Consider the following 72089-nt stretch of genomic DNA (forward strand, 5'->3'; position numbering starts at 1 on the left):
AGGAGTAAATCAGGCAATTTCCCTCTGTCTGTCTACTGAGACTAATTTTGCACTAGGCTTGTTCCAGGTGGAGAGTCCTTTTGCCCCTGGTGCTTCTCTCTATTTTTGCACAAGCTGCTGTGGAGCTGCAAGTTGGCGTGCCGCTTTCCTGCAGCAAGCAAGATCTTCTTGCAAGTGGTTTCTGCTTGCTGTGGGAGAACAGCGCGCCAACTCACAGCTCCGCAGCAGCTTGTGCAAAAAACAGAGAGAAGCACCAAGGGCAAAAGGGCTCTCCACCCGGAACAAGCCCTAGTGTGAAATTGGTAGGAGCTTCTGGCAGACACAAGAGTTATACTCAGTACTTTCTGTTTCCTCAGTCCCTAAGGCCCTGACTACACATACAACTCAATGAGGTGATAATGCAGGGTCAGAGTGGTAAGCAGGGCTTTTTTTGAGCAGGAACACACAGGAATGCAGTTCCAGCTGGCTTGGCATCGGGGGGGGGGGGGGTGTGCCTAATATGTAAATGAGGTCCTGCTGGGCTTTTCCTACCAAAAAAGGCCTGTGTGAAACAATGGTGATGTCAGGGGATGTGGTCTAATATGCAAATGAGTTCCTGCCAGGCTTTTTCTACCAAAAAAAGCCCTGGTGGTAAGAATGGACTGTACAGCTACGGACTGATTCCTTTATATAACATTCTGTAAGCAGAAAATTAGCATGGCATAGGAAAGGCCTTTCTCCTCTGATCCGCTTTTCATTATTTGCAGGAAGTGTTTTTATGTTGGAAGGAGGCATTCAACATATTATGATCCCTTTCTCCCCATGATCTGAAGTGGTTCCTACTACAATGGCCAGCCTCTGACCGATTTCCCACTAGCCTTACCCCTCTCTCACTTTCTTCTTCTCCGCGGGGCTTCCGTCAGTTTTCACACAAGCTGACTTGGGGCTGCAACTAGCTTCGCTTATTTCATGCAGCAAACAGAAACTGTTTTTTAGATGCTCTTGCTTGCTGCATGAAAGAGGCGGAGTGAGTTGCAGCCTCAGGGCAGCTTGTGAGAAAACTGACAGAAGCCCCGCTGAGAAGAGGAGAGTGAAAGCGGGGTAAGGCTAGTGGGAAATCGATCTCTCTTTCTCAAACTAACTTATTGCGCAATATCGTTGTGACAAGAAAATGGAGGGGAGAACAGAATTGTCAACCTCCAGGTGGGGCCCAGAAATCTTGTGGAATTACGACAGAGCTCCTCACTACAGAGATCAGCTCTTCTGCAGAAAATGGCCACTTTGGGCGGTGTGGCCTCATCATCGCCCTTAGAATTCGACCACCTCGCTGCTACACGGGGAGACCAGGCCTTGGCTACACCAGCTTTAATTAGGAACATGTTGAACCAAAGTAAACAACTTTTAATCAGCCATCAGGCTATTAATGGGGGAAACAAAGATGAAAGGAAATCCGCCCCGGAGTCGAGGCATTATGCCCACAATTGGCATTCCATTAGTGCTCTGTTTGTGTAATTAGTTTCGGCACCTAATGAAGCAGCCATCCCTGTGTTGTTATGGGGGCAGGTGCAGGGGGGGAGATGCTATTCAGCCCTGTAATTAATCTCCTATTTAGTAAGCAAGTGACATGTGGTCCTTTAATCAGGTCTACTCATTCCGAAAAGCACATCTTTATCAAGCTGTTGAAGGCTACCAGCTGCTTCCTCAGCAGGCAAAGGAAACCGGACTCGGGAATAGCACAAAAGCACTTTCTTGTCCATCAAAGGTATCTGACAAGATACAGATGGCACAAATGAGAAAGAAAAGGCCTTATTCTTGGGGCAATATTTGGATTGAGGAAGGGAAGTGGGCTGCAGGGCCAAAAGAAGTGCCAGTGGACATCCATGACTCCGGATATCAATTTCTTCCTTCCTTCCTTTCTTTTGATAAATGTTGCACCAAGGAACTTTGACTCCTTTGCTGCAAAATGGACATCTGGATGACATACCATTCAAAGAAGAATCACACCAATCCTGATACTGTTTAATTCAGCATCCTGTTCTCCCCAGTGTGGCCAGTCAGAAACCCCGCAAAGCTTTCAAGCAGGGCCCGATGGCCCAGCTTCTTCTTCTTGCTGTTATCTCATCACCAGTTCGCAATATTCATAGGTACATTGCCTCCATACATGGAGGTTTCATTTTGCCCCCTTGGCTGATTGCCGATAGACCTATCTTCCATGAATTTTTTGGAAAGCAGGTTAAAGAAACCTGGAAATATTTCACCTCTGGGACTTCTAAAGTAATATAATAAAGAGAGTTGTGTTGTCATGCATTTTTCAGCCCTGAACATGACAGCATCTTGCAATGTGGTGAGTCAATAAGATAGGCCCTGCTGTCAAGACTGCTACTTTTCATTGGAAAGAGGTGGGAGGAGCCTGGACCAAAAGACCAACAGAAATAAGATAGGTGCTTTCCTGTTCATTGCACATTTTGCCTTGAGACTCTTTTCGATCATTTTTCTAAAAATGTTGTTGTTCAGTCGCACAGTCAAGTCCGACTCTTTGTGACCCCATGGACAAAGTCACGCCAGGTCCTCCTGTCTTCCACCATCCTTCGAAGTCTGCTCAAGATGCTTTCAAATTATGCCTAGAGGCAGGGCTTTTTTTGTTGGGACTCAGTTGCATATTGGGCCACACTCCCTGAGACCACCATTGTTTCACACAGGGCTCTTTTGTAGAAAAAGCCCAGCAAGAACTTATTTGCATATTAGGCCACACCCCTGCCTAGAAGCATCTCAGATTTCATCTGCCATTCATGAGAGATACCTTGTTCTTTGGTCTATCACTGATCATCCTGTCAAGCACTTTATTTTTGAAGAGGAAAGGAGGGTGGATGGTAGGGTTGCCAAGTCCAATTCAAGAAATATCTGGGGACTTTGGGGGTGGAGCCAGGAGACATTGGGGGTGGAGCCAGGAGCAAGGTTGTGACAAACACAATTGAGCTCCAAAGGGAGTTCTGGCCATGACATTTCAAGGGACTGAACACCTTTTAAATGCCTTCCTGCCATAGGAAATAATGAATAGGGGCACCTTCTTTTGTGGCACATAGAATTGGACCCCCTGATCCGATCTTTTTGAAACTTGGAGGGTATTTTGAGAAGAGGCACCAGATACTACGCTGCAAATTTGGGGCCTCTATCTCAAAAAACAGCCCCCCCAGAGCCCCAGAGCCCCAGATACTCGCGGATCCATTCTCCATTATTTCCTATGGGAATACATCCCCATAGGGAATAATAAAGTTCCCAGCAGATATTTCCCTCCCCTCCCCCCGCTTTCTGATGACCCTGAAGCGGGGGGAGGGCCTCCAAACCGGGGAATCCCCTGCCCCCACCTGGGGATTGGCAACCCTAGTGGATGGGCTATTTACACTTTATAGTAGAGAAAGACATCAGACAAGCCTTTACTGGCATGTATAGATATATACAATAAAAGGTCAGCCAAATTACAAATTAGGAGAGTACAGAGTCCATACAAAGTAAGATTAAAAGTACAAGATAAAAACAGAAATAACAGCTAATAAATACTTATCAAGGTTTGTAACCACTGTGAAGAAACTTTGCTACTATTTCAGTTATTTCAATATCTGGGTTATTAAGCAAGAAAAGAACCTTAAAATCATCAGAAGTCTCTAGGAGTTGGGCTTTGTTGTTCAGTCACACAGTCGAGTCTGACTCTTTGCTACCCCATGGACCAAGTCATGCCAGGCCTTCCTGTCTTCCACCATCCTCCAAAGTCTGCTCAAATTCTTCTTTTGCCTTCTGTCTCTCCCAGCATCAGAATCTTCTCCAGGGAGTGCTCCCTTCTCATTTGGTGGCCAAAGTATTTGAGCTTCAACTTCAGCATCTGACCTTCCAGGGGACAGTCAGGGTTGATTTCCCTTAGGACTGACTGATTTGATCTTATTGCAGTCCAAGGGACTCTCAAGAGTTTTCTCCAGCAAAGTATTGGGCTAATATGGGATATTAAAAAAAAAAAATAACGATGGGACACCAGATAAAAAGGGCACTGAAGAACTTGGGAGACAGTATCAACACAGTCCTTCGTACAGGAACAGCACCTGCTGTAAGGAATCCCTTGGAATCTGCCAGATAACATGGCTGAGGGAAGTATGTTAAATCTGGCCAAGGAAAAGGCTTTGCACCAGTTTGGAGCTAGGAGATGATAAAGGTATACAACAGGGAAGCTTGGATTCACAATAATACCTACTTTTAAGGGAGAGCAGGTTCTGTCGGCAAGGGTATAGAGCGACTTTATAGTAGAGGCTATATTTATCACAGTTAGGTAAGACCAGTAATCCACCTAGACAGCCCCCTGTTGCCCACAGTGATGAACCTGATACTCAGAAGGCCCACCTGGAGGAGCACAGAAGTCAGAATTCATTCCTGGTTGTTGCCTCTTGATAAAATATTCAATGGCACAGGGCCTCTGAACATTGATTTTATTTACTTCTTTACTAAATTTGATTTTAGGCTGCTCTCTAAATCTGTGGTGTACATCAAAGAAATTCTTACATAATTATAATACAACTAAAATCATAAAAGTATGCAACAATAAATTACCAGTCAGGTGGCAAGGAACTGTCAAAGTATTCCCCTGTCTCATGGAAAGGAGGGGGAGGCTGGAGAAGCAGGAGTGCCGGCCAGGTGGGAAACCATCGCTGTCCTCAACCAAATGCCTGTAGAACATCTCTGCTTTACATGCCCTGTAGAACTGCAATAAGTCCCACAGGCATGGATATATCACTCAGCAGAGAGTTCCACCAGGTTGGGGCCAGGGCCAAGAGTGCCCTAGCCCAGGCCCAGGTCAAGGACAGCCAGAATAAAAATTATTTCTTATAATAATGTATAACAATATAATTATCAAAGATTTCAGGTTTTCACGGCTGGTAACATCATTAGGGTTTGTAGAATCTTTCGGGCTCAAGTGCCGTGTTCTACTGGAGAAAGTTTTCTTTCCAGACATTTTGTTCTCAGCTGCGGAGAAGATCCTCAGTGGCATTGCAGCCGGAGCAGGCGGTCTGACCTTCTTGGCTGCTGTGCATTGAGTTGCACAGCAGCCAAGAAGGTCAGAGCGCCTGTTCCAGCTGCAACGCCACTGAGGATGTTCTCCGCAGCTGAGAACGAAACGTCTGGAAAGAAAACTTTCTCCAGTAGAGCACGGCACTTGAGCCCAAAAGATTCTACAAACCCTAACAATATAATTGTCTCCAATATTGACCCAAAGCGGCTCTCTTGTCCTCCATGTTACCATCAACAACCCAGTGAAGTAGATTAGGCTGAGAACATGTGACTGACCCCAGGTCACCCAGCAAGCTTCCTTGGCAGAGCAGGGATTTGAACCTGGGTCTGCCAGATCCAACCCTCTAACAACTACACTACCCTGGCTTCCATGGTGGTGCAAACTGGTGATAAACACACTCCATGGATTTCATTGTGTGTGTGTGTGTGTGTAAAGTGCAATTTATGATCACCCCATATGTTTTTTCAAGGCAAGAGACATTCGGAGATGATTTGTCATTGCCTGCCTCTGCATTGCAACTCTGCACCTCCTTGGTTGTCTCCCATCCAAGTACTAACCAGGGCTGATCTTGCTTAGCTTTCAAGAGCTAATGAGATCAGACTAGCCTAGACCATCCAGGTCAAGGTATGCATTTTTCTATTGCCAGGGCTTTTTTTGTAGCAGGAACTCCTTTGCATGTTAGGCCACACACCCCTGATGTAACCAATCCTCCTTGAGCTTACAGTAGGCCCTGTAAGAAGAGCCCTGTAAGCTCTTGGAGGATTGGTTACATCAGGGGTGTGTGGCCTAACATGCAAAGGTGTTCCTGCTACAAAAAAAAAAGCTCTGACTATCGCCTTGTAAAACCATGGAAGCAAGTGACTGCAAATTACTCAGGATAATGTGCTCTCTTTGATCTGTCCTGAATCTATTGTTCGACTGTTTCATGGGGTGCCCCCTGAATTCTAGTATTTGGAGATGGACTGAGTTCTTTCTAAACAATTGCTCCCTCCTTTTGAAGAATCTGACCAAACTTGCTTATTTTGCAGTCCTTAGTCACAAATAAGTGAGTTCAGTGGTGCTGCTGACTAAGAACGTAGAAAGTGTAATGTGTAGAGACAGACCTCTAGACACATAGCAATGCATGTTGGGTTAACTGGTATAGCCATCCTGAGCCTGCTTCGGCGGGGAGGGCGGGGTATAAATTAAAATGTAGTAGTAGTAGTAGTAGTAGTAGTAGTAGTAGTAGTAGTAGTAGTTCAGTCCCCATTGATTAGTTTAGCAGAGTGCTATAAAATGTACATGCAGCAGAGCCCTTTGTTCCAGGTATCCAAGCCAAGTTACCAAAGTTACACAGAGTCACTCTTGAGTTTGAAAACTAATAAGTCTCTTTATTTAGGAACTACATTTGAGATTGGAAAGCTTAGAAACAGGGATAGTATACTAGTCTAACTATGGATGCATGCAGATGTTGACAGGGCCATCTAAATCATGGTGCCAAGATGGAGACATTATGTCCTCCCTCTTGGAGTGTGCAAGGAGAAGTGTGTTGTGGGAGATGATGAGCAGAAGGAAGGAAGTTGGTCCCTGAGAACAGCATTCTACATATGAAAGGGACACTAGCAGAAGAGTAAACACAAGAAGAAAGCTTAGTCTGCCTATCTAGCTGTCTGACTCTCTGACCACACAGTCTGGAGGCTGAGGTCAGGGGACAGCACCCAGTCCTTCACTCCCAACAATGCACACCAGAGGAAATATAACCAGTTGTTCCTTCTTAAGTGTTTGAAGATGCAGCTCTTCTATTTGCATTCCCTATTGTTCCTTCTTGTAACCACAGCAAACGTGCCCCCCTGCCCTGCACTGTGAATTAGCTCTTAGCACCTCCCTCCAGAGGCCAACCTTCCTGCACTTTGTCTTGCCATAGGTCTTTCCCTGACCATTATCTTGCCCTTGCCCTTCCCTCTTTTGTGGATCCCCCACCTCTCCTTTTAAAAGCTATTTTAGCAATCTGATTTTGCATAAGTAGGACCCTTTATGAAAGTATGCATTGCAAATCTCCACTGTCAGATCTGTTACTGCAGCAATTTGTTTCTAGTCTTGCAGAGCCCACACTTCGCAGATTGCACCGCCTGGTTCCCTGGAGATTTCACAAGACAGTTGCAATGTTTACTTCTATATTTGGGGGTGGTGGAGTCTGGTAACCCCAAGGGGGGTGAGCATGCTTCATTTTCACATAAGGAATAATTCATTTATGGAACATGTAGCCACAAGATGTGGTGATAGCTACAAGTTTCATTGGCTTTTTGAAAGGAAACTAAACATATCCATGGTGGATATCCATAGTTATTGGCCACAAACTTCCATGTTCAGAGGAAGTGTACCGCTGCATAGCACTTATTGTGGGAATCAAAAGTCAGGAAAGACTGTTATTATTGGGGCCTTTCTGGAAGCTGCTATTAGAGAGGCAGTTCGCTGTAGTGGTTAAGTGTGCGGATTCTTATCTGGGAAAACCGGGTTTGATTCCCCACTCCTTCACCTGCACCTGCTGGAATGGCCTTGGGTTAGCCATAGCGATTGTAGGAGTTGTCCTTGAAAGGGCAGCTGCTGTGAGAGCCCTCTCAGCCCCACCCACCTCACAGGGTGTTTGTTGTGGGAGAGGAAAGATATAGAAGACTGTAAGCTGCTCTGAGTCTCTGATTCAGAGAGAAAGGCAGGGTATGAATCTGTAGTCTTATTCTTCTATTACAAATGAGAGGCAGGATTTGGAACTAATTGGCCTGTGGTTTGATACTGCTGGACTCTTTTTGAGTGCTCATGAAAGGTTAAAATGGATACTGTTGCATACATTCAGCATTATTATTTCAAACAAATGACAATGAAATGAAGCTCATGTTTATGAGTAAGGTTGTCAACCTCCAAGTGCAACCTGAAGTTCTCCCTGAATTACAATTGACAGAGATCAGGGGGGATTTTTCAGGGGGGGGGGGGTGGCAGGTTTGAAGGGCAGATGTGGCATTATACCCCGCTGAGTTTCCTCCCCTTCCAAAACCCTGCCTTCACCAGGCTTCCCACCCAAAATTTCCAAGAATTTCCCAGCCTGGAGGTGGCAACTGTATTTACAGGGAGACAGTGATTGAAACTGAGTTTACAATGTGTGAAATGAAATATGGAATGCTGCAGTACCAAGTACCTATATAAAAAACAGATACAACTTTAGAATCTGACTTATCTATGTTCACTAAATGTGAATGTCACTAGAAAAAGCCATTGTCATTAATCCAGAGCGACACACCATAAGGGAAAGACAGGCTTTCCTAGATGATTTTCTTAATTACATTCCTATCCTGTCTTTCTTCAGCGTAACTCAAGGCAGACAGAATGCGGGACCTTTCCTAAAAGTCCCGTCTCTAGTCCTAGACCTCCCTTTCTTCAGCAATGTTGTTGCATCCTGTACTTCCAAACTAAATTCTGAAGACCATTATATCAGTGCACGGGTGGTCAGGCAAGTTCCAAGAAAAGCACTGACTGACTCTATGGCATTAGATCCCTCTGAGACCCCTCTCCTCCAAATCCTGCCCTCCCCACTCTCCACCCCCCAAATCTCCAGGAACTTCCCAACCTTAAGTTAGCAACCTACATTCAGTCAAGCTCCAAAAACTGAAGTCTGTTGGAGAGAAATCAGCTGGGACAGGAAGAAGGCAATTTCTTGTCCAGCCCATCTGTTTCCCCCTGCAAATCAATCCCTACTCCCTTTGCATTCACATGAAATCAGCAAACAGTAGGTTGGGAAGGGAGGAACCATGTTCCACTTTGGGGTCCCTAGCCTCTGTTTGAGAACTGCTGCATCACTGCCTTCAAGCTAAAGAATGTTGAGAAACCTGAGAGGGTTGCCAGCCTCCAGGTGGGGCCTGAAGAGCTCCCACTTTCGCAACTGATCTCCAGCTGATAGAGATCAGCCTCCCTGGAGAAAATGGCTACTTTGGCATTGTACCATGCTGAGTCCCCTCCCCTTTCCAAGCTCCACCCTCTCCTGGCTCCACACCCAAAGCCTCCAGGTATTTCTCAACTTAGACCTGGCAACCCTAGGAAACCATGTCTGAAATCTCTGTATGTTGTGAAATGGACCTCCATGCTCAGGAGCAATGTACCTCTGAATACTATGCCCTGGGAAGAAACAGCAATGGAGGGCTGTATTGCCTCTGGTGCAATACAGGAGCCAGTTTGGTGTAGTGGTGAAGTGTGCGGACTCTTATCTGGGAGAACCAGGTTTGATTTCCCACTCCTCCACTTGCACCTGCTGGAATGGCCTTGGGGTAGCCATAGCTCTGGCAGAAAGGGCAGCTGCTGTGAGAGCCCTCTCAGCCCCACCCACTTCACAGGGTGTCTGCTGTGGAGGAAGAAGATATAGATTGTAAACCGCTCTGAGTCTCTGAGTTTAGAGAGAAGGGCGAAGTATAAATCTGCAGTCTTCTTCTCTATGTGCTTCTTGTGGGCTTACTCAAGGCATCTGGTGAGCCAATGTGGAAAATGGCATGATACTAGATGGACATTTGGTCCGATCCAGCAAGGCTCATTCCATTGTTGGTGAGGCCCAATGGACACCAGCTGTGCCCTTGTTGAGACTCCCCAGACAGTGCAGCAACACCATGGCTCCTTGGTTCATACTGTTAAGTGGCTTCCCACATCCTAGCCAGTTTTAATCAATTTGTGCAGAAGGCAAGTTCCTCTTGTTCCCTGGGAGATACTTCCCGAGGAGCAGGTGACCCATACTCCACACACTTCACCAGAACAAAGAATTCAGTTTCATTCTAGAAACGTCCGTGCAGCAGATAATGTGCTGGGTTTGGACAAGCGGGGCTGCTTTCACATTGGTAGTCATGAAACTCACAAGGAGATATCAGATGAGTTTATTCTCTTTCTCGGCTTGCTCTGAACTCCCAGTGATATCGGGGAAATACATGAGGAAGAATTTGTTAAGAACTCTATGCCCTGAACAGTGGCGTGGAAATGACTACCGTTCATCTGATAACAGATTTAGGAACAGGGTGTACAAATACAGAAAATAAAGATCAGCAGGGCGTGATGGCATATTGCATATATAGTTGCAGGAGGCGATTCTCTGCAGAGCTGGAAGCTTACAGAGGCGTACTGCAGCGAATCACCCTTTTGGTGTCCCTGAAAAGATTACAGCTCTTTGTAAAAATCAGTTGTTCAACTCCCATTAAAAAGAACAAACAAAGCAGCTTAAGTTTCCAGAGAAAGAAATAGAATGCAGTTATTTGATTTGGCTTTCAAAAGGACTAGGGTTGTGAAAAGGGATTAACTGGAACCCAATATTTGGCCTTGGAAACTGTTTTTGGTTCAAAGTTTGAAACATGTGGGGTATCGATAAGGAATATTTTAGAGGGGCAAATATGTTTTTTTGGAGGCATGTGCAGAGTTCATTTCCCTCTGGACTGAATGAGGCAAAGAAGGACAACTGACCTGAAGCTTTGACTGGGAGGAGCTGGGTTCAAATCCTCCCTCCATAATGAAGCTCACTGGGTGACCTTGGGCTAGTCACGTTTAACATATCTTGCCAGGTTCCTACAAAGATGAAATGGGAGAAGGACTCTGTGTATGATGAGACCTTTGCAAATTGGAAGGGGGCTGATCACTATGAAAATAAACTGGAGCCTGAATCTGAACAACATTTGATTCCTGCCTAAGCTTTTGCGGACTGAACCCCACTTCTTAAAATGCGAAGCTTATGTTGGAATCAAATATCGTTATGCTTTAAGGAGTCATATGACTCCTTTTTTATCTATTTGTTTTTCTGCAGCAACTAGGTAGTCCTACCCTTAAGAATGGTTAACTGCTTCAGATTTCACGACTGTCATCATTCCTGAACTCAGCAGAGGACCCTGGGCAAGCCGCCATCTTTAACCCCTATCTGCAGTGTTGACCCATCTTGCTGGGTATTGTACGGATTAGTAAAAGAAGGTATTTGCTCTGGATGCATTTTCCTCCTGATAGAATCTTCTTCATTCTGTTAGGGAAAACTTCTGGGTGACCTTTGGCCAGACTTTGAATCTCATGGTGTATTCACACTACACTATATAATGCATTTTACATCCAGATTTTACTGTGTAAGAATAGCAAAAATCCGGATGTAAGACACATTATACAGTGTAGTGTGAATGCAGGATCAGCCTAACCTACCTCAAAGGGTTGCTGTTTTGTGGAGAAAAGAAAAAGGGGAGAATGACCACTGAGAAAAGTGGGGTATAAATATGACGGCAAGAGGTGCTGTTTCTCTTTCCCAGCTAATCTACCTCCTCTCTGACTACACATCTGAGCTTAAAGGCGGGTTTCCCTGGCAAAAAAAAGTCCTGTGATATCATGAAGATTGCTGCCTAGAAGAGTATTCATGGGCTAGAGCACACTTCATCAGAAGCAAGTAATAAACCTTCAGCTAGCTGGTCTATACACACACGGTGGGGCTGGCTCCTGACAGAGCATCTCCAGTCAATTCCAGGCATCTCCAGTCAAAACAATCAAATCATAACTGACCTTGAATGACCAATGGCCTGAGTCAATAGAAGGAGCTTCAAGTAAATATATTTCAGGAGCAAATGTGACCAATGGGATTAAAGTCCATTAAAATGCAAAAGGTGAACAGTGTCTAACAATTCTAAGCCAAACCCAGAAATGCATACAAGGGAAGCTCACAGTGACCACTCCCCACTGCTGTTAGGGGACCACAGAGCAACCTGTTCTGGTCTATTCAATGGGACTAACTCTCAAGAAAATGTTCTTAGGGTTGCTAGGTAGGTCTGGTCCCTCTCCATTAAGTAATAGCCCACTGGGATACTTGGATTCATCTGCTGCCACCCAAATGACAAAAAGCCTTACCTGAAAGACTAAGCGATTTGTTTTGTCATAAGCTTTTGTGAGCTCACTTTGTCAAATACTGTGTCTGCTAAATTGCATCCCTCTGAAATATTCCCAATTACCTTCCTGATTCAGAGATAAGTTCTCTGGGGGATGGGTTCTAGTTGGGAGAGGAAAGAGTAGAAGTTATTGGCTGCTGTTTTCCAGGGGTATTGATCAACTATGCAAAGTAGTGAATGAAGCTACAAAACATATCCCACAAGTATAAGTAACAAATACTGTCTCCTCCCCCCTCTTCAACAGTTCCTGGACAAAGGGGGGGAATGGTACTTAATATCAATTTAAATAATTCCACATCTATAAAACAGAGGAGATAATGCTGACTTTAGATTAACAATTTAGAATGTATTTCATCACCGTTTCTTACCTGCATCCTGAAGTCGTCTGGAAAGCCGTCTTTGTGGCTGGCAAAAAAAAGAACGCCGAACTTTGCTTTTAGGATTTTATGCTTCCGTCAAAAGAACAGATTTTAAAAAAAACCCAACCAAAACCAGATCTCATCTCCAATCTGTTGAGGAGGCTCTTTTAAGAGAAGGGGAGGCTGGCAGTGAACCAGCAATATCAGATCAGTTTTAGCAAGACAGAAGGAGGTGCTGTTTCCCTTTCCCAGCTAATCTACCTCCTCTCTGACTGAACGGCAAGAGAACATGCAATCCCCTTATAATACAGGCAAGAGCTGTGATGTCACTGTTGGAGCTTCGAAATTCATAAAGGGCAGTAAAAAAAAAAAGAGGCGTGTGTGTGTGTGTGATTCTGTTTTCCCCACTTCCTTTTTATTTTCATTTTTTAAAAAAACAGCAGTTGTCACATTGATATTATACACATCATTTGCTACAGCCGCATTTTCTTTCTTTCTGTTTGTTTTTTACAGTTGCGCAGTGGCTGATGCACCAATAATGGCTTGCAAGCCACGCAAACATTCCTTTATCTCGAGTATTTTGAAAGCTACAGAACATGAGACACCTATGGAATTGCGGCCTAGGTCAGTAGCCATGGACAAGCCACTCCCTTGGGCTTCCTCTGCAGTATCGTATTGCCCCACCCTACAGGGCTGTTGTAAAGATTAAGAGAGAACAGACGAGAAGTGTTTTGAAACTGGCAAGGGCTACATCTATGCTGTGCTCCTGAAGAAGAGTATTGGGTCAGTGGGACTTATGGAAAGGAAGTTCTCAGTCTCCTGCCTTTGCCTCAGACTGGCATGGCCTCTGATGGGGGTTGAGTGGAACCAGGGCTTTTTTGGAGCTGGAACACACAGGAATGCAGTTCTGGCTGGCTTGGCATCAGGGAGTGTGGCCTAATATGCAAATGAGTTCCTGCTGGGCTTTTTCTACAAAAAAAGCCCTGAGTGGAACAGCATGGAGGTCAAAGTGGAAATCTTCACTAGGACTAGTGTGTGTGTGTGTGTGTGTGTGTGAGAGAGAGAGAGAGAGAGAGACAGAGAGAGAGAAGTGTCAAGTCACAGCTGACTTATGGCGCCCCTGGTGGGGTTTTCAATGCAAGAGACATTCAGTGGTGGTTTGCCATTGCCTGCCTCTGCATAGAGACTCTGGAATTCCTTGATCATCTCCCCTCCAAATACTAACCAGGACTGACCCTGCTTATTAGGATGGAAGCCATTAATGTTGCTGTTATGTAGAACAGTACACACCAAAGAACCCTTTCCAGCCCTGCTTCCTGCCGGTTTACCTTGGGGAGGGGTCAGCAATGTATTTATTTAGTTTTATTTTACTTCATTTGTATACTGCCTTTCCCCACAATGGGAACCCAAAGCAGCTTGCATCGTTCTCCTGTCCTCCATGTTATCCTCACAACAACCCTCTGAGGTAGGTTAGGCTGAGAGTCTGCAGCTAGCTCAAAGGCACCCAGAAAGCTTCTGTGGGGGGATTCAAACTCAGGACCCCCAGATCTTAATCAGACACTCTAATCACTACATCATGTTGGGAATAACAGTACTGGCCATAGAGACAGTGAGAAGGAACGGCTGATATGCATTGGAAATCTGATTCATTTATGGCATCAGAATGTTTTTTGACAATTGAGTCACAGCCTCTGCAAAGTGCAGAAAAAGGCCTGGAAATTAAAAGACAATGACTCCTTTGCACTGCCAAAAAAAGAAAGAATGTCTATTTCACTTCTGGCACCATCCAGTAGGAGCCAGCCCTCCACTAGGTTCAACCTCCAATCATGCAAGACATTGTAGAGAGCAGGAGGGTTTGAACCAACCCATCCACGTGGCTCATTTGCTTGATTCCAAAAGCCTGTACAAAAACTGTCTTTTCTCAGGGTTGCCCACCTCCAGGTGGGGTCTGGAGATCTCCTGAAATTAGACATGATCTCCAGATGACAGAGATCACTTCACCTGGGGGGAAAATAGCAGTTTTGGAGAAAACTAGCAGTCCAAAAATAGCAGTTTTGGACTCTATGGCATTATACCCTACTGAGGTCCCATCCCCAAATCTTCAGGTGTTTCCCAAATTGAAGCTGGCAACCCTGTTTCTCACACAGGCCTGACAGCACTTCAAACTCTACAGTTGTTTGTTTATTTGTCTCATTTGTGCAGGCTGATATAAGAAAGGCTGTGTAGCGCTTTTGGTGGAGCATGTGGATTTGGTCTACAGTATCCAAGGGTCACACTTTGCAAAAGGATAGCAAAGGTGTGCTTAGAAGCATACTCCACAAAGGTCCAAAGCCCTTTCGCCCTGATCACCATGGTTCCAGTCCAAATCATTCTCCCCTGTACCTGGGAACTGAGTCCCAAGCCCAGAACTCCCAGGCTACATACATCAACTGGACCCAGGAGAAATATTAACATGTAATTAAGTGAAATGGAGATCATAGGTTATTTAAAACTGTATTTTAGATCAGGGCCATACAGAGAAAGTTTAGGCCACTTAATCCTTCCAGGCTTGCATGGTTTTATCTTTTGAAAATACATACTAGTCCTTGTAGCATCAGGACAGGTGCTTATCTTTTTCCTCTTCCAAAGTGCACAATGGATGGCTTGAACATGCTACAGGGCTCAAACAATTACACCCACTCTTCTAGGATTGTCATCTCCTGGAACTTGGATTTCTCCCAGAAGTATAACTGACCTCCAGGCTACAAAGATCAGTTCCCATGGAGAAAGTGGCAGATGGATTCTATGGCTTCACACTCCTGCTGAACCCCCTCTTTTCCCCAAACTCCTCTCTCCCCAGACAAAATAAATAAATAAATAAACCCCGAACTCAGAGTTGGCAGCCCTATTTAAGCTCTCCATACATGGATTTTGACCAAATTTGGTCATGCACATCAGGAATTTAGCTTTAAAAGATGCTGCTAGATCCACATCCATCATTTCCATTATATCTGCTCTGACTATACACAGTCTATAGAACAACCACTTCTCCATACCCTGGGGAGGGACTTTTTTCTTGAGATACTTCCTGATGCACTTCCTCTGTTATGGTATTGATTAAAGGAGCTGCTGTGCTTGGGTAGCCCAGACTAGCCTCTTCCATGCAGATCTCTGAAGCTATGCAGGGTCAGCCCTGATCAGTATTTGGATGGGAGAATGCTACAAAAGTCCAGGGTTGCCGCACAGAGGCGGGCAATGGGAAACCACCTCTGAATGCCTTGAAAATCCTGCAGGGTCAACTTGGCTATGATTTAATGGCAGAAAAAAACAAAAATTGCAAACACTCTAGATTTGTTTTTAGAATCCCCAGCTGGTATTCAACTTTGAATAAAGACCATTTTCTGAAAAACCATTCTCCCCCCGCCCCATCACCCCGTCTCCTTCCCCACCTTTTACATTTAGCCTGATAAAGAGTTCTGGAGAACTCTAAAGGGTGGCATACAGTATTACCTAGCCTGCCAGTTTAAAGAATCTGCCGCTCAAGCTCTGCTTAATTAAGATGTGAGGTGGGCAGCAACTAGAGACAAGGAATTTTCAGTGGTAGAATCTTGCCTTCTGGAATGCACTCCTTCAAACTGATCTAAAATGTGCACAGCAAGCGACTCATGTCCTTCTCCAACTTTTCCAAGATTCCACCCTCCCTCAAGAATTTAGCTGTCATTTTGGTTGCCCTGGCAACAAAAGGAGAGTCACATTCTCCCAAGTGGAAGGAGTCTCATGGAGTTTAGAAAGCTCTACAGGGCATACAGTATCTGGTTTGCCACACTGCTTTGAAAAAGCTCTGTTCACATGAACACGTGAACATCTATTTGTAAGAAAGAACCAATGCATGTTCATTTATCAAATGAAACTGGGAGCCAGTATCCAGATAAATGTGGGGTTTCAATCATGTATTCATCAGTACATGTGCTGGATAAAAATGAGAATTACCCTGTGCATGTATTAAGAACAATCAAGAGTATACACTGTATGTAGATTGTACTTGCATTCACTGTAGCTTGAGGGAACAGCCTTAGATAGTCACAGGGCTTTTCTGCACATGTTATTTTGTTGCTTGTGTGCCCATATTGCATTGGTTCCCCCCCCCCTTTTCCTCACATGTTTTGTTCCCTCTAGTGGTCGCTTCAATATTTCATTGCTGTATCATGAATTTCTTCCCAAGGACTTTAAAAGTTCAGGAAAATTAACTGAAGATATCATAATAGAATATTGAAGCAACCGTTAGAGGGAGCACATGTGGAACCACTGGAGCAGGGGTATTGAACTCATTTGCTATGAGGACCAGATCTTGACCTTGTGATGACGGGCCATGTGTGTCATAAAATGTAATGCCAAGTCAGGGAGATATAAACTTCATAAAGGACATAGACAAACACACACACTCAGCCTAACCACCTCACTGGCTTGCTGAGCTTCAACCAACAGGAGGAAGAGAGGCTTGGCTCAGTACCTCTACTGTGCAATTGAGAGAGCTTGACAAAGCTAGCTCTCCTTCCCTCACTTTCTCCCCTAGGAAGGAACTTTGCTCTGTAGCTCCTATGTGATTGAGCAAGCCTGAAATAGCAAGCAGTGATGCAGAAGGAAGCAAGAGAGAGAGAAGGAAGCAGATGACAGTGAGTTGCTCGCGGGCCTGATAGGAGCCCTCCAGGGGCCTAATTCAGCCCCCTGGGCCATATTTTTGACACCCCTGCACTAGAGAGAACACATGTGATAAAGGAAGAAAAACAGTGCAATTGCCACACAAATGGAATAATACATGTGGAAAAGCCCATGGAACTGAAGCAGTGCATCAGCTCCTGAACCCCTAGGTAGGTTCACAGGGAGTGAGATGGAGGCTGTCATCACCCCAAATCCATTTCCTTGAGGCAATTGCCTCATTTCAGTTCATAAACAAGCTGGACCTGTGATAGAGCATACAAAGGGTCAGATTGTGGACTGAACTATACTGACAGGGCCTATTTACAATGTTTAATTAATTCATTTATAGTTTATCTTTTTTTGCCAAGACTCAAAGCAGATTACAAAACGTTTAAAAAATAATGCAACAGAACCTGTATAAGACATGTGATGCATAGTGCCATCTGCTGTGATTTGACTACAAGATCATAAAACAGGAGGAGGAGATTGGAGTTATACCCAAAGACCCTCAGAGTGGCTTACAATCTCCTTCCCCTCCCCACAACAGACATCCTGTGAAGTAGGTGGAGCTGAGAGAGCTCTGAGAGAACAGCTCTTGAGAGAGCAACTCTTTCAAGAACTGTGACTGACCCAAGGTCACTCAGCAGGTGCATGTGAAGCAATGGGAATCAAACCTGGTTCTCCCAGATTAGACCCTCACACTTAACCACTATACCAAACTCGCTCTCTTAGTATATAATAGTACAAGAGCCAAACTAGATAAGCAGGTTTTTTAAGAGTTGGGTCTGGGTTCCCTGGACCAACTTGGTTTCCCACAGCCACACAGCAACTGCAGGGAATGAAAAGGAAACTCAAATGGGCTCAGGACACCATCACAGGGGGATGATGGCTTCTGCCCCCCCCCCAGCCATTTCCCCACACCCAAATAGCAATGGGTGGGGGCTATTCCTCCATTTTCACTGATCCATGAAGAGTATTCTGTGCACAGGGAGCAGCAAAAAGGGGAAAACAAATCCTCAGCACTATTTTGGCATGGGAAAACAGCTTGGGAGGAGGCAGGAGCCCTTCTTCCCCCTGTAGCAGCATTCCAAGTCTGTTTGGGTTCTCCTTTTTTATTCAGTGGATGTTCCCTACAACTGCTATGTGGCTGTGGGGAACCCAAGTTGGGTCCAGGGAAACCATACTCGGTTCATAAAAATCCTGCACACCTAACAGTGCAAAAACAGGATTACAGAAATGAGGGGGGAATGGCCTGGGATCTGTGCATCCAAAGTCAACAGATGTGCTACGGTCATCAACTGAGGGTCTTTTCTGTCAGACAGAAGGCCAGAGGGTACTAGGGACAGCAGTCTCTAACACTTGGACTAGTGAAAAATAGTGACATCTTCTTAGCCCTTCTGGTTTCTTAACAAAGTTGAGTGTCAGAATGTCACCCTTCACTCTGCCTTTACTAGACATGCTGAGCAGCTAACTGAACTCTAGCTTGTCACACTGTCAAAAGCATCCCCCAAAGACAAAAATATGGGCAATGATTTGACAGGGAGAAGGAGTTTCTCAGCTGGCACCATGTTGTGGAACATCCTCCCATGTATGTTTGCCTAGAGCCTATATCTATAAATATTTGGACTATTTCTTTCATTCGTAACTGGGCCTTATGGTATGGCTAAAAAAATCCAGACACTGGTACCAGGAATAGAACGGGGGGGGGGGGGCGGTCCCCAAGCCAGGGGAGAGCCCCAAGTTGCAGAAAAAATGTGAAATGTTTAAAAAGTACATTTGGAGTGAAAAATCCCAAAATAATAGAAACAATGTCTAATTCTTTAAGAAAAGCATAGCATGAGATGTTGTGAGGTTGTGTTCTGAGATCTCAGCAGCCATTTTGAGGGTTGCTAGGCATTACCCAAAAACATTGCAGAGGCTTCTGATCCTAAGTTAGTATCAGGGCAGGTGAAGGGAGGGAGAGAGAAAGACCAAGAAAGGTAAAAGATAGAAAAAGAGGTAAAGCTAGGGGAGAAGGCAAAAAGGTGAAACAGAAAACTGGTGATGGGGGATGGGGACAGAAAATGAGGGAAGAGACTTGCCCAGAAAGAAACAGATAAAAGATAGTGGGGTGGATGGGAGAGAGGAAAATCAGAGTTACTGCCAAAGGAAAGCAAAGCTGAAAATAAGAAGACATCAAGCCTGATCTTCTCAGATCCTGGAAAGCTAAGCGGGGTTGACTTTGGTTAGTACTTGGATGGGGGACCTGAAATACCAAGTCAAGAGGATAGGGGCAGGCCACCTCTTTGAATATTCTCCAGACCTCCAGTAGGGGTCAGTCACCAGAGGTTAACATGACTTCCAGGTGCAGACACAGCTACACACAAAAAAAATTGGAGGAAGCCAAAAAAGTTGGAGGGAGGCTGCAGGTGCTTCTAGGTGAGGGAAAAAGGAAAACAAGAGTGGGGAAATGAAATCCATCCCTTGAGTCCTTGCAGGTCCCCCACTTGTTTTATATATTTTTATCCCACTCTTCTCCCCACAGAGCTCTCAGCAGCATACATGGCTCTCTCCTCTTCCATTTTATCCTAATAAGATTTATGTGAGGAAGATTAGGCTAAGAGAGGTAACAAGCTCAAAATTACCTGAGCAACTTTCATGGAAGAGTGGGAGATTTGAACTCCAGATTCTAGTCCAACACTCTAACTAACCAAATGAGCTAGTTTGTTTAAATAAGAGATAGATATTCCATCTCCTCCCACCCCTTAAAATTGCACTGGAAGTGGCTTACAACATAGCATTTTTTTTTTTAATTTCAAGCATGAAGATACCTGTCTAAGGTTTCTGACACTGTTTGAAATTGACCATCTGATAGTCCTATTGATATTGTTTCTAATTAACCTCTGCTCTCTGTTTTACCCATTATGTTCTACTGGGGTTTTAAATGTGCTCATATTAACATTGCTTTAGCATTGACTGAGTTTCGTATTTTAATCCACTCTAATATTTATCATTGAATTGTATATTTTAAACCCTGCCTTTTTTTAAAAAATTGGCTTTATTAGAGCAAGGGTATTAAGCAGGGCTCAAAGAGGAATTTGGGCAGGCTTCCTTCAGACTATCACCTACTAGTCCTCCCCACCCCACCCCCACCCCCATTATGGCTCTATTCCGATCTCCAGTGGATCACTTGAAAATGAGACAAATCCTCTTCACCACACAGGAAACGGTTCCAGCAATGCAAATGCCAACAGCTTCTTCCCTCTCCCTCATGATCCTTTCCAGTGGCATCAGCAGCTTGACTGGGGACCTCTGCATATCAAATATAATTTCCAAGACTGAATGCAAATTGAGGCAAGCGAGACCCAGGCAGGATGGTGGAGCTCATTCTTGGCTGCTTTTGCAGGAACGCTCCAATCACCCACACTAACTGCTTCTGATTCAAGAAGGGCCAGCTTTTTAGGAGGGAGAGACAAGAGTCACTGCTTCTGAAATCCAATCATACAATATCTCCCCCTCCTTCTCGTCTATCTAGATGCTCCCTCCAATCCTTATCAAGCTTGCTCTGAAAACAGTCTGGAAATGTAGACCACTGCTTATTTCCTTAAACAGGGAAGCTCAGATGGAGAGAGTTTTGCCCATGAACTGACAGTTTGTTCATGACATGAGCGAGCCTGAAATCCTCAGACTTGCCTCTCTCCTTCCTTTCATGTGCAGCGCCCAGAAGGAAGATTTCCATGTTTAAGAAGCTGTTGATCTAATCACGAATGCATTGGATTGTCCAAACTTTAATACTTTCATAAATTGGGATTTGCTTCTCTTTCACAAACAGGGAAGCTACTTGTTTGAAGCTATCTTGTTTGGAAGATGCTGGGCTTGTGGGAGAAAGCAAAAATACTTTTTGCTTATAGTGCATGAATTCCCATGTTGTAACAAGGGAAAGAGAAACGGATATGTGGAAGGAGGGAGCATGTAGTTCAGGCTCACCTGCAACACAAACCCATTGTGGTTTGTTCAAGACAATTGAGCCAGGGAATCTGACTTGTAAATTTCAAATAATGTTTCCCAGACTGGTCAAAGTAATCCAGACAGTTGATCCAGGAGGAGAATATTGTGTTGTGGGAATGACAGCAGTAATCTGATACACCTTAGCACTTAAGAACGGGGAACTGAAGTTATCCAGAAGATCCAGGGCAGAACTTAACACCAGCACAATCAACAACAAAACATGTCTCTTTTTCTTGCTTCTCTTTTCTTGCTTTTTTCTTGCTTCGCTTGCTTCTCTTTTCTTGAGAGCCAGTTTGGTGTAGTGGTTAAGTGTGCGGACTCTTATCTGGGAGAACCGGGTTTGATTCCCCACTCCTCCACCTGCACCTGCTGGAATGGCCTTGAGTTAGCCATAGTTCTGGCAGAGGTTGTCCTTGAAAGGGCAGCTGCTGTGAGAGCCCTCTTAGCTCCACCCACCTCACAGGGTGTCTGTTGTGGGGGGAGAAGATATAGGAGATTGTAAGCCGCTCTGAGTCTCTGATTCAGAGAGAAGGGCGGGTATAAATCTGCAGTCTTCTTCTTCTTCTTTTGGGCCAAACGTCTTTAGATGATTGATAACAGCCCTGGCTGCTGCCTGAAAACACTGTACCTTTTGCTTAAATGTGCTTTTACAGAACTGCTTTGAAGCTGTATGCTGTTGGGGGAAAGTACTGTAAGATACTGTGGAGTGTACCCAGGGTCATGAGATGCGCTCAGTGTTAAGGGAACAGCATTTCTTGCAGCTGTTTGCAAATCAAGTTGGCTGATTATTTTTTCCATCCCCACTGAGGTGCCTTACAGACAAATACTTTCATTAAGAAGAGAGAAGCCAAACTTATCTCAGCATCTCTCTTCAGTCAGTAAAATGGAAGCCATACGATAAAATTGAAACAACCATCTATGCTTCCTACTTGATATTCACCAGTAACCATCGATGTCGTTGTAAGCAATGCACTGCCATCCCAGAACACTCTTCTTGAATTGATGTCATTCTAAGTAACATGGCGGCAAGTCATTACACAGTGTAGATAATGAAATGCATGAGAGATCAACCAGCAAAAATGATAACTCCGAAGACATCAAAAAGGAGAAGGATTCCTTTGGAAGATTAATGGTTGAATTTTAAATTGGGGAATCAGTTTATTTCAATGCATATTGAACTCTAGCAATATACTGGAGTTACTCAAGATGTAATTCAGATTTTGCTGCTAGGGCCATAATTTGCTGTACTCGAAGCAGAGCAATGCTGATGAAATGTTTCGCCAGGTGGTTTTATTTGTCCTCATTTTTACTATGTGATCCCTGACTAGCTGATCATCCAGTGCAGTGTAGCGTAGTGGTTAAAGAGTTGGGCTAGGACTGAGAAGATCCATCTTCAAACTCTGCTGCAAAGCAGACTGGGTGACCTTGGGCCAGTCACTTTCTCTCAGCCTATGCTACCTCACAGAATTGTTGAGAGGATAAATGGGGAAGAAGTGAGTATGCTGTCCTGAGTTCCTGGAAGAATAGACAGGATACAGTGTTCCTTTTAAGCTGAGTTAGTGTGAGCTAGCTCACAGTGTTTTAGCCTCCAGCTCACATAGTTTTATCTTAGCTCAAGAAAACTGGTCCCAGAGCCAACTAGTTTATGCAGAAGCTCACAACTTTAATGCCAGTAGCTCACAGAGTAGAATTTTTACTCACGAGACTCCACAGCTTAGAGGGAGTATTGGACAGGAACCGTTCAGGAAGCCCGGTGCATCCTCTCAACTGATTCTGTTTGCCTTCTGAGATGCCAGCATGTGATTGGTTATGTAGCACTGGAAGAATTATAGCTGGAGAACATTCTTGCCGGATGCACAACATCCCAGCTGTGTTTTTAATTTCCTTTCTGTTTCCAGGTTTAAGGCCTGGGCAGGGCTAGAGGCATGAGCCCCTGAGCAGAAGACAAAGGGCTCTTGTCGGCCTTAGCCTGTGGCTGTTAACCTGGTGCATAAAATAGCCAGCCTAACAATCCATGACCCACCCAGGATGTATATAGTTGCTTTTGATTGTTTTACATTATATTGTTGAGTCTAAATATTTTTGGAAGTTGCTTTTGGCCAGTTGGAAGAAAAATAGCTTGGTGGTGGAAAGCGCCATCAAATTGAAGCCAATTTATCGCAACCCTGCAGGGATTTCAAGGCAAGAGACATCCGGAGGTGGTTTGCCATTGCCTGGCTCTGTGTAGCTACCCTGGACTTCCTGGGCAGTCTCCCTTCCAACCAGGGCTGACCCTGCTTAGCTTCCAAGATCTGACAAGGTCAAGCTAGCCTAGACCATCCAGGTCAGAGCAAAAGTACCTTCGAAATAGATAACTATATAGTATTACTAAAACATTCCTGATTGTTTGTGATCACTTTAGGAAGCAGAAATAATCCCTTATTGGGGTGGAATGGCATGAGAGTACCAACTTAGGAAATGTGCAGTGAAAAAGATGTAAAAGAGAGGGGAGGGATGGTGGCTCAGTGGTAGAGCATCTGCTTGGGAAGCAGAAGGTCTCAGGTTCAATCCCTGGCATCTCCAAAAAAGGGTCCAGGCAAATAGGTGTGAAAAACCTCAGCTTGAGACCCTGGAGAGCCGCTGCCAGTCTGAGAAGACAATACTGACTTTGATGGACCAAGGGTCTGATTCAGTATAAGGCAGCTTCATATGTTCATGTTTTGAGATGAGCATTCTCATTAACTGGTTTGGGAAAAACATTTACATGTGCAACACTAAAAACACCCTTTTCAACCCAAAACATTCAGTGCAGTCTTAGTTTTGCTCATAGTCTATCAGTCAGTTCCTCCTTTCCTTACTTAAGTGGAAAGGCCATGTTGAGGAATATTGGTTGAAAGGTGGGCTATACGTTGGAAGAAAAGAAACCTGGTTGGGGGGTGGGGGGTTAGTTGCATTGATTCTGGTGAAATGTGACCACCATAAGGACTTGCAGTGAGAAAGCAGCTGCGAGTTCCTCATGGAAACTCCAAACCCAAGCATCACATTATTTGGATCAGGACCAAGGCATGAGGGTGGAGGGTGGAGGGACTTCAGCCTTCCTCCTGCACCACCTATTTAATTAGTTGTATATCATTTCTATACCACCTTTCTGCCTAATGGGGACCCAGTGCATTGTTCTCCTCTCCAGTTTGGAGAGAGCCAGTTTGATGTAGTGGTTAAGCGTGCAGACTCTAATCTGGAAGAACCGGGTTTGATTCCCCACTCCTCTGCATGCAACTGCTGGGTGACCTTGGGTCACTCACAGTTTTCTCAGAGCTGTTTTCTCAAGAGCAGTTCTCCAGAGAGCTCTCTCAGCCCCACCTATTTCACAGGGTGTCTGTTGTGGGGAGAGGAAGGGAAAGGAGATTGTAAACTGCTCTGAGACTCCGAGTGAAGGGCGGGGTATAAATCTAATCTCTTCTTCTTCCTCCTCCATTTCATCCCCACAACAGCCCTGTGAAGTAATTTAGAATCGCCCAAGGTCAATCAGCAAGCGTCCATGGCAGAAAGGGGGACTGTTTTCCTGACCCAAAATGGCCCCAGGGGGTGCTATCTACCCTACCGAGGGCTGGCTGCACATGCATGGGACCTGCACATGTAGGCCTGCCGATGGGCCAAATAATACCATTTGAGGTCTACTTTGGACCCAAGATGCCTGAGTAACCCTGTACCTGACCCAGAGCTGCTATTGTACAACAGGTATACATTTGGGCAATGTTCCCTCTAAGCCGTGGAGCCTTGTGAGCAAAAATTCTACTTTGTGAGCTACTGGCATGAAAGCTATGAGCTACGGCATAGATTAGTTTGCTCTGGGGCCATTGTTCCTGAGCAAAGACAAAAATGTGTAAGTCAGAGGCTAAAAAACTGTGAGCTAGCTCACACTAACTCAGCTTAGAGGGAACACTGCATTTGGGCCCTCTTTTTTTTAGGGATCTTCAAAAAATCACCCGAACGGGAGGGCATATTTCATAGTCTGCAAAAGCTTCAGTAAGAAGGATTCCGATTCTCAGTTCTGGCTCAGACCTGCAGATTCATTAACTGTTCATACTGAGAGGAATTGCTTCATTAAGCAGCACAAGCATTCAACAAACATTCCTGGGCCGACATGTGCGATAAGAACCCTCATATCATTCCTTTGCCTCCATCAAGGCCCTGGGAAATAACACAGGACCTTCAGACGTTGCTCATGCTTTGACTTTATCATTATTAAATCTTAGCATTGCAAAGTCTTAGCGTGCTCCTTCCATTATTATAGCTCATTTACTGAGCCAAGCAGCAAGTCAGAGAGCAGGAGAACACACTTTCCGATGCTCCTTTACGTGCGCAAGACAGAGAACAAAAGGTCTTCACACCTCCATTAGAGAGCATCTGGTGTTCCAGTAGCCCTGGGTTCCTCGCTGACACAGGCTAATCCAAGCCGTCCCAAGACTGAAGTCTGTTTGGAGCCTCAGTAGCAAAGAACTCCTATCTTCCACAAGCTGCATATCCTGAAAGCGATGTTGATTGGAATCTTAATAAAGCATTAGGAATAGATAATGACCTCAGAGGCTCTATTTGCACTTTCCCGATTAAAAGATTTAATCAATGCTTATGCCAGGACCAGAGGTGACATTTTACATTGTGGATAAGCAAGGCACAGAACACACCATGTGATTCACACACAGACCACCAGTGAAATACTAAAGAGTTAGCAGGCTTACAAGGGCGGAACTCTGCTTCAGACTGCGCTGTTGGTTAACTGTTATGCATATAAGGTTGCCAAGTAGCCATGCTGGTCCAGAGCTAAATGTCCAAAATCAACAGCCCTATAAAGCTTCTAGTCCCAATCCCCATGACCAAACCAGCGATCAAGGTTTTACATTCCCCAGAGTTCTTTGTCAGGCTGGAAGTTTTAAAGAGAGGAGAGGCTCTCAGGCCATGGTCCTTCGGATTTGCCTTGCTGAGCAATTTAAATTGGTTCTGTTGCAACCTTGGCTTTCCAGGTCAAAGAAGCAAAAACTGAAAGCCTTCTGTTCATCCAATGGCCCAGCTGGTATCCTGGCCTGCATTGCAGCTGAGGGCAGAACTTGGGAATGAGGTCAGATTAAGTTAGGAGGTCCACATTTGTACTTCATGGGAAATCCTAGTTAAGATTGCCTGTGGATAATAAACCAACTTCAAACCATGGTTTGAAGTCATGGTTTGACATATACTAACTAACCCTAGTTAATAGTGCAGCACACACCTAGATGGTCACAGTAACCATAATTCAAGCCAAAATATATGATACGTGTGACACTAGCTGTCACACGTCCAGACTTGTAGTCACATGTGCAATTGGGGGAATTCTCATTCAAAGCACTCCCTTTCTCTGTTCAGCTTAGGAACACTGTGAGAGGGGAAGAAGGGTTTCAGGCTCCCCTCCCTCAGGAACCATTTTTGCCAGCAGAAACAGCCAGGCAAACAGGGGATGGGAGGGCCTGTGGCAGTTTCTGCTGGTACAACCAGCATGGGCAGGAAGCCTGATGCTTCTCTTCCCCTCTTGCAGCTCTCCCATGCCTGAATGACAGGGTACTTTGAAAGTGATTTCCCACAATCCTGCGTATGATGTTCAGGCATCTGTGGCCCAATGTATCATGCATTTTTGATTCTTGGTTTAATTTAGGGTTGCCAGGTCTGACTCAAGAAATATCTGGGGATTTTGGGGATGAAGCCAGATTTTGGGGTGGAGCCAGGAGCAAGGTTGTGATCAGTGTTCCCTCTAAGCTGAGTTAGCGTGAGCTAGCTCACAGATTTTTAGCCTCCAGCTCACACATTTTTGTCTTAACTCAGGAAGGATGACCCCAGAGCACACTAATTTATGCAGTAGCTCATAACTTTAATGCCAGTAGCTCACAACTTTAATACCAGTAGCTCACAAAGTAGAATTTTTGCTCACAAGACTTAAAGGGAACATTGGTTGTGACAAGCACAATTGAACTCTGAAGGGAGTTCAGGCAATCACATTTAAAGAGACTGCATGCCTTTTAAATCCCTCCATTTGGAAATAATGAACGATAGGGGCACCTTGAGGGCTCATAGAATTGGACCCTCTGGCCCAATCTTTTTGAAACTTTGGAGGTGTTTTGAGGAGAGGCACCAGATGCTATGCTGAAATTTGGTGCCTTTACCTCAAAAGACAGGTCTCCCAGAGCTCCAGATATCCACAGATCAATTCTCCATTATACCCTATGGGAATTGGTCTCCATAGGGTATAATGGAGTGCCTAGCAGACATTTCCCTCCCCCTCCCCACTTTCTGATAGCCCTGAAGTGAGGGGAGCACCTCCAAGCTGGGAGATCCTCTGCCCCCAACTGGGGATTGGCAACCCTAGAATTACACCATGGTTTTATGTGATGTCTGGTGATATCCATTAGCACTGCAGATGTGCACTCAGGTTTCCCACGAAATTTAGGATGGAACAGCACAAACAACTAGAACCATGAATAGCCTAAACTAGTCAGAGTCTGGAAGCTAAGCAGGCTCAGCCCTAGTCTGTATTTGGATGTGAGACAAGACCTAGGTTGCTATGTCCAGGGCAAACTTCCTCTGTTCACCTCTTGCCTTGAAAACCCCTCTAAGGGCTCTCGCCATGAGCTGGTGACAGCACTTATTATATTTAAGCAGGGCTTTTTTTGAGCAGAAATGCACAGAAACACAGTTCCAGCTGGCTTGGCATCAGGGGATGTGGCTTAATATGCAGATGAGTTCCTGATGGGCTTTTTCTACAAAAAAGCCCTGTATTTCAGGCAGTTATTTCCCAAAGTCAGGCAATTATTTCAGGTAATTATTTCCCACATTGATCAAGAGAAGACAGTCTTGCAAACAAAAGGTAACTGGAGACTAAAGGACAGGTTGACAGAATTGATATCCTTTTGGGCCTGGCAGCTCTTCCCTCACTAGTGTCAGTGTTAGGGAGGGGCTGTGGCTCAGCGGAAGAGCCTCTGCTCTGCATGTAGAAGGCCCCAGGTTCAATCCCTGGGATACAGCAGTAGGTGATGGGAAAGACCTCTGCCTGAGGTCACAGGGAGTGCTCCCCATCTGAGTAGACAGGACTCACCTTGAAGGACTGTTTCAGTGTAAGGCAGCTTCATGTGAGTTTGGGCAGAAGTGACAGAGTAATGTTGCAGTCCTCTGACCAAACACAAAAGTGAGAGTGTCCTCCCCTCTCTTCTGCAATCTCAGAGCAACATTCCAGATTTTTAAAGAGGTGATGCACTGGATCCAAACAGCCAGTTTGGTGTAATGGTTAAGTGCAAAGACTCTTATCTGGGAGAACCAGGTTTGAATCCCCATTCCTCCACTTGCAGCTGCTGGAATGGCCTTGGGTCAGCCATTGTCTCTCACAGAGCTGTCCCTGAAAGGGAAGCTTCTGGGAGAGTTCTCTCCACCCCACCTACCTCACAAGGTGTCTGTTGTGGGGGAAGAAGGTAAAGGAGATTGTAGGCTGCTCTGAGATTAAGAAGAAGACTGCAGATTTATATCCCGCCCTTATACTCTTGGGGCTGAGAAGGCTCTCACAGCAGCTGCCCTTTCAAGGACAACTCCTGCGATAGCTATGGCTAACCCAAGGCCATTCCAGCAGGTGCAAGTGGAGCAGTGGGGAATTAAACCTGGTTCTCCCAGATAAGAGTCCGCACACTTAACCACTACACCAAACTGGCTCACCAAACTGGCTCAGAGTGAAGGTTGGGGTATAAATCCAATATCTTCTTTTTTCCACTGGCGAAAATGGAAGGAGCCATCCTCTTTGATGACCCCAAATAGGCTATGCTGATAATCTTGGGCCCTGCAGATACAAAAGTCACGTGGGATGGGGGCTGCAGTATGGAGGGGAACTGAGTGAATAGAAAAAGCTGGATGGATTGAGCCCGGTGTTTTCTAAGAGATACAATTACACCTCAGATTGTACCACAAACAATACCTTTTGCGTTTCATGAGTATGATTTTCTCCTCTCTGTGTGTGAGTGCATTGTGTGTGTAAAAACTGATGTTATACCTAGGATGAAGTGGACTCTCGCACATCAAAGTTTATGTTAATCAGTTTAACATTGGCAATCCTTCCAGTTCTTGGCCAAGCAATGTGAGGACTTTACCAGCATTCCTTTGGCAAGTTGGTCAGTGTCTCTCAGATTTCTTGAGCTTTCTACCCAGCACTGATCAAGTGAGTGTACCCAGATCTTTGCATGCTGTTGTGTGGCCACAGCTTGCTGATCCTGGTGAAGATCTGTGGGTTCCCAGATATTTAGAGGTCCTGCAACAACTTAATGCCTATGTATGTACATAAGTTGCAACCGACTTGTGGTGACCTCAGCACATGAGAAGCAGAGGTGGTCTGCCATTGCCTTAGTCTGCATAGGTTTCCTTGATGGTGTCCCATCCAAGCATCTACCCTGTTTAGCTTCCAAGATCTGAAGAGATCAGGCTATATACCCTGCCACTTTCCCCCTCAACCTAACACCGATGAGTTGCTTAATAACAGTGCAATCCTGAATAGAGCTATGCCCTTCTAAGCCCATTGACTGGCACTGTAAGTCTTACATTTCTCAAACAGACTGACGAAGCCTATCCATTGCAGTGGCTGAAAACTCAAAAATTGATTTGAAAATTGTCCCTTGTGAAAGTGAGCACTTGGACTATAATGTCACTAGAGGGCCCCATTGTATCAAAAAGACATTTCTACAACCTGCCGCTTTTAGGGAAACTTTATACATCTTATTTTTTTGACAGGCTTTTCTGGAGGATGGATGATAGCAATTGACGATGTGTGGTTCACATCGCAATGATGGTGCAGCTCAATGTATTTTTAATTTTTGGTTAACCGCTGTCCACTGACAGGCATTTCATGGTTTGGCTCAATGGTGTGGACTCAAACAGGTGTATTTACTGTAAGATAAAGCAAGACACAAATATTTGAAATAATGTTGGTAACCAAATAAAGATCAGTAACCAAATGCACATATGCTGGAGATCAAGTGAAGCATCGTTTGTGTCCCAGGGATCTCTGCATGCAAGTCCCTGCCTGAAATAAAACTTCCTACTTTCTCAGCCTCTCCGACCTTGCAGAGTTGTTGTTACAATAAACATAGGATGGTGGAAAGAAGGACTTTCTTGCCCACGGCTACCCAAAGCCACTCACCAGCTTTAATGCTTCCCTGGCACACTGCAAGGTTAATCTTAATCGTGCATACTTTTAAAGTGGCACATGACCAGATGGCTGCGGGCCAACAGCCTGGCACATGTACAGTTTTCAGATTCTGTTCCCAAAGCAAGCAGATAGCACCAGCTTTGCTAGTCCTTCTAAAAGCAACTGAGAACTATGCCTTGGCTGAGAAACATTATGGGACTTATAGATCATACAGTCCTGCACTACTCAGAGGATAGTTAAAGTGTCAGGCTAGGAGCTAGGAGACCCATGTTTGAATCCCCACTCTGCTGTGAAGCTTGCTTGGTGACCTTGGGTAAATATATATATATATGTATGTGTGTATGTATGTCTCTATCTCCCTCTCTATATCTGTCTTTCTGTCTCCCTCCCTCCCTCTCTGTCTCCCTCTGCCCCCCCCCCATATCATCTACCTCACAGGGTTGTTATGAGGATAAAAGGGAGCAGGACAGAACAATACTGTAAGTTTTGGGTCCCCACTGGGGTGAAAAGGAGGGTAGAAGTACTTAAATAAATGCTCATAACAGGGATTACCTGAGATGGTGGGGATGCTGGCTTTCAGCCCAATTTACATGTTGTGCTTTCATGCTTTTTCCATCAGTGTGCATTCTTGTACCTTTTTAACATGCTCTTTTTTGAAGGATGGAGAGTCAACAAGATAGACATTGTGGTGATTTGATAGCCCTTTGCCTACACACAGATGGCGTGAGTGCCACTCTCATATCACAATGCTGTGCAGTTATCACAACTTACTATCTCACTGTAAATTTAGAAATTTTAGAAATTGTTTTTACTGTTGTTTCATTTTATTTAGTCACACAAATGTGACTGTGTGACCTCTAATCTGTGAACCGCCCTGAGCCTGCTTCGGTAGGGAGGGCGGAATATAAGTCAAATAAATAAATAAATGAAAGTGTCTGAGAGTGTGCTCAGCTTAACAAACAACTGTCAAAAAGGAAGGAAATTAAAAATGAAGGAAATTGTCTTACAGAAACAAAGGCACTGGGGGGCGCTGGTATTCAGAGGTGACTGTCAGCGCCTAATATGCAAGACACGCTGGGCAAAAAGTGCGTTTCCCCAGAATAATGCTAATTGTCAGGGATAAGCAAATGGCTTCAGGCAGATGCACAACTAAACTGAAAGTCAAACTTGCATCAAAGGTCTTGATTATTTTCATTGCCATCCACATAGTCTTTTGCACAGAAAAATATGAGACACAGTTCTATCCTGATGACAATCATACTGATTTCGGTGGGACTTACACCCATGACCCAAGGAAGCTTGCATAAGATTGCAACCTGAGCTGACTTTCCCAGCTTCATGCACCATCAAATATCTTTCAAACCACTCTTTTTTTCCTATTAAAAAGGAACTTAAGTGTGCATGTTCAAAGTCAGAGGAAATGGTGCCAGTTTAATATTATTAAACATGATGTCCTTTGGGCATTCATCTGAGATGCCTCTGACAACAGATTCCTTTGCTCTTTCACCAAACTATCCATCTCTTGGAGGCCACCCTGTCCTTTCCCTTCAAGTTCTGCAGTTAGGGGCAAATGTTGATTGACGTGCTCTTTGAAGAGCATTTGAGAACCATAACGATCTAAATATCAAGCCATTTCCAGTGGTGACAAATGGTGGCTGATTTTCCTCCATTGACACCTGGCACGGGCATCTTCCTCGCCAGTTTCGATAATGCCATTTTAATGGCATTTTACCCTAGAGGCAACAGGAAGAGCTGGAGTAGAGCATAAGGCCAGCAGAGTCGCACAGACATGACCCTTGTTTTACGGGTCCCAGTTCAAGCACTTGGCAAAGCTTTCAGCACCTCCACGGATATGTCAAAGGCACAATGGGGTATATACATATGGCTAAGAATGGACCACACTGGAATCAGAGCAGGGAGGTGGTCTTGTGGTCCCCCTTCTTGCTCAAAGACTATCAGGCTTCCTTTTAATGATGCAGCTAAGGAAGATCAGAAAAGCCTTCTGGGGAGCAGCCATGTTAGCCTGGTGATATAAACCCACTTTAGCAGATGAAATCTGTAGTTTCTAAGAAACCTTGATTTATAAATAGTGCAAGTGAGAGCTTTTGCAACTATCTTGGGCATTTGGCTGGCTCACCGCTCACCAGAATGGAGCCACTCCTGTTATAAGACAGTCGCAGCCACTCTCAAGAAACTCATACAACACAAAAGTGCAATGTGCCTTATAACCATATCACTCTTTTGCTCTCTTTTACTCTCTGGCTCGTGCAACCTTCTGAAGCTGAGATGGGGATAGGTTTGGATACTTTCTTCTTTTCCTCTGCTCCAGAAGATCAAGTGCCGCAGTTAGAGAAGACACATACATATTATTGTCACTGTAGGGCATCACTCCATAATTAGAGAATGAGCAAGAATAACTCGTTTCTAGCCAGGAGAAAACAGTGCCTGCATAGCGGAATGCCCAGAGGGTTAGACTGCAGGCTGAAATTGTGACACCATAGTGCCAGGACTTCATTATTTGCCTCATCGGGGTCTGTATAATTCAGCTCAGGAAGATGGGAGGTGGGGAGAGAGAAGCCCCCTGCTCCTGTGTGCCACCATCCCAATCAGAATCAGGCCCCTATGGCCCCTTCTAAATAGAGTTGCCACCAGGAACTCACAGCTGCAGCATGTCACAGATACATTGAAACAGTTTTCCTCAAGCCTTCCATACAGGTAGAGGATGGGAGAGGAGGGTAGTTGCCTTCCGGGGTCTGTCTTGTAGCAGGTTATCCTTGGTATCATTCCAGCTTTGTTCATCTGCTTCCTTGCTATTGTAATTCCAGGAATCTCTTTTGTAGGAGGTGAGAATCTCTACTTGAAGGATCACAAAAGATGTGGCTGTGATGTAGAGTTTGGCTTGTAGATAATGGATCGCTTGGTGTGTATAGGATGATGACTGAAGGCATGCAGATGTGTTTGGCGATCAGTAGTTGTCCAATACAAGGTAGTTTTTATTCTTCCATTATGTATTCGTACAGGGTGGTCTAGAAAGTGTATTTCTTGCATGGACTGGTTCATGGTCAGGCTGGTGGTGGAGTGGAAGTTGCTGAAGGCCAGGTGACATTTCTTCAGGGCTTCTTTCCCATGTGTCCAAATAGAAAAAGGTCATCAATAAGTCTGAGGTACAAGAGGGGTGTTAACAGATGGCAGCTGAAGAAGAGTTGCTCTAGGTTAGCCATCAAAATGCTGGCATATTGTAATGCCATGCAAGTGCCCATGGCTGTTTCATTGATCTGGAGGAATAAATCTAAACCAAATCTGAAGTAGATGAGAGTCAGGACAAACTGGCAGAGCTTGGTAGCAAGGCCAGCTGTGATGTTGTCAGAGACAGTGCTCCTAGTGGCTTGTACTCCATTTTGTGGGGGATGTGCAGAGCCTCAACATCCATGATGACCAAAATAGTGTTTCCTGGAAGAGTCCATAGCGTTTTGCACATAACGGGGCTTTGATGGCATAGGATCTAAGAATAGCATCCATGTATGCAGGCCCCCCTAGAGTGATGTTGTCTATCTCTGAGACAATAGGATGTCCTGGGTTGCTGAGTTTGTGCATTTTGGGTAGAATATTTTTTAAAAGCCTGGTCAAGGTTCCTGTGGTGTGTCCATATAGATCTGTTGGTTGATTATGATGACAAACACTGGTGAGGAGATGGTCTCTTTAGATTGCCCCTTCAACAAGCCAACAGCATGCTATCTTGCATCTTGTTCATGCTATTAGTCCTGCTTTCCAATCACTTCTTTTATGCTACATCATTGTGCCTTGTACATTTTTCTGTCACAGCTTGCAGCCTGACCCTTTCCTTTTCATATATCATAACACCCATTGTAATGTATCTGATCCATTCTTTATTCCTGATAAAAGTTTATTGCATCCTCCTGTATTTCCAATTATGGTTTTCTGATCCTTTAATCTCGTTCCTTTCATCTCTTAACTGTTCTGCACAATGTCAAATCAGCCTTATGGACAGCTGCTGTGTTTCTTTCAGGCGCTGTGGCCGGGATGTGTGTGCATGTGGCTGTGGTCCCTTTCTCTTGGCTTGGTGAATATTTTACTTCATAGTGCATATTCTGCTTCTACTAAGAGACTGAGAGTGTAGTACTATACACAGTCACACTGCTGTAAGTCCACTGAAGTCAATAAACTTAGAAGGGTGTAACTCTGCTCAGGATGGCATGGATGCAGTCTCATATGTATTCCATGAAGAGGTTGCTAAATGGAGTTTGAGATATGGGGCAGTTTGTTGGGAGCATGGGAGCTCTTTTTAAAGAAGCATGTTCCTAGTCCTCTTAACTACAAAGGTTGGCTTGAGTGTACATGGAAAACGTGCAGATTTGCATACTTTGAAGAATATTGGTCCTAACAACTACAAAAAGGGACATACACAGAGCTCTGGGCCATTTTCATTCTGTCAGTCTTGTATATTTAAACTGGAATCATCATTCCCTCATTTGCCTTCCAAAGTTCTCTCAGGAACACACAATTTCCTGTTTAGATCATCCATGGTTTTGCATAGAAATCTGACAGATGAACCCTTTTCTACAAGTTAAGCTGAGGCAGTTTAGTATGGAGTGTTAGTAATAAAATGTCCTCGGTAGAAGTACCTTCCATCTTCTGCTTTGAGTCCCCTCTAAGAGAGAATACCAGTAAGAAAGATAAGTTACACCTCCTCCTATTGTATTCAATAGTTTTTAACCCCACTGTTCACAATTTCTTTTCCCTCCCTCCCTCTCTGTCTGGTGCCTTGAGTGTCTGAGATATATTCAGCACATCTGAGAAAACCCACAGAATCTTTCATTTATTTAGTTATTTATATGTTGATTTTCTCCCCAATGGAGACCAGAAGGGGTTTGCAACATTACTTTCTCCAGCTGCCCTCCTGTTTTCACAACAACAGCCCTTTGAGGTAGGTGAAGCTGAGAGAGACAGTGACTGGCTAAAAGTCACCATGGCAGAGTGGGAATTTGAATCTGGCTCCCCCAGATCCTAAGCGAACAGTAGTCGCTACACTGCACTGGCTCTCTGTAGTATGTGTGGCAATAAATCAAGGGCTTTTGTTTTACAAAGTTTTCTTCTTTGGATTAATGACCTAAACACTTACAAAAGTGCTAATAATCACCTCTTGATCACCTTTCCTCCTCTTTTTAAGATGCTAATGTCTCTGCTTCTCCAAATGGGGACCAGTGAATGGCTTTTCAGTCAGTCATTGGTTGCGGTTCAGTTGTTGCTTGGGCCCAGGTCTTCCCTCTGGACCAGCTTTCTCTGTGTGGCCCTGAGAAGATGCTGGATCTCAGGGTGGTCTTATCTTGGTGGCCTTCAGAACCACTTGTGAAATCTGTGCTGTGTGAGATTCGGCAGCTTTCTCTTCCTCTCCCTCTTTTCCTCCTCTTAGTGACTGGGTGGCCTTTGGTGCTGTGACCTTGCATTTGTGAGAGATGTTCACCTGTTGAGGTGACAGCAGAAGGTGTGGAAGAATCAAAGCGAGTAATTATGGCTTATTCCCAGTATCTCTATCGGGGCAGTATCTGCAAAATGCCAACAACAAAGGATCGCTAGAGGACTTCCATCTGTCTGATCTTCTTCCACCAAAGTGTTTGCATCTTTATTGCTAGAATTTGCATAGAATCTGACCTTAAATTGGACCACACAGCAGTTTCAATGTAACCTTTCTTAGTTCCATAGGACTATTCCTCAGGCCAATAATGATGCAGAAAATAAGAAGTAAACTAAGCTCCTTTTCTCTTTGAACCTCACTTGTGCTTCTTGTGTTCTTATAAGCTGCTCACCTGGATCTTATAAGCACAGACACCTTCAAGAGGGGACTGAATAAACATATGGAGCAGAGGTCCATCAGTGGCTACTAGCTGAAAGGTATAGATGGAACACTCTGTCTGGGACAGTGATGCTCTATATATTCTTGGTGCTTGGGGGGCAACAGTGGGAGGGCTTCTGGATACATCCAATGAGCTTCATGGCTAAGGGCCTGAACAAGAATTGCCAAATCTGGGTCGGGGAATTCCAAGAGATTTGGGAATGGAGCCTGGAGACAGTGGGACTTGGGGAGGGGATATATATCAGTAGGTCTAATGCCATGGAGTACACCCTCCAAAGCAGCCATTTCCTCCAGAAATCTCTGTAATCTGGAGACCAGCTGTAATTCTAGTTTGTCTAGTCCCCCTGAAGATTGGCGACCTTAGCCCAAACATATTTTTATGTCAAATATGTGTTCTCAAGGGTCACACTTCCCATACATGTGGGGGTCCCAGTTTGGAACAGGGGAGAGAGTGCTTAATCTTCTCCCCACATTTTCCCAACCTGAAAAGGCCCTGTAGAGCTACTATTTGACCCACTGTGGAAACATCCATGTACTGATGGCAGCCCCATCAGAGGGGATCTGAAGCTGGCATGCAGTTTTCCCTCAGCCATGTACCTGACAAGGCTGTTGTTGTCAGGGTAAGAGGAAGACAGGGAGAGCAATGTTGGAAGTTGCTTTGGGTCTGCGCTGATGAGAAAATGGGGTATAAACACACACACACAAACAAATCCAGGCTTTCTGGTCTTAGCACCAAACTTCCTTTTATTGCTGTCAGGTTTCAGCCAACTTCTGGGGACCTCAAGACAAGAAACAGAGGTGTTTTGCCATTGCCTGTCTCTGTGTCATGACCCTGGTATTCCTTGGTGGCCCCCATCGAAATACTGATCAGGGCCGACTCTGCTTAACTTCTGAGTTCTGATGAGTTTGGGCTGTCCAGGCCAGGGCCAAACTGCACATTACACACTGCACAGGTTGGCCATAGGGACACTCTACCTCTGCATCCTGACTTCCTTCTTTGCAACACCCCTCCCACCTTCTGGCTGGAATAAAAGGACTCAAGAGATCTCCATTTCTACTCTGCGAGTGCCTAATGAAGAGAACTTTGGCTCTCAACACCTTATACTCTCAAGCTCCAACTCTACTGAACTCAAATCTAAATCATCAACCCCGAGTGCCCTCTTGATCACATCGATCAAGGGCCGGTTTGAATTATGACCGAGGTGCTACCAGGGGTCAGCATCAATCACAGAGACCTGTGCCATGCAGCTGCAGGTTGCAAACACAGTCTCCTTTTTCCCTCAGTGAAAGGCAGCACTCAAGGATCAAGCTGTTGCTCCCCATTCCCTCCCTCCTCAGGAAGGGAATGCCGGTGTGTGTGCAGATGCAAACAGGAAGACCAAGCCCTATGAGGAAAAGCTGAGGGATTTGGGAATGTTCAGCCTGCAGAAGAGGAGGCTGAGGAGGGACATTATTGGTCTCTTGAAGGGCTGTCACTTACAAAAGGGCAGGGAGCTGTTCCTGTTGGCAGCAGAGAAGAGGACTCGCAACAGTGGGTTTACATTTAAGGGAAAATACCAGCTGGATATTAGGGAAAACCTTTTTTACAGTCAAGAGTTGTTCAACAGTGGAATCAGCTTACCTAGAGAGGCAGTGTGCTCCCCCTGTATGCTTTTGAAAGTCAAAGCTGCCTTCCTCAGATCCACAGACGACAGGAACTCTGCACAGGATTTCAGTTTGATCTAATTGATCAATTTTTAAATCCTTTAGATTAATTAACACTGTGGTCACGCACACTTAATAATGCACTTTCAAACGGGATTTTTCCAGTTCATACAGTAAAATCTCGTTGGAAAGTGCATTGAAAGTGGATTGAAAGTGCATTATTTAGTGTGCGTGATCACAGCCTAAGACTACAGTCCACTTAACCAACAGCAGTTGTTTTTTAATGAAGGCAAGTACCTCTCTAATAACCAACAAAAAAAACTGTAGCCAGCTGCCAGCAGAAACAACACGCCACTTTCCAAGGCGTACTGGCGAGCAATGCTCCAGAGGCCTGGGAGGGGCCTGGAGGCTTTGGCTCCGCCTCCCTCCCCGAGGACTACGCTTCCCGCCGCGCTTTGCGGGCCGGGGGTGTGGCGGGTCTGATTCGGAGCCTATCTGAGGCGGAGGTCGGTGACCAGCGGAGTTTCCTTGCAGCCGAGCACCCTCCATGTCCGCCGCCAGCTGTTGCCGACACCCCCCGTCGCAGGGGCAGACGCTGAGCAGGGACATCCCCGGCCTCGCCAAGCGGCTGAGCCTGCCCGATGGGGTCCCGCTCCCTCCCGGAGACTACAGCACCACGCCCGGCGGGACGGTCTTCGGAACGACGCCGGGGGGTGAGGCTGGGCGCAAACCTGGGTGGGTAGGTGGGTGGGTGCACTGCAGGAGGACCCAAAAGCAGATACCCGTAAGCACCTTTGAGCGAATGCAGAGTACTGCTGAGGAATTACCCCCCTCCCGGTGCCCTGGGTCTTTGAGCACGTGCAAATGTTATCGCGTAAACAACCCACAAACACACACACAACGCTTTGTGGTGTGTTTGCAGTATACGAAGCGTGCACTTGGAGCAAGTGCAGAGTGTTTTTTTGTCCCTTAAGTGTATGCAGTAGTTTTTTTCCTGTGCTGCTGGAGAATAAGAAGTCCCTCACATATGGGGTCAGGCGAGCGCGATGAGAATGTGGGCATTGATGAGGGGCAGATGTTGGGGTTAGTTTGAGCTAGCGAGTTGAATTTTATATTTTTTTCCCCCAGTGGTGTTCGTAATGCATGCTTTTAAGCATGTGCAAAGTGCTGCAAGTAATCTGAACTATGAAAGTACAGAGGAGGGTTTTCCCCCGGCAGTTCTCCTTCTAACTATTAAATAATTGGTCTGTTGCTTGCAACAGGGGTTGATGTCTGGGAATGGAACATGAGTGCAAATTTTGAGGTAATCCATTGTTGTCATTAATCCTGTAAACAGACATTTGGACAGCCTTTCCAAACAGGCATTGCAAGGTGCTTCCTTGTAGAGACTTTGAAGAGAATGATGGGCAGCAGCACACCTTGAAGCTGCATTGGGACTTGCTGCATGCTTTGCTGCCTCTGATGAGGGTGGCTGAAGCCCAGTAATGCTTTTGCTTGCAGGAAATGTGGTAGTCTAGACTAGCACAGTGAGGCCCCTGGAATCATGCAGCAATAGGCAGCCCCTTAGTACTGGAGAATGCTCTGGTATTGTAATCTGTCCGATGTGCTTGCAGTGCCTGAATCAAAATCTGTTTACTTGGAGCTGAGTCCCACAGAGAGATTCATGGTGCTTACTTCCAAGGAAATAGGCTTAGGTTGCAGGGTTTCTCTGTCTTTTTGCTGTGAGGGTGGCAGAAAGATAGGTTTTTCTGATTCTGTAGAACACATGTATTCTGAAAGGCCTGTGCCTTATTATAGCATCTTTGAATGGAATCTCCCTGGGAAACGAGGGAGATTAAGCAGCATCCAGAGCTGTTGGACCATCTCCTGATGGCTTTTCTGGAGGGGACAGTGGGTATTAAGAGGTGAGTAATTCTGTCATCACAGGGCAGTGATGTTGAAGGTAGCTGAGGAACAGCAGGAAGGAAGGGGATTAATCCTGTAAGCAGTCATCTGGACAGCCTTTCCAAACTTTCTCTGTGTACAGCGGCAGCTTCATCCTAAACTGGAGATATGAATGGCCTCACTTCCATTACCTCCCCCCCTCCCCTGAGCCTGTTCAACTTCAGACATTCTGTGTTCTGCAGCACTTAACAAAAAATGAACTCTTGGAATAGAAATCAAGGAGAGCCTACTGAGCTGGTAAATGTTTTGTTATAAATATTCCTGTTGCAACAATAATGTTAGGCCAAGAAAACAAGACTTGTGATGGTGGTGTTAATAACACTAATAACACAGCCTTCATATAGTATTTTCACTGTTCTAAGCACTTTATACATGTTATCTTATTGTCATTCAAGCAGTCTGTTGGGTGGGTCATTGTTGTCATTCCCATATCGTGCATGGAGGATCAAGACTAAAAGCAGTTTGTCTACTCTGTGCCAGAGGCAAAATTTGGACCTGGGTTCTTCCTGGATCACAACTGATTCCTTTAACCAAGATGCTACTCTAGCTCCTTGCAGACTAAGCAAGTCTTTTTATTGGACTGTTTCTCAGTATATCTATACGGGGAACAGAAGCTGGTCAATGTTAAAAGAAAGATTTAGACTCTTGTCAATCAAAGTTTGTTAAAAATCGTTTGTTCTCACACACACAGGATGAAGAAACTGTTATTTTTTTAACATGGCTTTGTGTTTGGAAGTTATAAAGTTAAGGAAAGTGAAAGAGAGGTATAGCCCTGGATAGACTTATCTTGTCAGATTCTGGAAGCTAATCAGGGTCAGCTCTGGTTAGTACTTGTGTGGGAGACCACCAAGGAAGTCCAGAGTTGCTATGAAGAGGCAGGCGATGACAAACCACCTCTGAATGTCCCTCGCCTCGAAAACCCTGCGGAATCACCATAAGTCTGTTGTGACCTGACAGCAAAAAATGAATATCCAGCAGAAGAAGCTAGGGTTAGCCTAATTATCAGAGACTCACAGGAAAGCTTCCTGCATTCTTTGTTTTGTTCTGTTAAGCAAACTGTGTAAGAACACAGCCAGTGAATTGAGGACACCCTGTAGTTGCAGGGATTTTGTTTTGTTTTTATTTTAGGAGAACAGTAGGGGTACAGAAAATAAAAGGAGAAAAAAGGGTTATACAACATAATTACATTTGTCAAAGACAATAATATAGTATATAATATATACGACAGAGAATATTTTCCCTTGCATCCCCTTCATTATAATTTTAAGGTATTATCTATAAAATACAATAGTTCTTATTTCTGTTGTTTTACATTTGTATTCATCATTTGAGTTTTATGCGTCATAACTATCTATTTTGACTACAACAGTGGTTTCATCACTGCGTATTCAATATAACATATCTCTACCACTTCTACATATTCATTAGAACCTTTTAATAGTATACCCTGGTGTAAAAGATAGTCTATTATATATCTCATGCAGAGAGCTGATTCATATTTGAGATATTACATTTGGAATAGATTTTAATTCTACTTCTATCTCATTACCATACAATTGCATATGATATTTTCTCGCTTGGTAAGTTTGTCTCCTGCTAGCATAATACACACTCCAGCTGTAGCTTCAGGTTTCACTTGCTCCTATCCTTTCTGCCTGCACTGCCTCACATCTGCTCTGCTCCGTTAAAGCCAAGCACTGGTGCTGTGTGGCTTGAAGGATCAGAGCAGTGAGTGCAAGCTCTTGTTGTGTGTGGATGGAAGGGAGGTGTGCCTGGCTCTGTTTGTTCTGAGTCAAGTATGATTCACTGGCATGCACCCAAAGGGCTTCATAACAAAGTGGTTTTATACTGCATGGTGACAATGAAGGAAACAGGGCAGGCATCCCGTGAGCCAATCAATATGTTATGAATAGATTCTGAGGCGCAGAAATAACAGATGCGGTTTCTCACTTGAGCAGTGCAACATTTGAGAAACTTGCATAATCTTCTCACTTGGAAAGTGGAAAATGCTGATCACGGAAGCTATGGCTGCAGCAGAACGACTCTGCGGATGAGCTGTCTTGTGCAGATTGCTATGACTTTCACTGTGGATGGCATAACTCCTAGGCTGGCATGTTGTAGTCAAACAGCTGTAACTGAAAACTTCAGTTACTCCTTTCATCCAGAGACTTTCTCTGCTGGCAGACTGTCAAGCACTTGCTTGTTTGAAATGTATTTGTAAAATGACTTGCGTATTATTTATAAGGCTGAGCCTTCTGCTTGGGGAAACATAGCTTGTACTCTTTCTATCCCCAGCCGCAGGGCAGAACAACATCCACAATAGCTGAAATGACAGACTGTGCAGAATAAGCCCAGTGGTGTGATTTCTCTCTCCTCTCCTCCCTTCCCGTGAGCCGTAGAGGATGATAGGGCAAGGCAGCCAGTATGACAACAATAGCTGTTAGAGCAACAGCTCTTAGAAATGGTCCCCCTTCAGAAACGTAAGCTAGTTGAAAACGAAAGATTTAGTCTGGTGGTTAATTTTTTTTATTAGGACAAAGGAGAAAAGGGTTCAAATCTGCAATGAAGCAAACTGGGCGACCTTGGGCCAATCAGTCTAGCCTCCTTCACTGAGTTGGTGTGTGAAGAGGGTAAAATGAAGGAGAAGAGAATCGGGTACTCTGCCCTGTGCTGTTTGGAGGAAGAGCAGGATTGAAAATTCAGTGTTCAAAACTCGCCCCAAAAAAGTAGACCTATGAAATGATATGCCCCTGCATGTATTTAAGAGAGCATGTAGAGAGTTCCTTGTTCCTATAAGATCTGAGGTATTTTATTTACCCTATTCGATGAAGGGAATGAATCCTCTTGTGTGCTAATATTATAGAGATATAAGTGAGGACCCACAAGAAACTTGCAGGGAGTGGGCATTCCCTTGCCTTTGATTTCTTCCTCTCTCCACTTTTCTGTCAGAGTTCCCTCCTGTGCTCCCCTTATCTATCAGTCTTCCCATACCCCTTCTGTGTCAGTCTTCTCCCTCTTTCCCCCCTACCACTTCTATAACCTCTCTCCCCAGTTGTCTTACCCCCCAGTCCTTCTCAGACATTTTCCTCCATCCCTTTGCAGTCTACTCCCCTTTCTGTCCCCTCTTCCCCTCTATTTCTCTCCCCCACAGTCTCCGTCCTCTTCTTCCTTCCTCTTCCCCCTACCTCAAACAATCCTCCCTTTTTCTCCTTTTATCCCCCCATACTACCTCCAGTGTATAGGCATCTACAGTATATCTTCAATTATATGTATGTTTATTGCTTAAAGTGTGAATAACTCTGGCAACAGAGAATGCTATAATTTTTTTTTTACCAATAATACATTATTAAAGAATTCCTCTTGTAAATGATACAGAGGTTTTATCTAGACCAATATCCTAATGTGCTGTTAGTCCTGCTGAGACTCTGAGAGTTTCTGTTCACCCTTTTTTCTATTGACTACGAAATTTGTTTTCTAATTTCAGCTTTTATTGTTTTCTGATATCCAGATCGCAAAAAATAAGATACATCTGTTAACGTAGCATAGATTTATGTACTGTGAGGAGGCCACGATAGATTTTTCTTTCATTGTTTGTTGTATCACGCACAGGTTGCTGGCTACACAAAGGGTTTCTGTGAGTTTTGTTTGAGAGGTGCCTCTTGTGTAGATAAACTAACTTGTAAAGGCCCTCTCATTTGGTGGCATGTTGAGGCCTTTCCTGGCATGCTGGCTTGGTTCCAAAAGCAAGGGTAGGATGCATTTAAGCTTGTTTTTCACAGAACTGCAGAGGAGATGATAGGACAACTGTCAAACTATTCAACCAGCCATTGAAGCAATTTTTGAGGCTTGGAGCTGAACTGTAGGGCCTTATTCTTCTACGCAGTTTAACAGGATTCAAGGAAAGCAAATGGAACCTTTGCCAAAACAAAGCCTTCACAGTGTGTCTTGTGATCACCTCTTCCATATGATTTCTGGCACAAGAAAGGTAAAGGCAAACATCAAGTAGTTAAATATTTCCTGGAGTTTGTTTATCTGAAAAATAGCATAGCTGAATTTTTTTTTGGCAGTCTGATAGGTATACCTCTTAGTATTTTATTAGTTCATATCCTGCTTTTTTCTATAAGACCTTCAAAGTGACTTGCAGCACACATTAACTCCTTCCTCTCAATATATGAACTTCTTTCTCTCTCAAGATATTAGCACCCTGCTGGTCTGCCCCAGATGTTAATCCTTTGGTAGCTGTAGAGTTGCAGTTATATAAACTGGTGCAAGTTCTGTGGCTCAGGGGGAGCCACATTTGCAATTGCCATCAACCCAAAGGGACACATTGACTTCCATCCCTGGCACAAGGCCTGTACCTCGGGGAGGCTCACAACTTACCCATTCCTCTGGCAGTGGCTGTTTCAAGATGGAACAGACTGCCAACTACAAGTTCCACTGGGCAAGGGCACTACTCACTTACCTGAAACACGGGGCAGGTGCCACATTGGGGAATGGTACTCAGAAAATCCACTGGTGGCATATTAGCCACATGTGGTACTGTATGAGCATAACTGCTCTAGCCCATTTTTTCAGCCTTGGGAGAACTTTACAGTGCAATCGTTTGCAGAGTTAACTCATTCTTCTTTGAGATCAGTGAGAACAGAATGCAGTAACTCTGCAAACGATTGCACTGCATATTCCTAAGAAACACAAAGGATATAATTTCTATTTTCCTTGGTATGCGTGATCATGGGACATGCTCTGTGCAATTAATCGTTTAACCATTTAGTGGAGTAATGTGGGCTGGGCATCCTTCCAGGTTGAGCCTGCATGCTTTTAACTGCATGAGCAGCAGAAATTCAATCTTTTCTGTTGCTGCACCCTGCACGGCAAGCTAAACACGCCCTGCAAAATCTTTGCTAATTGTAGAGTTGTCAAAGCCCTGTCAGGGAAAAAAAGACCTTTGGTGAGACTGGGGTTGCGTCCTGTGATGGATGAGCAGAAAGGAGAACATACTTAGTACAGTTGTGCTTGCTAAAGCAGTAGCACAAGGACTTGGATATAACAATATGCACATGCAGCAATGACTGGTATAACAGATGGGTGGCATGATTTATTTCTGTTGCCTTTGAAATTGTATCAGAAGAAATACAGTGTGCAGTGTCTCACAGAGAATGCAGCAATGCTGATTCTGTGACTCAGTGTGAATTTAGCAGATCATGAGAGGGAGAACAGGAAGGAATGAGCCAGTATTTTGGCTCTTGTAGCCCTTTCTTACATGCCCAAGGTTAATGCTGATTGCCACTTCAGCATCAGGAAGGAATTTTCTTCCTGGCCAGATTGGCTCAGAGATCCTGGAATGTTTTTGGTTTCCTCCAAACATTGAGCTTGGAGAGTTAGGAGGCAACTCTGAATTTCCTGCATTGTGCAGGGTGTTGGACTAGATGACCGCTGGGGTCCCTTGCAACTCTGTTTCATTTAGCTCAAGCAGACAGCAAGGATTAATTTTGTGCTTCTGCTTACACAAAGACTGCTATGCTTTGGGGAATCTTCCATGTGATCCAGTCCCTGTCTTGAATTAGCTGCAGATAGATCTTTCCATAAGTTCCTCTCTAGTGTTACCCCAAAGGCATTTGACCTCATTCTTCCAGGTGCATCACACTTGTTAATTTTTGTGACCTTTCCTGTCATCTGTGGCTCTTAGATTTGATCAGTTTACCTAAAATGCTGCTGTCTCAGCTCTCTAAAGATCAAGATGGTTTCCAACAACATAAATACAATAATATATAAAAAGCAGTTCCAGTCTCATAAACCACAGTTGCTCAAAACAGTAGCTCTACAGCCACAATACTGCAGAAGCAAAAATTAACTGGAAAGGGAGAGAACAGACAGTGCAGTCCTATTGAATTTTACTCTTCTAAGCTACTTGACTTCAATGGACTTAGAAGGGGTACAGCTCTGTTTAGGATTGCAGTGCAAAGCCAGGAGTTTGTCCAAAACAGTGAGCAATATGGTTAAATATTTTTCTGTCCTCCTGGAAAACATGTTCCACTATCTTGTGTGTTGACAGTGTCATTGGGCCAGGATGATATACATTGTTTTCTAGCCGGTGATTTAGTTTGCAAGGAGTCTTCTGATTGGAGAGGCATGGAGTTTGTACATGCATTAGCTTGTTGTGGCATTTGCTACAGGGTAGATTAGTTTTGACTCCCCTATGTTGGCTTGAAAGAGGAGGATTGGAGTTTTCTTCACTATGTTACTTGCAGCTGTACTTTGGCTTGAAGCCGGCTGCCTATGCGCAGTTATTATCTTTATGGGATAGATTAATGCCTCTCTTGTGGGATAGATTAATGCCTCTCTTGTGGGATAGATTAATACCCGTCTTGTTGCAGCAAAAACAAGAGCCTTGTGGAACCTTAAAGAGTTTCTGATTTATTGTTGCATGAATGTTTATGGCCTAAAACTATGGGAGAGAGCATGACTAAGTGCCAGAGTATATGCTGTGCATGGAGAAGATCCCAAATACAAATCCCTGATGTTTCCAGTTGAACACACACAAAGCTGGGTTATACTGAATCACAGTATTGGGCCATCAAAGTCAGTATTGTCAGCTTGAACTGGCAGTGGCTCTCTGGAGTCTCAGGTAGAGGTATTTCACACCACCAAATACCTGGTCCTTTTAATTGGAGATACCAGTGAGCCACAGTTAAAGGATCTGGTAGCATCTTACACAAAAGTGGTCCAGTGCCAGTCACAGTAGACATTGATGACTTTGACAGAACAGTGATCTAATTCTGTAGGCAGGAGTTTCATCTGTTCAGGCACTCCTCTCTACAGGGTGAATGTTACTCTCCCTTCACGAGAGAGGTATGTACACAAAAGAGAGAGAATTGGTAAACAGTGTGACTTGAAGGCCATGAAATGCAAATGGTACCACTTGTAGCACTGCTAAGCATATCTCAAATACATGTACAAGATAAGCGCAGTAATTCACAGCAGCACAATCATCCAAGCTTTGCAGCAGAGCACGTGTGCAATCCAGGTTGCTCCTTAGTGACTGTGAGCAGGAAGAAACAAGTGGGGTCTCTCCATTGTGACTACAAAGGCCAGGGATTTTCCTTGTACCTCTCTGACACCAAGCAAGATTCAGTATTCCTTTGTAGGGCAGGAGTCCTGTAGGATAGTCATTGTATTAACAACTCTGGCGATAAATTTCAAGTGATGCACAAGATTTAATGTTGTGCTTCATGCTGTGAGTGAAGTCTTCCCTAGTAGGAAGATGCAAGCAGTTGTTGAGTTTCTGGGAGGAATCAGATGATCAGTTCTTCTTGCGGTGAGGACACTGCATCAGATGTTCCACAAGCACAGCTAGTGAGAAAATGTCCTGAGAGGGGAAAGCTAGAAGAGCTTACTTCATTTATGCCCCACCTTTCTCCCCAGCTGGACCCAACGTGGTGGCTTACTTCATTCTCCTCTCCTCTGTTTTATCTCTCAGCAGCCCTGTGAGGTAAGTTAGATTGAGAACTTGTGACTGGCCCAAGGTGACCCAGCGAACTCCCATGGAAGAGTAGGGATTCAAACCTGGGTCTCCCAGGTATTTATATGACACTTGGATCACTACGCCATCCTAGGTGCACTTTTTTGTTCTTTGATCCACTGAGCAATATGCATCATGAATATATTAAAGGTCATTACACTGGATTTAAGCACATTTCCTTGCTGTGTACCCACCAGCATGGGACTCCATAGCTGAATCAACATACTGTTGAGAGTTGATGGAAGATTTCTGATTCTTCAGTTCTGGTACTGAGTCTTGCTACAGAACTTCTTATCTAATATTGGATGGGAGGAGGTTTTGTGGAATTCATAACCAAGGCTAGTGGAACAATATCTCTGCTTTAGCAATAATGTGACAAAGTTAGAGAGCCAGTGTAGTGGTTGAATGTCAGACTAGTATCTGGGAGATCCAGGTTCAAATCCCCACTCATGCCATGGAAGCCTGCTGGGTGACCTGACCCACCTCACAAGGTTTTTGTGAGGATTAAATGGAGAGAAGAATGATGCAAGTTGTGTGTAAGCCATTGGGAAGGATAGTGCAGGGCATAAATGAATCAAATTAAAAAGTGCATGTCATAAGAAGGGTTTGCTAAAAATGCGCCAGTATCCCTGGCACCTCAAAGGTTGCAAGCATTGGGGAAAGTCCTTTCTCTATGTGGCAGAAGCTCTGCAGACTCACTCAGTGTAGACACTATTTCAGTTGACCAGCAGTCAGAGTTGATGTAAAATACATATGAAAGTTCTATTATAGGTAAAAGTAGCAGCATTGAATAGGAAGGGATGGAGGTGGTGTGCAAAGGAGTAGAAGGTCTTGTGATGAGTAACCAAGTACACCTTTGCACATACTGAATAATGCACTTTCAGTCCACTTTCATTGCACTTCAGCAATCGTTTGCAAATGGATTTGGCCGAAAAATCCAGTTACCAAGTGGATTGGTAATGGATTGAAAGTGCATTATTCAGCATGTGTGAAAGTGCCTTTTTCATGTTCTATGGCCTGATTCTCTATAAATCCCAAAAAGGAAGTTTTGTTCACAGCCCAATTAAGAGGTGTGGCACTGACCCTCACTCTCCCATATCCACGGTGGGATAAGGGTTTGTGGTCAGCAGCTTCAGCTTCAGACTTTCTAACAGAGACTTTCAGAGTTTGGGATGGATCTTATCTAGGCTGTTTCCTGATGGCAGCAGCATGGGGAAGTGAGAGCAAGCTGCAGGATAGAAGCAGCTCCCTTGCTTTTGGTCCGATAAGGGAAAACGTTATTTAGCTCTGTAAGTGCGATTGCGTAAGCTTCTTGTGGCATAGCCCCTGCCAACAGGGGTTCAGAGGCTTTGCTTGCAACACTTTTGCATGTGGCATCCTGCATAAACGGGCACCGATCCATCAGTGGGAGAAAATAACTTTAATGACAGAGCTTCAGAGTGAGCAGCGGGGTTAGGCGGTTGGTCACCAGTCCTATTTGTGGTTTGTTTTCAGTAGTCTCGGATTGCGGTTAGGAAGTGTGCCAGTATGACCCATGGTCTTGTGCAAGTGCTGACTGCACTGAGAACCAGTGCTTTAGTGCATGGCACATTCTGGAGAAGATGCAGGATGTTTGACTCTGAGCAAGCCACTGCAAATTCTTGGAAACAGTGTTCTAAGGTGTACCCCAAAATCCATATCCTGTGTGTGGTGGTAGAGGGGCATAACTGGCTGTTCTGGCCTTGAAGGGTTTAGGAGATGATGCAATGCATGCAGGGCTTCTCTCCATTGTACCATATATCTCCTACTAAGTATCCTCCTGTATTCAGATCAGGGGGGAAATTTACCTCTTGTAAGTAACTTGTATGATGGTTCTATGGTTCTGCCTTTACATAATAGGGATGTCCATCCTCATGGGAGCATTGTAGGATTGCTGTTCCAGCTCACTGATTGGTCAACTAATATCCATTGACTGCATGTCGTTGGATTGCAGTCAGCAGTTATCATATGTTCTGTGAAGCCAAGAGAGCCATTGTGTATTGGCAGGAACTGCTTTCATTTTCATTTGAGATTTACCTGTTACATTTGCTGTATTTTTGTATATTTTGTGTGTGTTTGCACCTGGAAGTCATGTCAACCTCTGGTGACTGACTCCTACTGAGGGCCTGGAGCATATTCAGAGAGGTGGCTGACTAGAGTCTGCCCCTGTCCTTGCAACTGGGTATTTCAAGGAAGTCTCCTATTGAAGTACTAACCACAATTGACCCTACTTAGCTTCCAAGATCTGACAAGATCTTGGAAGCTAAGGGCTAGCCAGGTCAGGGCTACCTGCTACATATTTATCCCACTCTTCCCTGGGGGAACTCAGGACTGCATGAATGGTTTTCCTTTTCCCACCCTTGCATTTCATCAAGCCCTTGGACACTGAGTGAGTGTCATGGCTGGCTAGGTTTCCCTGGCCCTAGTCAGGCACAGTAACCACCTTAAAACATGGCAGAGGTGTGAGATCTTCAAGCTGGAGCTACTGTTTGTTTTTAGAATGAGAGACCTTCTAGATCAGGGGTGGCCAAACTTGCTTAACATAAGAGCCACATAGAATAAATGTTAGATGTTTGAGAGCCACAAGACATGAACATCAGATGTCGGAGGGAGGGAAGGAAGGAAGGTAGGTGGAGGGGAAGAGATGGAAAGAAACCAACATTAAATACAGTGTCCAAGCTGCTGGCTGACTTTGCTTGAGAAGTAATTTAAAGAGACAAATGCCTTAGAGACAAACACTAGCATCAAAATTGTTTTAAATAGTTTTAAACTGTTTTAAAATTATCTAATTGGTATTAATTAATTGTTAAAACTTTAATTGTTTATTTACTGTTTCATTGTTTTAGTTTGACTGTTGTGAACTGCCCTGAGCCTGCTTTGGCGGGGAAGGCGGGATATAAATCAAAGAAATAAATAAATTCTCCAAGCCAGCCAACAAGATGGTGAAGCCTTCAAGAGCCACAGTTTGGCCACCCGTTCTAGCTATTGATTCTCTGTTGCAGTAACATGTGGCAAACAAAATTGCCTTAAAAATTAATGAAATGCACTTTTGGTCCCAATGCTTGATACTCTAAGCTGAGCTTCCCAACCTTTTTGAGCCTGTGGGTACCTTTGGAATTCTGACTCGGCATGATGGGCACAGCCATTGCGACTGTCCCACAGTTGTTTCCCAAGGAGGTGGAGCAAGCCATAAAATTGTTGCTGCAGCTTCTCTTCAGTCACAGAGAAGATTCTTGTTCTGGAGTGGTATCTGTTGTTATTTTAAATTTGTACAGCCAATTAGAAGCCTTGCTGGGCAGAAGCCTCACTCCCCCCCCCCCCACTTTTAAAAAAGCACTTAGTAAGGATCAGCAATGCTGTTGGCAGGTTCCCACGGGCACCACATAGGGGACTCCTGACCTAAACTGTGGCTCAGTAATAGAGCAAATGCTTTGAACATGGGAAGGTCCCAGGTTCTGTCCTTGGCATCTCCAGTTAAAAGGATCTCAGGCAGAACCTTCTTTCTACCATGAGCAAGCAAGCAGTGTTGGTCATTCAGTCTTTCTTCCCCTTTCTGCTGAATGAGACTAATAGTGTGAGCAAGGAGTGACCTTGCAGAAGAGTTGGTAGGTGTAGGTCTTTTAGCGGTTGAGCAAGATGGCCCTTTAGAAAGGCCCTTATTGGAATGTCCACACAGTGCTAATCTTATCCAGTTAATCATTAAATGGCTTCCTGGAACGCTAAGGCAAGTCCTTCATCTTCTCCTGTTCTCAAGGAATGTGGCACGGCAGTTGCTTGCTGGATCTATCTGCACAGTAGGCAATGACCCCGACGTTGGATGGAATTACTGAACATATTTCTTGGATGGAATTACTGAACATATTTCTTGGATGGAATTACTGAACATATAAAACTACCTTACCCTGAGTCAGACACTTGGTTCATCAGTGCTGTCACCTCTGGCCTGTCAGGGCTCTAAAGGATCTCCAAAAGAAAGTGTCTTTCCTATCACCCACTACCTGAGATGTCATGCAAAGTGCATGTGCTCTACTGCAAAGCCACATGTCTTCCCCCATAAGGGTGGCCAAAGTAGCAACATTTCTGATACTTCTGTGCAGGACTGAGTTTGGGTTGAATTTTCATTGGTAGATTTTCCAACAGCACATTTCTATTGACTGACCCAAAGCTGCTCAAGTTTGTTTCACAGCTGAGCTGGGACTGAAGTTGAGGTCTGTCCAGCTAAAGGCCAATGCTAATAGCAGCTCTGGGGTGCTGTCTTCTCGGCAGACTATCTGGACTGAAGCTTGTGTTTCTCCCTGTTTCCCTGTTGCCATGTGTATTCTCCTTGAGGATGGGGAACTGTCTGCTTTTTGCAGATGTAACTCTGCAGCACCCCATGTACTGTGACAATGCTGTGTGAATAATAAAGGGAGTCTCCTTGGAATACTATCCCTGCTGGTGATGCGAAAGGTCAGTCTGGGATTCAGAGAACTGCACAATTATTTTTCCCATGCCTGTGCACCGTCCTTACGTGATGCTGTGTGGCAATTTGCTTTTGTAACTGAGGGCAGTTATCAAAAGCAAACACTGTGGTGTGTTTGTGTGGGCTGTTCAGAGAATAATAATAAAAAAAACCCCACTGGGTATGCCCAACCCTGTTGTCATGCATAAGCAGCTTTTCATTTTTTTCTGAGAATCGAATACTTTGGGGCAACTATTTACTGAACAGCCGTAACTATCCAGCTTTCTTTTGGGAAAATACTATAATTGTTACACATTAATCTTTGGAGTTCCCCTCAATCCCTGTTCTCTCTGTTTGATAACCTTTTAATCTACCCATTCTCTGTGGAAGGGAGGTACATGCTTCCTCTCCCTTTATTGTTGCAACAGCTAGGTCGAAGTGACCGGTCAAGGTCATCCAGTGAACTTTGTAGCTGAGTGGGAGAGCTGAATTGAAGTTACCCTGGTCCAGACACCACACAGTTTGTAACTGTGCCTCCCTTCTTTTACTTTGTTTTAAGTATGTGACTCTGAATGAAATATCCTTGTATAGTTGGGTGCCAAGAAAGTTAAACATAAAGCAACGGGTGTTCTTATATTCTCTTTTAAAAGCAGAAATCTGCTGCATTTATCTCCATGATCCTAACCCACCCTCCCTCATAACATTTTCAAAAATGTTTTCATTCCTAAACCACCCGGGTTTACCCTGGTGCTGAGTGTCTGTTGTAGTCATGTATGAAGCTATAAGCGCCTGAATGTAAAAGCCAAGAACACCGTCCTCTGGTGACCCTGTGATGAAATGTCCTTGTAAATAACTGATATGCTGACAACACTTCCAGCCAGCCTTGTTTGCAAATGTTTCGACAGTTGGCATATGTAACCACCGACAAGGCTTGTTGTCTCTGAACGCTGATTAGGTGCTCTTAACATTGGGCGTAGGATTGAACAAATGCCTCTGCCAGTTTAAACTGCAGTCCCCCTCCCGCTTGATCTGTGGAGATTAACCAGTTTTGAAAGGTTGTGTGTTGCAAAATAATTTAGCAGAGAGAGTCTTCAAAACCAGGCACCTGGTGATTGGAGCATGTGGCAAAGCCTTCCAAATGCTCTGGAGAGTGGGATTTCTCCCCTACCCCCCACCCCAGTCTTCTGCAAACAGCTTCATAATAGATTCTCTTGTCTTGCTTGAAAAGATTGTTGAATGGGTAAAAGGGGAATCCTTACCTATTTCAATGAAATGCATATAATATAATGCTGTTAATGCAGCAGATCAGCAGATTCAAAGGCCATTCATGTGTAATATTGTCATTATTTTTCCAGATGGAAGAAGGCTAAGAGATGGAGCAGCTTATCCAAAACTTTGTAGGGATTGTTTAGGTCATTGACCTGAATATATGTGACATGAAAATGCATGCAGTGAGTTCCAGATAGCAATTATTATTACTAAGAAAACCACTTTGGGAGACTGCTGGTTTTTAATGGGGAAGTGATGGCCTAGGCAGAGCTGAACTTTTTCTTCCTTTGGGGAACAGAATATTTGTTTACTCTCACTGTCCTCTAGTGGAGTGCATTTAGGCTCCGACTCAGGACTTGAATCTAGGCTTCTTACACCTTGTGCTTCTAGCCACTGCAGCAGCAGCAATTGCATACCTAGGATCAGCTAAGCTGGATCAGAGACCAATGGTCTACCTAATCGGGCACCTTGTTTATTAGCAGATGTTAACATTTAGGCTCTGAAAGGATCCAGTTGCAGACTGTGTTCATTTGTAAACAACAAACTGGGAGGGGAGTATTTTCTCCAGTCCAGTTCCAGATACTGTTTTGGGGGGCAGTTGCTGAATCTAAGTGAAATTCATTTGAACTACATGAAGGATTTTTCGGTCCTTTTCCTGCTCTGGGAATGGACAGGTGAAAAACAGCATACTTTGAACAAATTTCTGTATCAGATCGGTTGACCATGCAGGAAGCTTGGTTTGCAGCTGAATCTCAATCTTCCTTCATACATGCTGTATCTGTGTGGTTTTGATCACGACTTTCCTTGTCATAAAAAAGCCCCGTGGCGCAGAGTGTTAAAGCTGCAGTACAACAGTCCTAAGCTCTGCTCACGACCTGAGTTTGATCCCCGGTGGAAGCTGGGTTTTCAGGTAGCCGGTTCGAGGTTGACTCAGCCATCCATCCTTCCGAGGTCAGTAAAATGAGTACCCAGCTTGCTGGGGGAAAAGTGTAGATGACTGGGGAAGGCAATGGCAAACCACCCCATAAAAAGTCTGCCATGAAAACGTCGTGATTGGTCATCACCCCAGAGTCGGAAATGACTGGTGCTTGCACAGGGGACCTTTCCTTTCCTTTTCCTTGTCATCCTTTCTTCACGGAACCTCCAGCTCTGCCATTCTCCTAAACTTCATATATGCAGAAGGCAACTATTCCTATAAGGAAGGCGGTGTGGCAAGAGCCTTGAATGAGTGTGGCTTTTTAATTACCCCGAACATGTTGCAGCTCAGTTAGATGCCACGAAATGCGTTGAAAGGTGCAGCCATATCTGATGGTTTTTTGAAGAGTGGGGTAATTTGGACATGCTCTGGTTGTGTTCAGTCCAAACACGTCTTTTTGTTTTCCCTCTAGGGTCATTTGAAAGAATCTGGCTGTGTGTGGTGTTGACGAGCTGCCTCCTCTGAAATCACCATCTTCTCACTCCCTCCCAAGTCTCTACCTGTTTTCCATTGTTTCTTTTTTATATATAAGGCAGCAAATAAAAGTATAAATGTTACATTCAGAGCTTTCCAAAAAAGTAGACTGCTTGCCTAATGCATAGCAAGCCCCAGATGGGTAGCTGAACCGGCATTTGATTTATTAGTATGTTGGTCTTTTCATTCAGATCACAAAGTTAGGAGGAAACTGATGCTCCCTACAGCTAAGTTTAGTTTATTCGACTTATATCCCACCCTCCCTGACAAGCAGACTCAGGAAGGCCCCGCCCCTATTCCGACTCTTGAGGACTTAACTTTGTGCTGTGATGCTCAGCATTCTGGCTTTTTGTGCAAATCCTGCCCCCTGGTGTTGACATGGAGCCTTAGCTCAACAGAAGAGCATCTCCTTTGCATGCTGAAGGTCTCAAGTTTAATCCCCAGTGTCCTCAGTGAGCAGGATTCCATAGAAGGTGATGTAGAAAACCTCTGACTGAGGCCCTGGGGAGTCACTATTAGTCAGAATAGAGTGTACAGGTCTGAATGGCCTGGGTGCTCTAAGACAGCTTTGTGTGTTCCATGTGAAGAGGCTTTAATGATGTGAAAGTGTGGCTCTTAGCACAGCATCTGAAGACACAGCTGTAGCCTCGTTCAGTTAGCCCTTATGATTAACAAGAGGAGTTATAATGGGGGGGGGCACTCTTGCAAGGCAAGCATGGTAAAGGTGAACAGTCCTGACCTGTCATTTGCCTCACAGAATATTTCCTTTTTGCTTGAACCCCAGTCCATCCCTGCAAATCATATTAAGTGAGGTGCCACTTCTAAGGAACACGTACAAGGCTGAGAAGGTCCATGGCATTCAGAAGTCTCCAGGTTCAGTCCCCAGGATCTCCAGTTAAAAGGGTCTGGGAGTAGGCGATATGACCCTGGAGAGCTGCTGCCAGTCTGAGTAGGCAATATTGACTTTGATGGACTAAGGATCTGATTCAGTATAAGGTTGCTTCATGTGTTCACATGCTGGGTGTAAGAACATAACAGTGAGTGGGGGCGGGGAGAACTGGGCATGGAAGTAGAGCCAGAGTTGTTCAGCTGAGTCTCAAAACTCTCCAGAGTTGACAGTGCTGCTGCTGGTCCCTTGTGCAGAATCCTCTCCATTAACTGTTGAGTGTTTTTTAAGCATTGGGGAGAAAGTTGTTGCTGACAAGAGCGAAAATGTGAAACAAGGCAGGGACATGATTCCTTGGTTCCCAAGTTGGATCTGTGACTTAGGAGGACCAGAGATTTCACCTCTATTCTCCCTTGATCAAGGAAGAAATTACAACAGATCACATAACCTGCCTATGAGAAAGCATGCATGCTTAACAACTGTGTGTAAGAATGTGCACGAATGCATTGTGTTGGCTGCCACCCAGCATGAAACCAAAGCTGTGTGCCTCCAACCAAAAACAGTAATTCCTTGCCAGTTGGTGGGAAACCCTGTGATGATTTGGGGGTGTGTTTTCCCTTCCAGGTACACGAATCATTTATGACCGTAATTTTTTGATGGAGTGTCGCAATTCTCCAGTTGCCAAAACACCACCATGTGATCTTCCTGACATTCCAGGCGTTACTAGTCCAAGTGCAAAGGAACTCCGATCTGAGACCAATCATGCCCACAACGAGGAGGAGAAACCTGGCATAGGTGAGTAATTACCTGTGGCTGGTGCCATATAAGGGCCCTTTATTTTGCATTTCAGATAGGCTACATGAGTCGTGCATGACCCATCAGACTCTATACTGCTCACCAGCCATGCAAGAGTTCTGTAAATGTCGTGTTTGGGCTTTCAGAAACCAAGGAATTGCCAGTCCTTATAAAGACCACACTATATGACAGATGGGCTCTCTTGAGCTGTACAAGTTGTAGAAACCTGGGGGAAAGCATTAAAATGTGGATTACTTGGGAAACCCCTGGATGCAGCAGTGTACTGCTGAGGTTGTTCCTGTAACCAGCCATAGGAGGTCTCACCGTGTGCGAAGAATCTTGTTTACAGGGCAATGGACTGATTCTGCAAAGGCTCATGGTTCCGTGGCACACCACTGATGGATTAACAACGTTCCAAATGTCTTAGCCCATCTTTTGTAAATGGTGGAATATCCATGAATTGGAAGGACTCCGACATCAAATCTGGAGAATACAAGCTCCATTGAAGCAGTTCCCAGAGTGCAGAGTGTGTAATGAGACACACTGCACCAATATATATGTATATATAGTGTGTGTGTGTGTGTGTGTACACACACAATCCCGTAAACACTTGTCTACCAGTGGGAGAATACCCAGTACATCTCTAGTCAGGGGACAAATACAATTCCCTGGTGTTTCCAGTTGAACACACACAAAGCTGGGTTATCCTGAATCACAGAATTGGACCATCAAGGTCAGTATTATCTACTTGAACTGGCAGATCACATGTGCAGATCACAACTCCTGCAGAAACATACCTGATTGCAAGATGCAACATGCACCCTTTAAATGTAATCTTTTTCAGGAGTAAGACTGCGTACTCCAAAGTTGAGCCCAGGGTATGCTACTGCTATTAAATGTTTTCCAGAAAAGCTAAATGTATAATAGGCCCTATGCAGAGCTGCCTATTGTAGCCTAATGGCTTTTGACTGATAAATCTTGATGGGGCCAGGATGTGGCTGTGTTCAAGAGATCCCTGTCACATGTGGGACCCATCAGCTGTTCAGTGAAGGTGGTGGAGACCAAAGAGTAGTTCCAAAGGCTTCCTGGTAAATTATTTATTAAAAGTCTTCTCCCCTGCTCTTCTCCCATCCTCAGCAACTCTGGGCAGTTTATTGGTATGAAATGAAAACACAGTATTAAAAAAATCATCCTCTGCTAGTAAGGAGGACAAAACTTACATACAGCTCCCTCTCTGACCATAGACATCCATTCACCCAGTATCAAAAGCCCTCTTGAATAAAACAGTCTTGCAGAGCCTTTGGAACGAGACCAGTATGGGAATCCTCTTGACCTTCCCAAGGAAGGCATTCCAGGGAGCTGGGGCCAGTGCTCAGAAAGACAGATGATGTCAGATCTAATGGCAGGGAACAGACAGGAGGGAGCTTTGCAAAGAGCCCTGCAAAGGCCCAAGAGCATTTCAAGTCAAGATGGATTTTGAGAAAAAACTGGAAGGAAGGGAGAAAAACAGCAGTTGTGCATGTGGTTTGGAAGGCAGGTTTGCTTAAAAGGGTAAGCAAGTGACCAAGTTGGAGCTGGAGACCTTTGGGCTACTGATGATGGCCCCATGCAGGGTGCACTACCATAGCCAAAATAGCTTAATCCAGTAGCCAATAGGAAGCTTTTGAGAGGGCCCTTGTGCCTTTTGGTTGGCAGAAGCTTGAGAGTGCAAGCTCATTCACCCACTTAACCAGTGCTGTCAAAAGCTGTCCTATTCCCTGACTGCACTGAAGGCTGCCAGCCTGTTTGACTTCAGAGAGAAGAGGGCAGGTAAGTCAAGTAACAGTTCCATATTTTTCTTTCAAAGACTTAGGCCATAATGTTTGCAGGAGCCCCATCTAGTGAATAAATGTGAAGTTTGGACCTAATCAATATTTATTTTCTTCTCCAACAGGTGAGGAAGCCCAGTTTGACATGGATATCTAAAACTTCTGTTGGAGGGGGGGCTCCTACTCCAGTGGAGACACAGAATAAGCCATGCTTCCAAAACAAGTGAGACTTGTAGAATAGTCCACGCCTTGCAAAGCCTTCTGAGCTGGGAAGTCCACTTGGTTTTTATTTTTTAACGCGGAAGAGGGGAAGACAATTTCCTGTTGCGTAAGGAGTGAAAATGGTGGCAGATTTCTCTGCAGGGGATAGCAGTGCTGCCAGCAATGACCATCAGCACAAGAGAGTGGAATGCTTTAACTTCTTTCTCAGATCCCTGTGCCTTTTGTTCATTCATCAGTACCTGTTGCTCTGAAGGCAAGGGACTGAATGTAAGGAGAGAAATAAAATCATGATGGATGCAGATGATTACTTAAAATTGTGGGTCTCTTCTTGTTCATAAACATCATGCTCAAAGCACTCTGTAGTCTTTATCTCAAACCTTGCAAGAGAAGGGGGAAGGGTGCGTGGAATGCAGATTATAAACCAACTTCTATAAACCAATTCAGTAGCATATCTCTTGTGCATATCTGTGGCATTAGTGCTCATCTAACATCAGTAGCTTTGATAAATCTATAAAATAGCAACTGAGAGGGACTGTGGTTGAGAGTGGAAGAAACTTTTCTCCAATCTGTCCATAGCTACATATTCTACTTTCCTTCCTCTAGTTACAAAGCAGTGGACTGATAAGGCTGTTCAGATCATATCAGAACATTCTGGTCACTTCCCAAACATAAAACCAGCAGTAAACAATCCCAAAGGAGAACCATCCTGCCAAGGAATTGGTTCACCAAATGCCACCTAAAATAAAACTTGCAAAGAGCAAGGCAATAACGCCCAAGTTGAAAGTGAGAGGTCTCTTAACATGTGCAGAATGTCCCTCAGCATGAATCTGGAAAGCAGGAATCAACCCACATCAATCTGGTTTTCGTCCGGGTCACGGGACAGAGATGGTTCTGGTTGCCCTCACAGATGACTTCCAGAGGCACCTGGATAGAGGTGGCTCGGCAGTGCTGATGTTGCTAGACCTGTTGGCAGCGTTCGACATGGTCGACCATCAGTCACTGATCTGTCGCCTTGCCGCTTTTGGGATTCAGGGGTTGGCCTTGAAGTGGCTTTTCTCTTTTCTCCTCCTCTCTTTCGGGGACAGAGATGAACTGTCCCAACAACACCCACTTATCTGTGGTGTGCCGCAGGGAGCGGTTCTTTCTCCAATGTTATTCAACATCTACATGCGCCCTCTTGCCCAGATTGCCCAGAGGTATGGGCTGGGTTGTCACCAGTACGCTGAAGATACTCAGCTCTATCTGTTGATGGGTGGCCAGTCTGACTCCACCCCGGAAGATCTGTTCACAGCATTGCAAGCTGCGGCGGGGTGGCTCAGACTGCAAAATGGCACTCTTCCGCCATGAGTGGACTGAAATTAAATTCGATGAAGACGGAGGTCCTGTATCTGAGCACTGGCACTGGAGGTCTGCCTACCGATCTTCGATGGAGTGCAGCTCACGCTGGCGCCCAAGGTTAAAAGCTTAGGGGTGCTCTTGGATTCCTCTTTAACAATGGAGGCCCAAGTAGCTGCCACTGCCAAGTCAGCTTTTTACCATCAGCGGATGGCAAGGCAGTTGGTCCCCTTTCTCGAATGCGACGACTTGGCAACAGTGATCTATGCTACGCTCTCCTCGAGACTGGATTACTGTAATGCCCTCTACATGGGACTGCCCTTGTCCCATATCCGGCAACTCCAGCTAGTGCAGAATGCTGCAGCCAGGCTGTTAATGGGAGTTTCCCTATGGGAGCACATTCAGCCTGTGCTGAAAGCGCTGCACTGGCTACCAATAATGTACTGGATTCGTTTCAAGGTGCTGGTTATTACCTTTAAAGCCCTATATGGCCAGGGTCCTGCATACCTTAGGGCCCGCCTTTCCCTTCATATGCCCCAGCGAGCACTTCAGTCCAGGTCTCAAAACCTGTTGACAGTCCCCAGCATCAGAGAAGCGAGGCTCAAATCAACAAGAGCCAGGGCCTTTTCCGTTGCTGCCCCTAGCTGGTGGAATGAGCTGCCGGAAGAAATCAGGGCCCTGCGAGAGCTTTCACAGTTCCGCAGGGCCTGCAAAACGGCACTCTTCCGCCATGCATTTTTATAATAACATCTGCAGCAGCGGGATTGGCCCATAGAAACATCACTGATGGTCTCCCTCTTTAAGTTACTGCAATCCTAGGAGCTCTTAGAATGGCTAACCACCATTCAGATCGCTGTCTGAAACCTTGATACCAGTATAAGTAGATGTTTTTAGAAATTGTTTTTGTTTTATGTTTTTATTGTTTTGTTTTATTTGGTCACACAATGTAACTGTGTGACCTTAAATTTGTGAGCCGCCCTGAGCCTCTCTCGGCGGGGAGGGCAGGATATAAATCAAATAAAGTAGAAAATCTTGAACCTGTATAACATAGGAATGTCTGAGCAATCCCACATTTTATAAATAAAGACTCAGGATGAAGATTTGTTCCATCTTCTAGATCAACTTTTAAAGTAAGGTCTCTTTTAAGAAATCTTTTTTTAAAAAAAAAATAAGTGAGCTCTTTCCTATTGAAGTGCTTACTATTTCGTAATGCCTGGGGATTTGTATACCTTCAAGAGCTAGAAACTTAGAATTCTGGCACTAAAGTTCCCTGTGCCTAAAAGAATATTGCTTTGCTCTCAGTAGAATTACTCTTCCAGGCTGCTGTTTTAATGGTCAAGAGGAGACAAACATGGATACAAAGCTCTTTCCATTCCAAGGATTTCTTCTAAGGGTTATGCAGGAAGTCACCTGGACCCAGTTGTGACATGCCCTGCAAAACGGAATGTATGCATACATACATCTCTGATGATAACTGTGCTAAATGCCCAGTAGGGAAGCTCCAACACTTTGCTCACCAACACAGCAGGGGACCAAGAAGGGCTTTCTACTGCTGCCACCATTTTGGTAAGGGTCTGTCTGGGAGGGCCCAGAGCACCCAACAGCCCCTATATCTTCTTTTTCAGCAAAACCTTTGAACTGTGACTGAAGAGATGTGAGGACCCAGGCAGTTTAAAACAAGAAATTAGTTGCAAAACCTCTTAGTGCACAGTGACTCTATGAACACTAAAGGTTGGTATAAAGAAATAAAAATTCCTAATGTGACTAAGCAAATGTTTCCTTCCTCTGATACCAAAGATTCACCCTCCTTGAGTGAGGGAACCCTTCTGCTTTCTCTCCTGCAGGCTTTCCCAGAGAGAACCAACTTCCCTTTCCAGCCAAGCCTATTTATGCTTTCCTTTCAGTTCCCACCCCTCTGGGCCATTTTTCTCTCCAAAACTCTGCCACCCAATCAGAAGGATAGAAGGAGTCCTGGGAGATGTAGGCCCACTAGCAACTTCTATGAATACCTGGAGCGCCTGTCCCCCATCACCACCAAGTATGCATAAACCTTGTCTTTGGATAAGCTGATTTTGCTCTGCCTCTGATAGGCACTCCACTCTCAAATGAGCCATTAGGAAGGGTAAAATAACAATATGCCTGACATGTAAATTCACATTTTGGACCCACTCCCTACTTTTCTGGCTTGTCAAACCTAAATGCCAATGAATCTGTGTTCTTAACCTGTGACTGTTCTTAATCCTGTGACTTCTTAACGCTGTATGCCAACAGAACTGCTTGTGTTTAACCTTTTAAAAAAAGCTTTCCCTAGTGAAGTTTGTGACAGCTGTCAACACGGCGTTATCGTACATCAGGCAAAATATCTCTGAATTGAATGGAGTGCTGTGTTGACTGTGTAGAAAGAAATCTGAATCTGTCTTTTAATCTAGATGCTTTGCCAAAACAAAGTACAGATTTCCTGCTTGCCCAACTAGAGCTCTAGATTATCAGAAACCAAGGTTGACATAATTAAGCCAGCTAGAATCTGTTTCAGTGATCTAAAGGGTTGCTAAAACAACAGCCCTCAAAATGGACACCTTCTGACAAGCCTCTTTGCACGTTTTCAGTCTACTACTGGTCAGTAATTGGCATAAAGAACCGCTGAAGGGCTAGATGTGCTTTTAAGATCTGCTTCCTCACTTTGTGTATTCTTTGCAAAGCAAGTCAGTTGCCTGAAGGTTCAAGTGACAGTTTCCAGCATTTTAACACTTAGATGTCTGTCAGACAGAGGACAAGGTGAGCAGTTAACAAACAGTTGAGGATTTAGTAGCCTGTTCCACCTTGAACTGCCCATCAGCAGTTTTTCTTTTTTCTGGGTTATGATGTGGTAAATACTGATGTGTTAACGGCTTCTGTTTTAAGCAAATACATGAACATCAAAGGTTTACTTCTTTATTTAAATGTTTACACCCAATTATTCCTTTGAGGTCAAGGTGTCTTACACTTTTAACTTTTATTGTATTTTTGTTTGTTTTTAAAACTCCAAGTAAGCTGACTTTTCCCATTTAAAAAGTGCCTGCCGCTTTACACTCCAGTCTTCTAAGTGTGTATCTAAAATTGCAGCCAACTAGCCTTCTATTTGCAGATCGATGTCTACTATTAATTCTTCTTCTCAAGACACCTAAGGGAAGTGGGGTAGCTCACACCACATCCATTTGGTGTTGCATGCAACTCTGAGGAAATCTTAGATCCAGCTTGACTCTATTGCCTCAGATTCAATATCCTGGATTCGGTAAATGGACTTGTACAAACAGGACAAGAAGGCAATTTTTGCTGATTTCCAATTCCTGCTGCAGTTTCTCTTTCCCCTTCCAGCTGTTCCAGGAGACCCCCTTTCCACTAGGGGGAGCATTGGAGGGGATTTTGGAGTAACAACAGAAAGGGGGTGCTACCAGCAAGGGATGAAGGGGAAAGTTTGCCAGTTTCAGGTTGAGAAACTCCAGGAGGTTTGGGTGTGGAGTCTGGGGAGGACAGGGACCTCAGGGGGTACAATGTCCTAAGAGTCCACCCTCCAAAATTGCCATTTTCTCCAGGGGAAGTGATCTCTGTAATCTGGAGATGAGTTGTAATTCCAGAGGATCCCCAGACCCCACCTGGAGGCTGACATCCCTAGGACAATGGGAAGGTCTTTTTATTTTATTTTATTTTATTTATTTGGTGACTTCTATCCCGCCCTTCCCACAAGTGGCTCAGGGCGGCTTACAACAACAATAAAACAGTAAAATCAGAGCAAGTTATTACATCTAAAATCAGACAATTAAAACCTAAAAACCTTAAAATTAAACATTAAAACTATACAATATAATCACAAAAATCTGGTAGCTACATTATCTAATCAGGCATAGGCTAACCGGAAGAGGGTTGTCTTACAGGCCCTGCGGAACTGAGCAAGGTCCCGCAGGGCCCTCACCTCTTCCGGTAGCTGGTTCCACCACATAGGGGCCATAGTGGAAAAGGCCCTGTGTATAGTTGCCTTGAGACGCACTTCCTTGGGCCCGGGGATGGTGAGCAGATTTTGAGTGCCAGACCTCAGTACTCTCTGGGGAACATGTGGGGAGAGACGGTCCCTCAGATAGGCAGGTCCTAGGCCATATAGGGCTTTAAAGGTGATGACCAGCACCTTGTACTGGACTCGGTATATTATTGGAAGCCAGTGCAGAGCCCGAAGGCCCGGCCGGATGTGCCCCCACCTTGGGAGGCCCAGTAACAGCCGGGCCGCAGCATTCTGCACTAGCTGCAATTTCCGGGTCCGGCACAGGGGCAGCCCCATGTAGAGGGCATTGCAGTAATCCAACCTCGAGGTGACCGTGGCATGGATCACTGTTGCTAGGTCGTCGGGGGCCAGGAAGGGGGCCAACTGCCTTGCCCGTCTAAGATGAAAAAACGCGGACTTGGCAGTGGCCGCTATCTTGCTCCGCAGGTGGAAATTCCTTACATCAGGGGAAATCTGTGGTGGATCCAAGCTGTTGTGTGGTTCCTGAATACTAGTAATTTTAGTATGCTTTGACCTCCTCCCACCTTTAGTTATCTTTTTTCCTGAACTGCAATCAAATACTATGTACATTCTTATAGGACTTAGGACCTAGAAGAGCCCAGCTCCTGTCCAAGCTGATGCCTTATCCCTGCCTAATGAGAAAACATGCTGTCTAAAACTGTTGGGCCCTGTGAAAAGATTCCGCCACAGTATCCCTCTGTTTTGACATGTCTTCAAGATGGGAGTGCTAGCAGAGCTTGTTTGGCGGATCATGAAGGGGAAGGCAGGGCTGATAAGAGGTGTTCTACAAATCACAAGACTCAATTCCTTTATCTCTTGGGGACACCCCCCCCCCCCCATCAAAGAGTGGCTGGTGTGCTATTTCCATTCATGTCTCTGGGGACTTGTGCTTGGATGAGTCAATAAACAGGGGCTGTACTAACAACCCAATCCACAAAATTAAGTAAGCTGAATTACTTGGATTCAATAGGGTTTAAAGCGATTTAAAGCCAAATACTTTGAGCTGATTGTACTGTGAATTAAGCTATAGTTAAAAGGGGGGGAGCGTTGTGCAAATGACTAAAACATGCTACAAAATAACTGTTTTTGAACAAAATGTGGACTCTTGTGGAACTTCAAGGATAACCAAATTGATTAGGGTGGAAGCTTTCATGGGCCCAGAGTCCATTTCATTGCATACATCTCTAAACTACTTTCTGGTGTTTTGCTGTAACAACCGATCACCAGCACACCTCTGGAGTGCTATATCAAACAGCAACCATCTCTAGAATTATTTTAAACAGTTGACAGTGTGGTCCAGTGGCTACAGTGTTGGACTTAAAGGCCTGGTTAGCCATTTTCAGCATGCGTACTGAGAAGCAAGTGCCATTCCATTCACTGGGGCCAACTCCCAGGAAAATGCTCTTAAATTTGTAGCCCTGGCTCACCCATGTGTATGTACCTTCTACATGTATGTACATATATCTGTTCATAAGAGTCAGAAGATGTTAACTTTGCAATATAAAACAGAGAGTAGTATGTGGATAAATGTGAGGCTGGCATCATACATTCAGCTGTACATGCATTGAATGTAACAAGGATTTTAATGAATCAAGTTCACACTGTACACAGATTATATACGCATTCCCTGTAAAGTGTGGACAGAGATAATGAATCAGACCAATGGTCTAGCAAAGTCACTTGTCCACTTTGATTGGCAGCAGCTCTCCAACATCTCAGATCTTTCTCATCACCTGCTACCACATGAAAAGCATGTGGTCTGCTACTGAGCTATAGCCTCATCAGGACTGAGGAGCAAGGTGGTACCCCAAATGCCTTTGCAGAGCTGCTATTTGCTCCCATTGCAAAGAAAATACAGGCAGGCTGTTTTCCCCAACAGAGCAAATTGAATCCATTAAAGGTTAGGAAAGAAGTGTGGGGGGGGGGGGGCGGGGTGAGATTACCATAACCTGCATCATGTGCCACATCTACATTGGAAGCTATTTAACAAGGAAATGCAGCAGAAGTCATTCATGGATCATTAATTTGACTCTAAAACAGACAATGGGAAGAAAGAACATTCAGAGGCGAGTCCAAGAGAGGTATGTGGGAAAATGCAGGTTTCATATACTTCAAAGCTTTGGCTACAGCTGTGAATAAGGATGAATGATAAGGCCCTGTGGAGAAAGTGGAGTTGAGGAGAAGTTTGAAGGAAGTAAAAGAGAGAGGTGGCACTGCACACCTGTCTGAGGAAGGTGTTCTGCTCAAACAAGAATGGGTGGAGTTATGACCGCATGAACCCAGATCTTATGGAAGTGCAGAAGTTATGGGCGCAGAATTAAAAGCAAAAGGGAAGGAGTCTGCTGATCATGCAAAAGGACAGGAAATCAGTGAAAGACTCTAAGGAATTTGGACCACAGGAGTGGAGTCCAGGCAGAGTGTTGCAAAGAGAGATAACAGAAAGAGGCCAGAGAAAAACACACTGCAATAGGCAGGGTGGAAGGTAGCCAAAGCATAAATGGATTGCTTTTAATGGATAGCCACATATGAGGGTACTCAAGAAGACTGAAATTACTGGAATATATTATTATAATTAGCACCAAACTATTTTTAAAATGTTTTAATTGTTTTATTGCAAGATTTTAATTAGTTAAAGTTTAACCTGTAAATGTTTTTACTGTTGTGAGCCACCCTGAGCCTGCTTTGGCGGGGAGGGCGGGATATAAATCCAATAAAATAAATAAATAAACAAACCAGAGTTTTTGCCAAGGGGAGAAAGGCAGAGAGGGCTGTATATTTTGGAACACCAAAAAAATGTATCTGATCAGCTGGGTGAACAATAATGTTGATGGACTTGGGAGCAATTGAGGTGAGGAAAGGTCAGTGTTTCAATCTGAGACTGAGTGTTGTGTGGCGGTCAGAAGCTTGCTGGGTGACCTACCTCACAGGGTGGATGGGAGGATAAAATGGAGGGGAGAAGAATATAGGCAGCTTTGGGTCACCCTTGGGAGAGAAAGGCAGGGAGTAAAGGAAATTAACAAATAAATCCTAGAAGGGTTCTCCAGTGTCAGGTCAATTGGCCCTTATACTGAAACATACAACAAAGCATCTCTAATAAGGGGAAATAGAGGGGTCCACTAGAATGAGGGTTTTGAAAACCACCCCTTTTGTGGAGATAAAGAAATTTTTGGAGAATATATGGAAGCTGACTAGGCTGAGTACAGGCCAGTCTCTGTGAAGGATCGATTTGTCAAGTGACACCTCCACCATGAAGATAAAGGGGGGACAGATGGGCCATTACTTTCCCTAGGATGTTTGAAGTGTGATGGGATACAACTTTCCATCTTTTTTAAGCTCCATGGCCCTGGGGGATGCTGCTTGGGGCAAAAGGGATACTATTTCTGGGAAGTCCTTTTAGTTAACAATTCCCTCCTACAGACATATACAGATGAGCTTCTAGTCACTCCTTAATTGTTGAATGGCTCACAGTGTGAAATATGGGCTGAATAGGCTCTTGCTCCGAGGCAGGCTTCAGTGGTGAGAAGCAGACAGGCTTTGTTTATCTGCAGGCCTAGATGTGGATTGGAACTAATGGGCCCAGTGGTAGAGTGGGGGAGGGTTGTCTTGATGAACCAGCATCTTCCTTTCTACAGAGCGGCTCGTCGGAGACTCAGAGCATCGGCTTAGTTGGCACACGGCAAGCCTGCCCTGCCATAGAAATGTAGACCATCCCTTCATCCTGGGGTACGAAGTCTCATTCAGTCTCTCTTTTTAAAACATTTTCATATCAAAGACAGCAATGTATATGGATCCAGGTGGGCAACTATGTCGGTCTGAAGCCATAGAAAAAATTTTTAGTCCAGTGGCACCTTTAAGACCAACAATTTTATTCAGGGGGTGAGCTTTCATGTCTGAGGAAGTGTGCATGCACATGAAAGAACTCTGTTGGTCTTGAATAGAACTCTGTTGGTCTTAAAAGTGTCACAGCACAGTATATGGTACAGAGTCAAGAATTTTCCCATTCCAGTGTTCAATAAAAGCCAATTTATCAGCCTACTTGACTGAGGTTGCGCTATTTCACGTTCAGTTCAGTTCAAAGTGCAACCATGGTGGACAGGGAGACCATTATTGATGGGCCATTTATCTGTTCACCACCTAATTCATGAATGTTCAGCAGATTGCTGCACCATATTCCTTCCTCAGCACAGTACAGCACAATCAACTTTGCATGCTTGCATGTTCTTACACAATCTACTTGAACTCTTAGCTCCCCTCCATCCCAGCTGCATCACTGTGCTGCTTGGCAAGCAGTGGTTTAAATACAGTTAAATCAATTACAAATCAATGGCATCAGTCATAAATAAATGCTGTGTTTAAAAAATCCTAGGCTTTGATGTTCATCTAAGCAGTCCTTAGAGGTAATAGTGGCTACTGATTTGTTTGAATTGCTGGCATTTTTGTACTTGTGCAGGGGTCTTTTGGAGGGAAAGTGATGCAAACCCATTTGGCTGGCATTTGAGTTACCAATCAGGCCACAATAGTTAGCTCATGTCTGATCATTACAACTGAACAAGGTAAGTTCAACTGTGAGACATGTTCAACATGGAATTCACAGCATCCCGAGTTACAGCATGTTTTAACTGTGAAATGGTCAGGGTAACAGAATGATATCACTATTGTGATTGACTAAAAAGTCACAAAAGAAGGGAGCAAACTTTTGAATTTGTCCTAACTGTCTGGGCGTCAAGAAAAAGAAACAAAATGGGGAAAGAAAGATTAAATAAGTCTCAGGAAGACTCCTAAAATGAATGCAAAAAAGTGTTGTGCAAACTCCTCTCTCTGCTTCAATCTGTTCTCCCCCTTTTTTGCTTAACATCAAGTCAGATGAATAGCACTGAGAAACTCAAAAGCTAGCTGACTTCTTTGTGACTTTTTAATTGTCCTAATAAAGGTATTTTCTCCACTTTTAATTTAGGATTTCCCCTCCCTTATTTTTATCATTGTATTTGTAAACACTCAGAAATGCCCTAGAGGGCAGAATACATAAAGTTCTATAGGTAACTTGATATATTCATCCATTATATATGAGAAATAATCAACTCTGTATGTAAAACGACTAAAGCTTTTTTTAGGCTCACATTGATGTTCTTTGAAGATTAATCTTCAGACCATTTGTTTTTCATCTTTTAATATTTGCTGTTGTGTACACCATAAATATTATATATATATATATATATATATATATATATATATATATATATATATATATATATATATTAAATTAGCTTGACCCTTCAGACAGTGGTGTATTTTAGTGTTGACTTTTCCCATTTCCCCCCCTTTTTCTGTCCTCATATTAGCAGACTGGCCACAGTAGTGTTGTTGTTGTTTTTAATGTAAGCATTGTGAATTACATTTTTAACCTCACAAGGGATCTGGTTGTATTTCTTATAAGCAGTTTGGGCTGAATATAAGGGAGGCCATTTAACACTTGCACTTGCTAACGATTTAAACAAAATAACATAAAGGGCATCTCTGGAATCTCTCCAAAAGAAAAAAAGGGCCAGAACATTACTTATTTACTATTTATTAATTTATTTACTTGATTTGCCTTTCTGACAGAGGCTCAAGGCTGATTTACTAGGGGCTAGTAACAGAAAATATACTTTTATACTAAATATACTTTTAGTAGAACAGATGAATACCTCATACGTTTGATGAAGTCTATTCTGGCTCACAAAAGCTTTAGCCTGGAATAAATTGTGTTAGTTTTTAAGGCCCCACTGAGCTCCTGCTTTATTTAGAAAATAGGCACTTTTCCTGGTGATTAGGGACTTGGGTCATTCGCACTGGGCTTTCCTGTGGCAACCTGTCCTGTGAGTGACCCTTAACTCAAACTTTCTGACTTCTTGTCAGAAGAATGTTAAAGGAGTTGTTTATAAGCGTGAATGATCCGACGTGGTATTTCTCCCCCTCCAACTCCCACAGCTGAGCCACAGGTGTCTGAATTCCCACCTCAGATGATGTCCTGCTCCCCCCCCAGGGTTTCTTCTCAGTTACAGTACACATACACACAAAAAAATTCCCAGATTAAGAGCATGACCTAAGGCACTGTCAGGCACTTGGAATCTGGGTATGATATAGGATTGTTAAAAGGGAGAGAGGCACAGGAATAGCTAACTTCAGTCTGTTGCAGGAAAAAAAACCCAATAGGAATCTTGTGGTACTTTAAAGGCTGCCAGATTATGGCTTAAGTGTTAGTGAGTTAGAACTCACACCAACTGATGTGTGAACTGTCAGCCAGCAGCAAAAAAAAAAAAAAATGTTTTAATGTAAAGAAATAGCACAGCAGATGTCCTTGGAAAATTGCTTTTATTTTCATCCAGACTTCAATTTTGCAGAATTCTTAATAACCACATATGAAAAGATTATGTTTGTATTTAAAAGACAGATCCAAAGACAATGGAGATCAGTAATACGTGAATTGTGGATACTTTTCACATACCTCCTCCTACAAGACAGATTCCACTTCCACTGAGCACTAATCAGCAGCAGCCCTCTGCACATGAGAGCTCCTTACAGTCAGGCAATGCACAGAGTGGGAGGGCAACTGCACTGGGCTTGCCCTTGTGATAGCCAGCCTATAAGCGTGATGTCGGGTTGCCAGCTCTGGGATGGGGAATACCCAGAGATTTGGGTGATGGAATCTGAAAAGGGTGGAGTTTGGGACGGGGAGGGACTTCAGTGGGGTATAATGCCATAGGGTCCACCTTTCAACATGGCCATTTTCTCCAGGGGAACTGATCTCTGCCACCTGGACATCAGTTGTAATAGTGGGAGATCTCCAGCCCCCACCTGGAAGTTGGCAGTCCTAGTTGTGACACCAGTGCTCCTTAAAAGTATATAGTCATATCTGCCATCTCAGTAATCAGAAACGTTTGAAAAGTAGCATCCCTGATCACTGATGGGCTGTGTGTGCACATTTTCTGCATGCATAGATGTTGCACTTTTAAGGGGGAGAAGAGGCAAGCAGTGGGACTAGGGCCAGTGCACATGTGCCTTTTCGCCTTTGTTCCCCAGCTGAATGTGGGAAGGAGACCACATAGAGAGAGACAAGCACCAGTTAGCCATGACATCCAAATGCAGACCCCCAAGGCTAATGAGAAGTTTGTTTTTGTCCTCACCCACTGAGATTTCAAACTGGGATTAAACCATGTTTAGAATCTTGATTTGTGGGGAGTAAACAAACTCCAGGTTGCACCACCAGTTTTCAGATGTCCTGGCAAAGTGAATGCTTTCCCATCATGAATTAAGGTTGCCAGATCAGTGCAGGAAAATACCTGGAGGCTTTGGGGGTGGACCCAGGAGAAGATGGGGTTTGGGGAGGGGCGGGGCCTTAGCACGGTACAATGCCATAGAGTCCACCTTTCAAAGCAGCCATTTTCTCCAAGAGAGCTGATCTCTGCCAGCTGGAGATCAGCTGTAAAAGCTGGAGATCTCCAGGCCCCACCTGGAGGGTGGCAACCTTATCATAAACAAGTAGAAGTTATGTTTGATTGTAGTCAAACTGTGTTGCATACTAGCCAATCTGAGACCTACCTGGGCCAGCAGTGGCCATTCAAAATGCATAGGAAGAGGTTTGACCTAGAAAAAGCTGACTGTATTTGTGGTAGAGCTTTTACCACTGAAAGAACAGACTGGACACACATCCACGCTTGGAGGAGAAGATAATCTCTCATGGTCGTTTCTCTGGTAGCTGGTTGGAGAGTTTTCCTTTATGATGCTTTAAGTAAAAGTCTGCTGCTAACACCAAACAATGTCTGGAGTTGTGGAGTGTACCACAAACAGTCTTTAAGAGCAAATTAAACAACAATTTGGCTAGATTAGTTGCCATTCAAGCAGCTGGAAATGATCTTTTGTGATCATATCCAGCATCTTTGAAGATGCATAGTTCCATTTAAGGTGCTTTCAGGAGCATTTCTGCTGCCAGCAGGAAGTTGGATTGAACACTCTTCCTCATGAGTCCCTGTTATAATAGGCACTTAAGAAGATCCTCCTGTGTCCCCAAAGAACTCACCCCTGTCTCCTGGGAAGGAACTCAACAACTTTATTTGCATTTTATAGAATTCAGGCCTGCAGGCCTTAACTGCAACCAACAGCCATCTTAACACCTGTTGCTGCTGCTGCTGCTGCTCAGATACTACCAGGAGGCCAACAGGACCATACAAACATTACCTGTTTCTTAAGGATATCATTCCTGTAATTCATTACCACAATCCCAAACTTCATTGCCTTCCAAAGCCACATGCCTCAGCCCATTGTAGGACTCACAGGCAACCCCCATACCTTCAATCACCTCCGGCAGTAGTTCACTGCCTCCTTAAAATCACTGTAGATGATTAACGCCAAGCTCTTTGTTATAACTTTTTCAATACCTGAGGTTCTGGATGTCCCTGCCACTCATATAGCAACAACAGAATTAAGTCTTAGCCTATGTGCTATGTACATAATACAACTCTGTCAATTTACCCCCTGAGAAGTTCTGGACACAGGAACAAGGACATTTCATTCTTAATGGTGGATGGTCTGTGGTACCACACTTTGGGAGGATCCACTTCAGGGCAGGTTTTCATGTGAGAGATGTGTCCCTACTACAACCCTGCCCTTCTGCCTTCTCCCTTGATACATCGTTCATGGATAAAATCTTAGATGGGAAACAGCTTA

General features: G+C 44.4%; 1 protein-coding gene across 1 annotated transcript; it reads left to right on the forward strand.

Annotated features, from left to right (window-relative positions):
- Positions 1-38069: 38069 nt before the first annotated feature.
- On the forward strand, positions 38070-58332 carry EIF4EBP1 (eukaryotic translation initiation factor 4E binding protein 1). The gene is made up of 3 exons (XM_060251542.1): positions 38070-38379; positions 55818-55988; positions 57922-58332. Exons 1-3 carry the CDS (start codon positions 38214-38216, stop codon positions 57951-57953), a joined length of 369 nt encoding a protein of 122 aa, XP_060107525.1. The 5' UTR covers positions 38070-38213; the 3' UTR covers positions 57954-58332.
- Positions 58333-72089: the final 13757 nt, after the last annotated feature.

This window comes from Heteronotia binoei, chromosome 12 (genome assembly GCF_032191835.1).
Source record: "Heteronotia binoei isolate CCM8104 ecotype False Entrance Well chromosome 12, APGP_CSIRO_Hbin_v1, whole genome shotgun sequence".
Taxonomy (NCBI): Eukaryota; Metazoa; Chordata; class Lepidosauria; order Squamata; family Gekkonidae; genus Heteronotia; species Heteronotia binoei.

What these genes read in the sequence shown, in the direction of transcription:
- EIF4EBP1 (XM_060251542.1), top strand. Translation starts at nt 38,214, where the DNA reads ATGTCCGCCGCCAGCTGTTGCCGACACCCCCCGTCGCAGGGGCAGACG. An exon ending in CTTCGGAACGACGCCGGGGG is followed by an intron (nt 38,380 to 55,817) that starts GTGAGGCTGGGC and finishes TTTCCCTTCCAG; the next exon opens with GTACACGAATCATTTATGAC. An exon ending in GGAGGAGAAACCTGGCATAG is followed by an intron (nt 55,989 to 57,921) that starts GTGAGTAATTAC and finishes CTTCTCCAACAG; the next exon opens with GTGAGGAAGCCCAGTTTGAC.